A 64,898-nucleotide genomic window follows, 5' to 3' on the forward strand; every position below is an offset into this window, starting at 1 on the left:
TTTGACCCGTATTTGCTAAGTCTCTACTAACAACAGACACCGTGCACTTGCGGTATTACTTTTTATTCATCAGGTTTAGGAGAGAGCGAGAATTGAGAGGTTAGAGTTTTGTGTGTGTGTGTGTGTGTTTTTTTTTTTTTTTTTTTTAAAAATATTCTTTAATTTTATAAGTTTATTTTTTAAGAGAAAATACAAGTTTACAACCTTGACAAACAAAAATTGTTTATCAAGGGGTGTATATGTAAATTATATCTAACTTTTGGTAAACTGTTATTTTCTCTCTCCTCTTTCAACCTTTTGGTATTTTCTGATTTTCTCTCTTCTCTTTCAACCTTTTGGTATTTTTAGATTTTCTCTCTCCTCTTTCAACCTTTTGTTGTTTTATCTCTCCTCCTTCAACCTTCAACTTTAATGGTGGAAATTTGAAACCCAAAGTCCCAAACCTAGAAACCACTTCATCTTCCACGGCACCACCACTTATGGAAGTTCAAAATACCGCCGCGAATGAAAGGTTTTTTCTAAGGGGTTGATAACTTGATATGACCCTAATTTACACTCTTTTCTAATAGGGTGTCTTCTGTTTCGCCGCGAGCAGCCAATGTTGATGAAGAAGAGGAGGACTACAGGAAAAAGAGGAAGACGACGGGACGAAGAGGACGAAGAGGAAGGCTTTTGTGGGTTTGATTGGCGGAAGGCGGACAGATGGTGGTGGTTGTGATGGCTTTCGGATGGTGGTCGATGTGATGGTGGTGGAGCAGATGATGGCTATGGTGGTGCTGCCAGAGGAAGATTTGAGAAAAGGTGGGAGGAAGAAGATGAATAGTAACAAATGATGAGAACTTCTCTCCAAAAATCTATTCAACTTGTCATAGTGGCCCACAAACAGTAAAAATATATTTTTTTTTTAATCAAAAAATACAATTTTTAATGCAACTTATTCACAAAAATGTCATTAAACTAAAGCTTGCTCATTTTTTAAAACCATTTTAATAATCTAGAAAAATTAGTCCAAACAAAAAAAAAATATAAATGCAATTAAAATAATACGATTTCAGACATAGTTATACTTGTATTTTTTTATTTTTTGGAAAGAGACAAAGTTATACTTATATATCTAAGGTAAGATAATATAATTTCAGGACAAAATCAAATGAAACAAACAAGCCTTAGTGTTTGTGATATGAGAATTCTAGGAAGTAAAGTATTTTAAGAAATGAAATATCACGGAGTTGTTTGGTCGAAACAAACACTAAAATACACTTTTTTTTCTTTTTTTAATTTTTTTTTATACTTAAAATCCCTCTATATAAGTAGAATTTCAAAAAAAAAGAAAAACAAAAGAACAAATATGCTTGGTTTAAAATTAAAAAAAAAAAAAAAAAAAAAAAAAAAAAAAAAAAAAAAAAAAAAAAAAAAAAACAAATATTCCTTCTAAGTTTAACCAAACAACTTATTCCAGGAAAAACTTATTCTTGGAAAATTTTGTGCGATGAGTCGATGAGCACTTATTATGTTCACTAGTCTTTTATCCCATTTAATGCACGGGTTATTACTTAGGTTATTTTTATATGTAGGTATGATTTTCAATAGTTGGAACTTTTGATATAAAATATGAAGTAATTGTTTTATGACTATTGAGGTGATGAAGTTCACTGCTAAAACTTAAAAGAGAAAAAGTGTGAGGGTGGAATTGTGGAAGAAGATGAAGTTAGTTAGTTAGATAAGTATACATGAATATTGTGGGAAATGAAATGACATATTAGCTTAAGTTATATATTATGTTTAAGAGATGAAAAGACTTTTTATTTTACTTCATATGTTTATGTAATGTGTACTAATTTGTTTAATTTTATTTTATTATGTTGGAAATGAAACACTTCATTTTCTTACTTAAATTTGTAGCTTATGGAATGCATAACAACAACTTTTGTGTGCAGCTGTTCACACTGTGTAGCTAGCTGATACACACCAAGTAATCCTTGATCGACAAAGACCGAGTAAACCCCTAACTGACCAAGTAACCCCTGACCGAGTAACCCTTGACCAACTTAGTAACCCTGACCAACTTAGTAACCATGACTGACCGATTAACCCCTAACCGACCAAATAACCCCTAATCGAGTAATCTCTGATTAACTTAATAACCCATAACCGAGTCAATAACCCATATACCACTAACAAAGTAACCCCATAATAAAAGTTTGTGAATTACCTTAGCTATGAAAATGTATGGTACCGTAGGCTAGTAATAATTATTCCTAGCTCAATGGATTATGCGTAGTATGAACGTGTGATATAAATTATAAATCTTAAGTCAACTTTAATTTCATTAATTGGCATGTAAATGAGGGATAAATTTGTCCCGATCCAAAGTGTAATTGCATCAAGTTAATTACTTAATCCATCAACTCACTTTGTTTGGCTGTCCTATCAATAGAAAGATGCTCATCGATCTTCTTGTAGAATTCATTTTTTTTTTTTTTACACAGGAATATCAACTAGCCGGGCCCCAACCGAAAGCTCCTATCACAGGAAGCCTAGCTGGCAATACCTGAAAGGGTAGAAAAATCAGATTTGTACCCGATGAGAATCGAATCTCGCACCTCAAGGATGTGAGGTGACCTCTAGATCACTGGTCCAAGAGATTAGATCATTCTCGTTCTTATAGAATTCATAGTGAACTTAATTAGTTTTGTTTATGTCATTCTATGTTCAATAATTATAGCTACATACATTATGCTAAATAAACAAGGTAATAAATCACACTGTGTAGATTTAAGAGGCTATAAATTTAGTGGTTCTGTATAATGGGGAATTTGAACTTGTGACTTAATGTACATGAGCCGTCAGTCTATGACACTATATGGAAAGAATTCATTAGTGCTTTATTATTTTTATTTTTTTTAAAATATCTTTGACGATGTTAGCTAATTTAGTATTATGTGTGTTAAATATCCTCATAATTCGAAGCAAGTCATAAGACAAGATATAAGATCCAAATAAAATGAGGAATACAATTGCCACGTTGCTTAAAGAAATACTTAGTTCAAGTTCGACTTAGCCTTTATTATTGTCGGACTGAAAGTGGAAATGTGCTCAGCAGTTCTGGTCACAATCACAATCATATTTAGTGTGAGCAACATTAATCAAGCATGGGTGTGCATGCTTTTCTTAATGTATTATTATTATTAGATTGTTTTAAATACAAAGCATGTCAACTAGCTACTTTGTCATCTCTTCTATGACGAACTAGTTGCACTTGTTATATATTAAACCTATTTCATATACGTGAGAGATGACGCTTATTTACCTTCTTAATTCTAATTCTATATTAGTGAAAAGACACATTTGAAGAGGATTGACAGCGACTTAATCGAATTGATCAAGAACCGTATTAATACATATATATATTACATACTCTCTTCTTTTATTTTAATTACAACGTATTTCTTTTCTGAAAGTTGAATGAGAAATTATTGTGGTAAATCGACTCTACTCTCATGAAAGTTAATATTCAAATATGAGATAATTTTTTTTGAAACCATATATGAAATAATCTAATGAGATATTGAGATGAGAATACAATCAATGTTATCCCTTTATCACTATAAAATAATTGAAATACTTATCTTGCAATAATAAAAAGAGAACACTAGTAACATAATCTCACCTCAACATGCTTCTATTAGAGATTAAATCCTCAATATAAAGGTTAAAATGTACAAATCTTACGATCAGGTCAAATTTATCTTGGTAAAGATATTGTTCGACTATATAATGTTCCCCATGTATGAAGGCATACCCTTGTTTAAACTAATACAAATACAATTCTTTAAGCTTAGGACAATGAAATGTAGGCCGAATTCCCAAACAACTTCACGAAACAGGTCGTTTAATTAACTCTTAAACAAATCAATTGTCACACTGGCATTTCAAATAGAGATATCTGAGGAAGGTGGCATTTAGGGATGGGCTTAACCAAATAATGTATTTTTGTAACAATATTCTAATACAGTTGACTTGTACAAATAGATGGATATTGTATATATAGCCTAACGTGTGTTCTCAACGGTCTGAATTTGAGATTATTTCATCAAATATACATAGCATAACAAGCCACCATAGTACACCAAAAGAAAAAGAATGATCTTGGTGAGATTTAACCAAATTCTAGCACATTAAATATCATAGGAATTAGAGCCAAATTGATAAATTATCGACAAACAAACATGTTTTGAGGGTGATATTGTTTTAACACAAAGGTAGAGAGAAACTCGAGTAAAAAGTTTTATCAGGTGTTTATATTCCGAAAATACCCTAACTCTTATATAGGAAGAAAATTCCAAAAAGGTATTTACCGATTATACCCTTGGATTAGACAAGAAAGTCATCTAGTCCTTGAAAAATTTATAGTTACACAAAAGATTGATCCTTCAAATGATAACAGAATTACCCCCTAGTTTTCCTAGCACATCCGAGCCCGAAGGCGGTATACACCACCCTAGCCAACAATTGTACCATGATGTAATGGAGGCTAGCTTTGGCGGTGGTGGTGGAGTTGGAGGGTCAGAGACTCAACTTAGATCTCTTCTCTGCAGCCTATCAATTCTGAAGCAGAAACTGCACGAGGTCGAATCATTGGTAAGCCTCTTCCTGCCCCAAGAAAGCCACCATCATCATCATCATCAAAGTCAACCAGTAGCAACGTTGTCAACCTCACCGGTGCCCTTTGCAAACATTGGCACTCTGATACAAGAAGTCGTCGTGACTGCATCATCTATGATGTTCAACTGTCAACAGATGACCCTTGGTTCGACGCAAACAGCAGGTAATAACAGCAACAGCAACAGCATTAGTCGCGATCATATGCAGACTGCAGAGGGTCAGCACCAGATTAAGCAGCAGAGGCCTGATGATGGACTGCAGCAATTTGTCAGCTGTGATGTTAGTAAGAATAATAATATGTTCGTAGATGGAGATAACATCTACAATTGGTACAATGATACTAGTACTGCAGCCTGCAACAATTACATCAGTACGCGAGCTGACAGTTGCTTAAGAACTACGACGACTGCCAGCATAACCACAACAGTAGTTAAAGCGGAGAAATTGAAGGATGTTAAGCCTCAGACAAGCAGTAAATTGTCCCGGGATAGGAAGTCGTTGACCGAGGCATACGATCTTGTAGAGCCAGAGGCAGCAGATCTGTTAGCAAAGTATACTCATTACTGTCAAGTATGTGGTAAAGGGTTTAAGCGCGATGCCAACCTTAGGATGCATATGCGAGCACATGGAGACGAGTATAAGTCCACTGCAGCCCTCAGCAACCCTTTAAAGAAAGAAGCAGAGGATCAAAACAGCGCGAACATAACACTGAGGAAGTACTCTTGCCCACAGATGGGGTGCAGGTGGAACAAGAATCATGCTAAGTTTCAACCTCTTAAGTCCATTATATGTGTTAAAAACCATTACAAGAGAAGTCATTGTCCTAAGATGTATGTGTGTAAAAGATGTAACCGGAAGCAATTCTCGGTGCTTTCGGATTTGAGGACTCATGAGAAGCATTGTGGTGATAGGAAGTGGCAGTGCTCCTGTGGAACCACCTTCTCTAGGAAGGATAAGCTCATGGGCCACGTCACGCTATTCGTTGGTCATCACCCTCTAGTGATTCCACTTGTTGATAACAAGCTTGATAACCATGGAGAATTACAGATTCATTTTGAAGACAGTTGATAGAAATATAGTGTATTGATCATCTTATTAGATCAGATTTCTTTCTAAAACTATTTTTGTTTTTTGAATGGGAGATTGTACATTTTTTTACTCCTATGACAGATCTAGAACTTGTAGAAATTACTTGATCAATTGAATTTTGTGAAACGGGCCTTGATCCATAGCTTGAACAAGACAGCTGCACTGGGATACTCAGAAAGAAGTCAAGCGCATCCGCAGAAAGAGTATGGTAAAATGTATAATTAATCCTTGAATATATGAATATATATATATGAAAGAAAATGAAAGTTGACCTTTTTCTTGCAACATAATCTAGTACTAAAAGGCTAAAATGAAGTTTATGTCACGCCCAATTCTTGTATTCTCTAAAAAACTACAAGTAATTAATGAAGCTATATACTCTTTAGAATTGAAGAGATAGTGGCGGATCTTGGCCGAAAGTATTAGAGGGATCGAAATTTGAATTTTACATCTCTCTCAAAACTAATAACTATGTCTCAATATTTTATAACTAATATAGGTAATTTAAGTTCATAAACTAATTAATTGCAATATTTTATAGAGGATTGGCCCGGTGGAAGGTCCGCTCTGAGAAGAGACATTGCCTTGCCTAATTGTCTTCTTCCTCAATCTTCACATATAAACTTATCAATTGGGTGATCAAGCCATTGAATTTGTTTAAATGATAATGTAGTGCATGGTCATCCCCAATCTTTAGCAAATAAAAGTCTTTATTATTCAGGTTACTACTTATATGCATACATCTTCATTTATCATAACTTGATGTCTTGATCTTACATATTCTTTATCTACTAAGCCAACTAAGGGGATGTTTGGTATAAATATTGAAAATAGAGTGAAAAGGAAAGAAATAAGAGGGAGGAAATGAATCATTTAGCTCTTACCTTTTTCATTTGTTTGGTTTAACCATGGAATCGAATCACTTAAAACTAACTCCCATTATTTTTGTTTGAGGAGGGTAATGGTAATTGTTACCTTAGATTTTAAGAGGTAACAAATATGTGAAAACCTTTACCCCTAGGTAATGGTAATTGTTATCCAAATCCTCTAATCAAACACTTGGTATGATAATAGTTAAATTGAATCCGTTTCCAACCCAAAAAATCTCTTACCAAAAATGTTTTGCTTGATCTCAACTGCAAGAGTCAATCATGATCGTTCTGGTAGCCTAAAGTTGCATTTCTCCCAATTTTCCTTGTCCACCAATTCAAATTTCTTGTCTTCCATAAACTCTTTTTAATTTGTACCAAATTTTAGGAAAAGTAGTTACGCAAATTTGTACCTGGTCTCGTGACTAGTCATAGTTGGTTGGTCCCGCATTATAAAAATGAACATTTTCTAGGAAAAAAAATGAACATTTTTTAGAAACAAAATGAACATTTAGTAATTGAACATTGCATGATCAAAGTGAGTGAAAAATAAAAAGCGACGATGTGCAGCAACATCAAGGCCAACAAAGACAAACAATCAGATTCAAACCCAGTTCACAAAATAAAAAATTTAGGACAAACAAACAAAAGGGTATTCACAGATCGATCAAAGAGAAAAATACCAAATAAATGAGGTACCATCATTCAGAGAGAGAGAGACAACGCGTGCAGAAATGGGAGAAGAAAAGAACGAGAAGCACAAATAGCTTCACTGCCACCAGCAAGAAGATTAGAATTGCCGACTTCACTGAAAATTTGTCGGTCATAAGTGTGAATTGAAGCATTTGAGAATTAAAAATGTGAAGAAATAGTATAGTTATTGTTAGTAGTAGTAGTATGAATTTTGGGAGTTTAAGGAGAGAGAAAGAAAGGGGTTGTTTAAGATCACGGATCCCGATTTTCATTTCGATTTCCATCCCGATTTCCATGGTGAAAGCTTTAATTAATGAACATTTATAATATATGAATAAAATAAAGAGACTATGAAACCAAAAAAAAAAAAAAAAAAAAATTGTACATCTAATGTTATATAATTGAACATCCTTTACTATAATAACGAACATTTTGTACAATTGAACAAACACAAAAATTTGTACTCCATTAATTAAAATAGAAAATGAACATTTATTTTATAAGAATGAATATCATACGGCATAAAAATGAACATATATTTTATACGAATGAACATCATAATGCATGAAAATAAACATTTAATTATTGTAAAATATGTTAGTTAGAAAAGGTTCATTTTTGTTATGATAAATGTCCATTTTTAAATGAGGGACCAGCCAACTCTAATTGGTTTCGAGACTAGCTAACAACAACTGAAGTAGTTATGCCAATGTGTCCAACCCACATGTTAACATACACACCCAAACAAGCCCATATAAAAGGCCCAATCCAAATCAATAATCTTATTGAGTTATAAAGAAGGCAGTCTTTCTCTTTTTCCTTCCATGTGAGGCAAACATTTTCTAGAAATTCTAAAGCCATAAAAATTTTAGTTTTAGTTATATATAACGAATAATAAACTTCTTTGGTAATAAATTTTGTATAAATGGTACAGTATAATTTCATACTAACAAATGAATATATTGATTTGAATAAAAGACATATGAATTTCAATCCTCAACATTTTCACATTATGAAACTCCATCAAATACTATACATACGAAGTATAACATAAAGCAAATAAAATTTGTATGTCCTCTCTTCAAATAATATTGTATTAGTAAGTTTCTACATAATTATACAATAAGCCTCAATCGATTATTCTTCTCAAAAAACCCTTCAATTAATTGGTTGTTATATTTATTCAATAGGCCTGTGGTATATGTTAATACTTAAAGATGTAATTTTTTTTTACTCATTTTCATTTTTATTTTGGCTTTTTTCTATCCATTTAATGACTATCTAAACATGTCTTCAGAATGAACAATATAAAGCTCGATAATAACTACGAAGAATGGTCCTATGTCTCCTATATGGTTCATTAATTCGAATTGTATTGTAATGAATATAGTACATTTTAGAGAATAATAAGAAAAAAGGGGTATAGATAGAATACTCTTAAGTTATATTTTTTCATATGTATAATTACCTAATATAAAATTAATTTGGAGGACCCTTTTGTTTGCATCAGCTTACACCTAATTCATCCTTATCTATAATAAATAAAGTCTAGACAGACACTAACACATAACTGAAAATTCATGTACAACTATACAATTAAAAATGTGTCGCAGTACTAATTATATATACCTTCAGTCATTATCAACAAATGCTTATAGTCTAGTGATAAACGCGTGTATCACGGTGGGGTCAAACCCTTTTAGAAGCACGTTGAAGTAAAGATTCTCTTAAATCTTTTCCTCTAAATTCAAAAAACTTTGTCAGTAAATATATTAGATCGGGATGAATCATGCAGGTTTATAATATGACATTACACTATAAATCAAACAAAATCATATCAATATAGAAATTTGTTTTTAATAGTTCAAAAGAAAAGGAAATTTATAATCTATTCTATTCTCCATATGTCTAGAGGACCACCAAATTGGAACCAATCAAAAATTTTAAATTAAAAGTGATACGTTAGATATGACGATAATCAAACAGCCTTGCATTTCAAATAAAAATTACCAAAATGTTCTTGAAAGAGGCAAATGCGTGGATAATGACAACCTCATATCGAAAAATAGTTTAATTATCTAATGACAATTATCTATAGTTTTTGTTGGAATAAAACAAATTACAACATACTAAATTGTAACATAGTACTATTACAATAGCCTTTTATATAGGAATGATACAATGAATGAACTTAGTAAAAGAATCCCACGTACTAGTTTAAATTTGTTCAATGACACATCCAAGGGAGGTTGTATTCAACATAAACTAATTAAATTAATATTCCATGTATGAGATTAGTGAAGTTGTTCGATCATTGACTTCCAATAATCTTTCTTCTTTTGCAACAAAATAAACATTAAGTAGTCCATTTGTGCAATACTTGTGAGATGATTCAAGGGGAAGCTCTTTGTTTTAGCAACGGAGATGGTGCCGAAGGCATGCACCATGGTCATCTTAGCAACTTGTACAATGATGTGGTAGAGACGAGCTTCAATGCTGGTACTGAGGGCATACACCATACACAGTCGGTTAAGTCAATTCTTTTTAGCTTATCAATCTTGAAGGACAAGATCCACGAAGTTGATTCATTTGTGAGCATTTTTCTTACCCAAGAAAACCAATATCATGCTCATAGTACAATTAATCAATTGACCTCTTCGATGGCATTTTCAAACATGGCTAATCTAATTCAAGAAGTCGTTCAAACCGCCTCATTGATGATGTTCAACTGCGAAAGGATGGCTCTTGGACCAACACATGTACAAACAGGTAACAATATCAACAACATCAATAACAGTACTAGTCATGTACATGTAGATCAAGAGCCACATACAATGCAAAAGGCTAATAATGGACTTGTCCAATTTAGTGTAGACGAGGTTATAGTTGATAGCAATAGTCAAGGATTTTTGGATGGAATTAAGTTCAACAATCACCAATCAATCAACAAGAAAACGTACCAAGAGTTAGAGGTGTCGATGGAGGCTTATGACTTGGTGGAGGTAGACGCGGCTGATCTACTAGCAAAGTACACCCACTATTGTCAAGTTTGTGGTAGAGGGTTCAAGCGAGAGGCAAACCTAAGGATGCACATGCGAGCTCATGGGGACAAGTACAAGTCAAGCCTCATGAGCGACCCCCTAAAGAAAAAGAACAACGAAGAAAACAACACGACGACAAAACCTCCTAGGAAATACTCGTGTCCACAAAAAGGATGTAGGTGGAATAAGAACCATGTCAAGTTTCAACCTCTAAAGTCGATGGTGTGTGTACGAAATCACTACAAGAGAAGCCATTGCCCCAAGATGTTTGTGTGTAATAGGTGTAATACTAAGGAATTCTCGGTCCTTTCGGATTTGAAGACGCATGAGAAGCATTGTGGAGATGTCAAATGGTATTGTTCTTGTGGAACTACTTTCTCTAAGAAAGATAAGCTCATGGATCATGTTGCTTTGTTTGTTGGTCATACGCCTTTGATTTAGTATAAAACATATTCCTGGGCCTCAACCATCAGCTTAAGCTTTTGGTTGTGTTGGTCCTCTAACATGGTATCAAGAGCCAGCGTGACACAAAGGTCACGGGTTCGAATCTCATCCACCCCTCCTTTAAAGTGGAATTAATTCGCACCAGGTATGGGTGGGCCTGTGTTGCATCCACATTTCAAGCCCAAAGGGCCTTTCATGTGAGGGGGAATGATAGAGTATAAAACATATTCCTGGGCCTCAACCATCAGCTTAAGCTTTTGGTTGAGTTGGTCCTCTAACAGTTACGCTTTCGGATAGTAGGTAATGAAATTGTTTTAAACCCTTTGTTTCTTTGTCTTCTATATTTGGAATGAATGTGAAACCAATTGCTTCTATTCCCCCCTAATTTCTATTGAAAAATTTTAGTTTTAGTTTGGTTTCAGATTTGAATTTGATATAGGTTTGTGGTATATATGTTACAAATCTTTACAACAATGTAGCCCATTAAGGGTAGAGCTAGCTAGTATCCTCTCATGTAAAGATGGCACCAATCAAGCAAGGTCGTCCCATGCCATTGCACGTTCTAGCATGAAAAATGTGTGGCATACCACAAACACGAGATATGCATGGCATGACATTAATTGTATTGTGTGTATATGGTTGTATGCCAAGATAAGTCTAGACCACAAATATTTTAGAAAAGCAAGAAACAATCTGATCCAGCCCGATATGACTAAGAATGCTAAAATAAATTACATTTGCCATACATATGCAAGCACGACACATTACGTTGACACCTGACATGCCCGAGTCGCAATTTCAAAATTAGGCACAACACGTGGAGAGTAGGATCGATGATGGCCAGGCCTAGCCAAAACCATGGACACATCCCAACATGGGCCAAAACCATCTTTACTCTCATTATCATGGTATATTTTTAAATTTTGGGATTTTTTTAAAATGAATAATAAACTTTTTTAATTTTAACTTTAATGAAGATTGATAGAAGGCTAAATTACCTCTCCCTCAATTATTTGTCTCTTTTTTTTTGGATTAACCCAATTTGCTTGACTATTTTATTATTTGAAAAATCTTCTAGTTTTACATATGAGTTGGGTCCCACATTCACCTATTCATTTCATACGTTCTACTTTTTCACTTGCATAAAATCTTTTTTTTACGCAAAAAAGGAAGATATTATATTAGAGCGAAATTTAGACGCTTAAGCAAAAGCAAAGTAGGATGGCGCATGTGTAGCAACCAAAGCCTACCTTGAAACATAAGAACATAAGGTCTGAAAGTAGTGCTAAATAAGTTACTAAGTTTCTACAAATATAGACAAAAGACATCCTGCATATTGCATGTAGAGTAAAGGGGATTACAGGACAGCATCACATTGGAGAGATTAAGCCGAAGCATGGTAGGCTGGGATCTCATTGGCATAGGCTTCAAAGACTTCGGCAGGGGGATAGAAGTAAGTCTCTTTATCTCCTTTCTTCACCTTAGTTCTACCAAGCATAGCAAGTCTATCAGCAACATAGTTGACAGTTCGCTTGGCATGGAAGATGGTGACAGTCCAGTCACGTTCCAAAAGGGAGGCCACATCTCTAATAACATTCCCAAGATCAGAATCCTTGTAATTGTCAGGGCTTTTAAGCATTTTGGTTAATGCATCAGCATCAGTTGCCAGAATAAGGAGTTGAATCTTTCTCTTCCAAGTAGTAAGCAAACCTTCTCTTATAGCAAGTAACTCAGAAGAGGCAGCAGACAAAGCATTGAAATTGATGGCAAAACCTTCCTGCCATAACCCTTTAGAGCATCTAATAACTCCTCCCCCACCTGCATTATCAAAGCTCATCCATGATCCATCTGTGTTGAGCTTGAAGTATCCAGCTTGTGGTGGTGTCCAAATTCTACTAGTAGGGGCAGTAGATGAAGATGGCAAATCCGAATGTCCCTACTTTAGTTTAAGACATAAGAGATAATCCACTAGGAATTTGTTAAAGGTTGATTGAATAAATAACATTTTTTGCTCAAAAATAGTCATATTCTTAGTTTTCCAGAGATGCCAAATAGCAACTAAAAAAGTAGTTTTCCAATCAGAGTTACCATTTAGATTAAAAGCAAGCCCTTGGAGATTAGAGTTGTAAAATTTATGGAAATCAAAGGAAAAGTAACTGAATTTTTCAAAAACCATAGACCAAAAGGATGTAGAATTAGGGCAGTCCCTAAAAATATGTAAAGAGTCTTCTAAAGGATTTTCACATCGAATGCAAATAGGATCAAAGCATCTTATTTTTTTCTGAAGGGTGTTGCCAGTAGGTAATATATCTCTAACCAAATTCCAAGCAAGCATTTTATATTTATAGGGAGCTTTTATTTTCCACAGATTTTTCCAAGAAAAAGTGGAAAGGAAGGTGGTGTTTAAATTGAATGAGGGAAGAGTAGAGTTATAGGCAGACTTTATAGTAAAGCTACCATGCTTATCAAAAGTCCATTTTAATCTATCCTTAACAGGAGTGAGTTTAGGAAGAGGATGGGCCAAAATAAGAGAACAAATATGGGGAGGGATAAGGTGTAAAACATCATTCAAATACCAGCAGTTGTTCCTAATGATGTTAGAGACACGCCAATGTCCTCTAGAGTTAGGGATTTTGATATTTGGGAGAAGATAAAGAGGGCAGTCACCAATCCAGTGGTGAAACCAGAGAGATGTGTCCTCTCCATCCCCAATATTGATAATAATTCCAGATTTGAGAATATCTCTTCCAGCAAGAATATCTTTCCAAATAATAGAGTCGGTTTTTTTTAGATTATAGTCAAGGAAATTACTATATTTAAGGTATTTACTAGTTAATATTTGGACCCAAAGTTTAGAAGGTTGAGTTAAAATTTTCCACATAATTTAGCCATAAAGGAAAGATTCCATCTTTTTAAATCTCTTATACCTAGACCACCTTTAGCCATTGGATCACAAACCACATTCCAGTTAGTTCTAGGGATATACCTAGATCTATTAACCCAATTCCAAAGAAATTGTTTACAACTTGCATAAAATCATGTGCAAATGACCTAAGGCAAGTAAATTGAGACAAAGCGAGTGAGAATTTCACTCGATCTTACTTTATTTAAATATTTTGTGTAATTTGTTTAATTAACACTCCTACTACCTCCGTTTAATAATAGATGCATTATTTTGATCCTTTCACTTTCCAATACTCTTCTTTGACCATTAATTATTGTATACATTAACTAATTAAAAGAAAATTAAAATTATATTTAAAAGAAATACATTAAGACCAATACAATAACATATACAAGTATATTATAAGTTATTAGTCTCCCCTTTTTCTTCATGTATGAATAGTTTTGCATACTGGACTTACGAGACTTATGAGTAAGGGTCTGTTCATTTCAGCTTAATTTCAATTAAATTCAATTCAGCTCCAATCAGTTCAGTTCCTAATTTCCTTCTCTCTCTCATAAAATATTCATTTTAGCTCTATTCAATTCAGTTCAACTCCACTCAGTACATGTGAACAGACCCTTAGTCACTCTCCCCCTTTTTCTTCATTGCGAGGTTTCAAAATTTTCATCCACCTGTGTTATTTCACCAAATAAGCTTTTTTCAATAAGCTCATTTAATATTTTAAGTTAAAATTAGATTTATACTCTAAAGTCCAAACCTTATCTCAAATTATCAACTATTTGCCCCACAATTAGCTTTGTTGTAGTTTTACTCAAATAACTTTAGGTAATCAAACATTTACCAAACACTTTCATACGACCAATTAATACAATTAGTCAAATCCACTAATACAATTATTCAGTCAAATCACTAATACATCTATTAACTCTCTAATAGATACCAAGACCAATGTTCATAAAATCGGAACCAATAAATTCATCTCCTGCTACAATACAGTAACCATCTTTTGGACCAGGATGCTTTACTCTTCCATAGCAAAATCCGCAAGTTCTACCAAAAGGATTTCCTGCATGACATTTTCCAACTTTAATCAATATTTGAAATGAAATATCAAATTAAAATTCTAAAATATAATGTCAAAATAATTACCTGAATCAAGCAGCTTCAACTGACAACACCCTTTCACCTGAATAAAACTCTTCTTGTCATCGTTCCAGCTGGAAGATACTTCAATTTTGAACTGTGGAATGGACAACTCAGCAAAAAACAACACTTCTTCTTGCTTGAAACTGGACTTGCCCTTGAAATTAATATGGATAATCTTTTTGATATAAGTTACGCGAGAAGCTCCACCAATCACTTCCACAAACTTGAACTTAGCATTCTGAAACAATACCCAAATTTGATGCTATTATTTTAGACTTTGAAAGAACACAACACTATAAAATGAGGTAAAAGACATTTAAAGTTCTTAATATTCTAATCACCTCAGTATGGTTCCTATTATCTCATATTTCATTTCTCCGATGTATTTTTTTTTTTCCCAATTGTAAATTTAATTGGTTTAACAGTTATCAATTGAGGATCACAACTATTAATAGACATACATAAAATAGGCAAAGCTTATGCTGAAAGGAAAAGGCTTTACAACTAGGCTATTGAGCCGAACTGCCAAAAGTACAGCGTGTAGACTTAAACTTGATTTGTATATCAAATATCAATGCTTCTCACTAAAACAGTAGGATAACGAAGTTTATATAAGAGAAACTTTTACTTTCTAATTTAGAAAGAGCAACTGTAAATGGTTATAGGCTCAATGAAATTCATTTAAGCCTGATAAGATTTATGTATTCTGGAGTACTAACTTGCATTTATCGTCGTAAAACATAAAAACACTACAACGCATAATTTAGATTACAAACATATTATAGCATATTTAGCCTATTTTAACAATATTTAAAGTAATTTCATAAATGTTACTCCATAACAACTCAAGTAATTATGCTGAATAATTATAAAATTTTTTAATTATAAACATTGATAAAATTATTTTAGCTAAATCGTGCATTATGAGTACTAACCAATATAATTATTTTTAAAAAAAAAAGTTAAAATTGCAAGATAAAAATAGACAAGCGAGCAAACCTGATAAAAATTGTAGTGATCAATTGCTTTTATAGCACAATCATGGAACATTTGATGATGTGTAGTGAACTCTGAACTCTGGCTAAGAGGTTCAAATGCATATGGATGATAATTCCAAAACTTGTAATTCTTAAAAGGATCTCCAGAAATAATACGAAATCCATCTCTAGGTCCTGGATGAATTACTTCCCCACAGCATATGTGGCAATTCCTACCAAGTGGGTTTCCTGCATCATATGAGCTTTACCCATCAATAAAGTTATGTAAATGTTACAAAAAACGAACATGAAGATAAAAAGAGAGTTTAGAGCCAAAGAGATTTGAGTTGTTGATAATAAAATGGTGTCAAAAGTAACATCAAGTTAATAGCTAAAATTGACATATCAGAGTTTAGAAATCACATAATGGTGCATTCGTTTGAAAGTAATTGACATATCACAGTTTATAATTCACATCAATAGTGCAGTTGTTTGAAAGGAAATGAGCTTTAAGAATGCGAGTTTAAATCTCAAACTCAACAATTTCCAATTATTGTTTCATGGGTAATAAACTTCCAATCCCCCGTACCCTAACTCCCCCATTTTATTACCTAAGGGGGTAGGGGAGACATATCAATTATCAATCCCTATCCCATTCTCAAAATCCACATACTCACATTTTCACGTACCAAACACCCCCAAAGGTCAACAATATTTCTCAAACAACTAAACATGTCAAGAAACATACCCGAATCAATTTTTTCCAGCACACAACACCCTTCCACTTCAAGCGTATCACAATCATTTCCTTTTGCATTAGAGTATTTTAATTCAGCAAAAAGTAGTTTCTCTGAAGCATCATCTGAACTGCCATGGAAATTGATATGCACGTAGGCATCATTCTCAGCAGCAACACAAACTTCCACAAACTTTAGATTTTTGTGCTGAAAAATAAAAACAGCTTCAATAAATGAGTTACATACAAGTTGGGAAAAAAAAAAAAAAAGATAACAAATTAATGATCAACTGAAAAAAATTGTATTAGTTTTTTGTTACACTTACTTTTTGTGTTGTCATCATATGTGGCTTAATTGATTTGGTTTGTGTAAAAAATCAAAAAAAATAAAAAAAATAAGGGAACATATACCTCTTTAGAATTGTAATATTCTAAAGCTTTGACCGCCAATGGAATATACCTCTTCGAAAGCTTAGAAGTTCTCTCCCTGTGACTTAAATGAGTCGAAGCAGAGAGCGGCGTACACATTAGGCTGTAATACAAAATACACAAACCAAATTAATCAGGTCATAATGACACATGTTAACGACAACACATAAAGAAAATGCAACAAAAAAACTAGTACACAATTATTAACGTTGATCTACAAAGAAATGAGACACTAAGAATCAACAAAAGACAAAGCACAAACCATATACAACTGAACAAAAAAAAAGAAGCATAAAATAGTTGAGATCATGCAAACGATTACAAGGAGAGAATTAAAGACTAGAAGCACCCGTGAAACTATAGAGACACATAATCCAAATTACATATTTTAAAAGGCGCATTAAGAGCCCTACCAATATCAGGAATGTATGCCCTAAGAGAGGGGAGAGATGCAAAATGAACTAAGGACTTTGGCAGTAAAAGGTGGCACCCTTATCAATTATCACCCTACCCAAGATCTCAAGTAAAAGGTGGCAAAATGATTTAAGGACTCGGGAATGTAGCTTTTGTGCTGAAGTAACTAAGGGGGGGCCATATTGCTTGAATCAACACTTGATTGGAGGATTTAGAAACACAGCCAAATGCCCTACCCTAATTCTCCCAAGCATGAATGGGAGGAAGTAAAGTCATTTATGCTTAAAAAAAGCACAAACAAAATCAATTAGTCAAATGATGCCAAACACACCACAATATGATTTTGTTGATGATGGTGGTGATGAGGAAGAGGTGGATTGTGAGATGTTGAACACAAATGAAGGTAGCTTAGGTAAAAGAGGCCAAAAGAAAGCATCATTTTGCATTGGATATCTTCTTTCCTTACTTTTAATAATAATTAATAACTTTTGCTTTGTTTTGCAACTTTCTAGGAAAATCAAGAAAATTACTTAGGCCAAAAGAATATAAACAAGTTCAGATAAAATTATAAAAATAAAGTTTAGAATGCATTATGCCTAGAGTAAAACAAGTTCAAATATAATAATAAAATTGAAGTATAGAATATAAGTTTAAAGATAGCAACACACCTTCCATAATGCAGCTCCAGCATTGAGGCATCTATCTGATCATGCCCATGAAAAGTAACTGAAGAAGACTCTATCTGCAAAATAGAGGAGTTTAATCACAACAAAATAACAAAATACAGAGAACTACAGAAACTAAAAGCAGCCACATGCTCAAAATACAAAAGCATATTATACATAACTTTAACTCCCAAGTAAGAAGGGATCACAAGGGATGAATATCGGGAAAATTCACAAAATTATAAGTTCATTCAATTAATCCAGCATCATAGATAGAAGAACACCCCGCTGACAGCCTGACAGACGATCTGCTCGCCTAGGCATTGGTCTAAATGCGGCATAGCTAACAAGAATAAGTTAAAAGTGAGACCAGCTAACCACATTATTTGTGAACATGCACATAAAAATATGTGAAAGAAAAGACTCCATTACTAATCAAATATTCAACAAAAGAATCTCAAAAGGAATATGGACATGATTGCAAACACCATAATATATATAGACATGATTGCAAATACCATAATACCTATAGACATGATTGCAAATACCATAATATTTGCAAAGACTAATATGCAAGAAAAAATTGATCAATTACATATTCTCTACACCAAAAACTTCGATGGCTAACATATCATTCAAACCTTGCCATTCAATTTCAGATCAACAAACAGGAAATTGTTTTCTTTTTATTTTTTTACATCAAATTATCATGAATTATTTATCCCAATACAAACAATCCATAACATTACGATTACTTCCAAATAAATTTGTTTAAAAAAAATAAACCCCTTAATATAAAAAAAATTCAGCCCTCTTATTCAGTTCAAGCAAACCCCAAAATAGACCTCAATTAACTAACATTAGTAAATTCAAAAAATCCTTCTAAAGCTCCCTTCTTATAATCAACAGCAAAAACAGAATTTCATATAATAAACAAAGGAATAAGAAAGTCGGCACGAAACAGATAGAAAAACAACTTACCCCAACATCTCTTGACATAGGATGCGAGCAAAGAATACAGGTACAATTCCGATCAGAAATCACCATATCCCCAGCTGCTTCAGTAACCTTATCAACACTTTGAGCTGCTGCCTTCGATGAGGCAGGCGCTTTACCTCCTCTTTTCGCCACCACAGCTGCCTTCTTCTGAGCAGCCTTCTTCTTCCTAGCGTCTGACGCCATTTTCAAACTACAAAACCACATCAATCAAAACTTCAAAATCAAACATCAATCAAAACTACAAATTCAAATAAATTAATGAGTATAATACATATACATAGGATCCAGGATTTTTCGGGTGCTGGGTCACCACCGACTACTAATCAATAATTAATGCAAGAATATTATAAATAAAAGCTAATAATTATTTAAAAAAAATTAAATTATATTCCAAAAGTAATAAATATCCATATTACAACCAAATATAAGAAATTACAATTGCTCTCTACGAGTTTTCATGTTTTAATATTGATCTAGAATATCATTTATGTCAACATTCAAAAACATCTCTCTATATAAGTAAACAAGCAATCATTCAACATTTGGAGGAGGATTTTGTGGAGGGGGATTTTTCGGACCAAAGAAACTTGTGATATCACACATTTTTTTACTTTTCATTCAATCATTCTGAAAATTAAGTTACATTATCAATTAGATTAAGCACAAGCATTTCAGATAACCAATTTGGTTTTATGCCTGGGAGATCTACTATGGAGGCAATCCATTTGATAAGACAAATGATGGAGTTTTATAGGGTAAAGAAGAAAGATCTTCATATGGTCTTTATTGATTTAGAGAAGGCATATGACAAGGTGCCAAGAGAGATACTTTGGTGGGCAATGTTGAAGAAAGGTATCCCACGAAGGTATGTAGACCTAGTTAAGGATATGTATCGGGATGTGTCAACAAATGTGAGGACATGCGGAGGGTTGACAAAAGATTTCCCTATTACAATCGGATTGCATCAAGGGTCTGCATTAAGCCCTTTTCTTTTTGCAACGGTTCTAGATGAATTAACTAGACCAATTCAAGATGAGGTTCCATGGTGTATGCTGTTCGCAGATGATATCGTTTTGGTGGATGAGACTAAGGATGGGGTTAATGCCAAGTTGGAGCAATGGAGGCAAAGGTTGGAATCTAGAGGGTTTAAGCTAAGTCGGAGTAAGACTGAATATTTGGTATGTCGTTTTGGCACTCAGAGGGGGACAAGCAATGAAGTGGTGAGTTTGGATGGAAAGGATTTGACCATGAGTGAATGTTTTAAGTACCTAGGGTCGATCATCCAGAAGAATGGTGACATTGATCAAGACGTGACCCACAGGATTAAGTCAGGGTGGCTTAAATGGAGAGCGGCCACGGGAGTGTTATGCGACCGCAGCATTCCCTTAAAGTTGAAGGGAAAATTCTACAGGACTGCCATAAGACCAGTGTTGCTCTATGGTACAGAATGTTGGGCTTCTAAGAAAGAGCATATTAAAAAGATGGAGGTTACGGAAATGCGCATGTTAAGGTGGATGTGTGGAAACACTTTAAGAGATAGAATCAGAAATGAGGTTATTCGCAAGAAAGTAGGTGTGGCGGGCATTGTAGATAAATTAAGGGAAAATCGTCTGCGTTGGTTTGGACATGTAAGACGGAGACCCGAGGGTGCACCGGTGCGAAGAGTGGAAGAGTGGGACCATGGAGGGATTAAACGAGGAAGAGGGAGACCAAAGATGACTTGGTTGGAAGGAGTGAGGAAGGATATGAAGTGCATGGATTTACGTGAGGATGAAGTTTTGGATCGTAAGGGATGGAGGAGAAAGATTTATGTTGATGACTACACGGAATAATCAAATTTGGTTCATGTTAGCCGACCCCACTTTTGGGATTAAGGCTTTGATTGATTGATTGATTGATCAATTAGATTAAGCAAACCACAATTGCTTCAAAAATCCAAGTTAATTATACACACTAACTTGATAATAAAGTGTAGCTAAAACACTAATAGTGAGCTTAGCACTGAACATATACAAATTCAAGGCAATTATTCAAAACCACTAATCACTATATCCAATTGACCACTACTAATATCAATTTCAAAAAATCAGAAAAGCAATTATCCAAACTAATCAATTCCAAAACAAAAATCAGAAACCCTAAGTTCTTAAATCTTAACCCCCCCCCCCCCCACCCCCCTAATTTCATAGATTAAATATGAAATCATCAATTTTACTAGCCCATTGTCAATTCATAATATCAATTTCAAAGAGAAAAAAAAGGTCAGCAATTGAATATTATCAATTCCTACAAAAATCAGAAACCCTAACTCCCTAATTTGATAAATTTAATAACAAATCACAATTTCAACTAATTGACTAGATTAAATAACATAAACAAACTCAATTAAGCACAAAATCAACCCAACAAGTCAACAATTAGTGTATAATACGAAATTAAAAACTTAAAAATCAATTAACTTACCTAGAAGAGTCGAAGGGCACGCAAGAAGGCTGTAGGAGTGGAGTGCGGCTAAACGGACGGAGGTGGCTGGAAGGTGCGGCGGCCGGCGGGGCGGTGCGGCGGTAGGCGACAGCGGAATGGCGAAATCCGTGACTTTGAAATTGTCGAAGAGAGAGAAGAGTATGTTATGGAGTATTATGTTACTGTTGTTTTGTTTTTTGCCCTCTCAATTCCTTCGTTCAGCTTTTTTGTTTTTTCAATTTTCAATATTACCAGTGAATTTAGCACGATTCCCGATTCCTCTATAATGATTTACGAAGTAAATTTTTTTTTGCTTCATGTAGCTTGTTTGGTACTCGTTTTCTCAAAATTAGAGTTGAAAATATTCGAAAACATTTACAAGATATTCATATTTCACCCCTAATATTGAACCTAAAATCATCTTTACTCGAAATAGTTCATAGTTTACATTATAGGGGTGAGCATGGGACCGGTACCCGTATTGTTAGTACTAACGGTTTGGGTACCCGACAACCAATATTACTAAAAGTGTTATCCATAAATCGAACCGATAAGTTCGGGTACCCGGACTTTGGGTACCCGGATTTTCGGATCGGTTATCGGGTACCCAATAAGGTATCCAATAGTGATAATTAAACTTAAAAAATTAGTTATTATGATTTTTTTAACACTAATTAACAACAATACCACATGATCTTGACCAAATTATTAATAATATTACTAATTATTGATATTATATAGTGATTATGAAGTAAAGTAAGAGTTTAAATATTGAAAAAATAGATTTAAGTAGGAAAAAAAACAAAAAATTGCTTATCGGATCGGAACGGGTAACCATTAAATTTAAAATGATATCCAAAAACCATACTAGATAACAAATTATCGGAACGGGTACCCGAACCGTTATGGTTATCGAATCGGGTACCCTAATTTTCGGAACGGTAACAGAACGGGTTTTCGGTTTTTCGAGTAGTTTTGCTCAGCCCTAGTTTACATGTCACGGTGATAGACTATAGACAAAAAATAGTAAAAGTTTAAAGTTAGACTGTACCGGGATATTAAGTATTTGTGATTATTGATATTTATACTCCCTCCGTCCACGGTTATCTACACCAAACCCACTTTTTGCGGACTCCTAGGCAAAACTTCTTAAACAAGATTATTGAAAATTAGGAGGAGAGAGAAGGGATAATTAATCTAAATTAAAAAAAAAAACAAATTAAATAGGGGAGAACTACCACCACTCACGACGGCGCTGAACCACCAGCCACCCCACGAACCACCAACACTCACGCAACCCCCACTCACCGAACTCAAACCACCGAAACCACCATGCAACCCCCACTCTCGCAACCCACACTCACGCAACAGCCTCACCGAATTCAGGCCATCGAAACCACCACGCAACCCCCACTCACGCAACCGCCCCATGAACTCAGACCACCGAAACCCACAAACTCAGACAACCGAAACCCACCACGAAACCCAACGCCCCCAGATATGGAATCGAAACCCACCAAGAAACCCATCATGAAACCCACGAACTCAGCAAACCACCGACATCCACGGACTTAAATTAGTGGTTGTGGTGGATTAGTGCCGACGGAAAATGGCGCAGCGATCCATGGTGTGGTCGCGGTGGGGTCTGGTCGGAGAATGGCTCGGCGATCTGGGGTCTGGTCGGTTAATGGCGCACGATCTGGGGTTTGGTCGCGGTGGGGTCTGGTCGGAGAATGGCTCGGTGATCTGGGGTCTGGTCGGTTAATGGCGCACGATCTGGGGTTTGGTCGCGGTGGTCTGAGTTCATGGTAGGAGAATGGCGCACGATCTGGGGTCTGGTCGGAGAATGGCGCACGATCTAGGGTTCGGTCGCGGTGGTCTGAGTTCATGGTAGGGGTGGCGAAGTGGCTTGGGTAAGGTGGTAATTAGTTGGTAAGTAAATGTAATTATAAGATGTTAAACAAAGTTAAAAAAATAAAGTAAGGGTAAGGTGGTCATTTTACTCTTTAAAATTTACTAAAAATGGAAAGAATTTTTTTTGTTGCAAATAATAGAGAGCACCCATTTATAGTAAATGTTGCAGATAATTGTGGGCGGAGGGAGTATATCATTTTTCTTTTAACAAAAGCCTCAAAGATGCTTTATAAACCTCTTTATATAGTCTTTTTCCCAAAAACTTTATTTACTTGTCACTTTTTTTTTCCATGAATATATTAATAGTTTTACTTTTAAACGCTTAATATCTTTTCCTCTACTTAACTTTAAATGTGGACTTAAAAGTGTTTTTTATTGCAATTTTTCTCTCTTTTAGAAAGTCAAATTTGATCTCATCCTTATCACCCCTACCTTCTTGATCTTATTACTCCTTCCTTCTATCTCTTGTTTTATGGATAGAACAATTCAACGTATGAGGTGTTCTTAATTTCTTAGCACGAAATATAATGTTTTTTTTTGTTACTTTTATGTAAATCTTGACTAAAAATTAAACTCTTAACGACGAATACGACTCCCAAAAATCTTTACTGGAAAAATTATTTAACATGTAATCAAAATGATTTTCAAACATGTAAACCGAGAGATATTTAATAGCCGAGGGATACATACAACACATCATCACATTAGATTATCCAAAGGTTAAAACAACCCTAATTATATCTAAAAAGAAAAAAAAAAAAACATCCATTTTTTAAAATAAAATGTAATTATAAAAAGATTAAAAACCCTCCTAGTCATTAATTATTTAGACAAGAGGTGTATTCCATATCAAATCATTACAATTTACAAACTGTGATACACTAATGTATAAGATCAACAATACTTTTAGAGGTACAATTATGAGTTCTTCAACGATTCATTATAATATTCTATAGAATCTGGCAAGAGAGATTAAATAGAAAACATCTTACAAATTTGATCTACAATAGCGCTAAATATTGCTTGTTCCATGAATTGATGTTTTCCAGCTCTTGACATCCCTGCAATAATGCTTCCTCAATATCATACGAATCTCCTTTCTAAAGCCACCACAAGCTACTACTACTACATTGCAAATATTGGCAAACAAGACCTTAATTACTAGAAGTACTACTCTTGTCCTCTTTCCACTTTACCACAGTAACAAACAAATAGCTAAAGGTGCTTGTCTGCCCTGTTTTAACGGTCCTCTGTCTGACCTTGCAATGGCCACGGCTTCTTGTTGTTGCTGGTCTGATCTTGCTGCTGCCTCTGACGCCTGCTGTAGGTTAGTGTCATGGGCAGTGGTAGTGGGTTCGTTGCAAATACAATGACTGGCAGAGTAAACAGTACAAAATATCTGGAACACTTTCAACAGTTTGATCAATTTAGATATAGGGATAAAAGTCAATATGTAATTACTCCCTCTACGGACTTCCATACCGAAATACAAACTATTCTAGTAAAAGCCATGATGAGCAATATGATAAGGAAATTTTTTAAATGAATTCTCAAGGATCAACCTACACACTTCTACACATTAAGTACAAGACCATTTCTAAAAATATTACTTCCATACCGAAAATGATTTAATATATAACAAATAAATAGTCACATGATATTTTGTTAGTTTCATCTCAATGTAAATATTTTAAAATATTAGTTTTGTAAGTGTAAAATTAGAAATATTCATGGTCAACATTAGTGAATGGAGGAAGTAAATAGTTGTCTATCTAAAAACAACATAAATAAACTCATTAAAAGCGCTAAACTTTGGATAAAGTAAGATCTACTGTATAAACAAGAAGCTAAGTAAAGAAGCATGCTGCTTTTCTGATCATTTATGTCAACATGGTATTAATTTACTTAATGTTCAAACACTTAAAAAACATAGCATATAAAAGAAACTTTTTTATTTAAGAAGCCATTAAGTGTTATAGGAGCAGATTGTCCGTGCATGGAAAAAAAAAAACAATGCACTGATCTGATTTTAATCAAAGGCATTTGCTTCATCACTTGCACTGAAAAAAAAAGATCCCTAAAGAGTGCATCCTAGACTGGACAAAACTGACAATCCATTTCATGAAAGGCATTTGCTTCATCACTTGCACTATAAAATATAAATCGTCACGACCTGCTCATCACATCCGGGCACACCATAAACCAAAAGGGTAACAACTTTCAATTGACATATCTCATGAAAATGGACCCTGCCATAGTGTAACAACTCAAATGACCTCGAAATTGAGCCATTAAAACTTTAAAATATCAAAAAACTACCATACTCATCTTTAAATTGAGTTTATGCCTTATGCAAGACAACATTTAGCTAAAATAATTATGGTTATAGTGTTATACAATACAAATCCCTTTTTGTTGTATGTATCTCACTGCTGCTATAATTCATGTAGAGACTAAAGAAGCAGCAAAGAAAAATAAGTTCACATCACCTGGTAACTTTTTGAGAAATGATTTTGCAGCCATTTTAATTTGGTTTACAACAAACATACCGTATTATTTTGTTTCATTGTTTGGCTTTTAATTATAATTGAACAAAGTAGGTTTGCTAATAATATGTTTCTTTACCATCTATATCGCAAGAAAATAATAAAAATAGACTATAAAACTAAAGAGTGATAAAATAGACTATGGTATATTATTGTCTAACCTATATCACATTCCAAGCATGAGTAGTGAGAGTAATAAAATGTAATTTCTGTCATCGATACTATAGATTAAAGGTAGTAAGGTACTAAACCTCAAAATTAAACCACTAAGAACTGCCACGTATCTTCTCATAATTCGTCCTTTTCTGCCTTTTTTTTTTCATTTCTCCTTCTTATCCCTCTTCCTTTCCCCTTTCTTGGTCTTTTTCCTTCCACTCCCTTATCTCACTTCTCCTTCTTATGATACCTTATTAAGAATTCTTGAATAATATACACTCATATGCAGCATTCCCCACACTCTTTTAAGTTTTTTTATCTCTCCATATCTCCCTCTCTGCTCTACATCCTTCCCCACCCCCTCAATCTCTCCCCCTATTTCATATTGTCATCCTCACCTTTTCTCTTTTCCTCTATCCCCTCCTCACTCCTGCTTCCTCACCTCCTCACTCCACTCCTTCATACCTTCTCTGTGCCTTACATGACATTCTAAGCCATCTGTGGTTTGAATTGTGACAAATTTCCACATAAATTAGAACATGTATTCTTTTGGTAGCCTAGAATACTATTACAGACTATAGTTCATGCCCACTTTTTGGTAGCTCAAAAGAATACTTCCTGGTTATGTCCACTTTCCACTTTTTGCAAAATTCTACCAAAGGGAAAAGCCCCTTTTCACTGCTTAAATTTTTCCATGCCCTCAATAATGTAACTTGGTGAACAGTCATGAGCACTTCTAATCTCCAAGCCATCCTGATAGCTCAATCAAAAGAATACTTCCTGGTTGTGTCCATATTCATTCTTTTATTATTGGGAATTGTTTGTAGGTTATGAGTTTGGACCATAAAAACAAAGAAAGTATGACACGTTTGGAGCTCTTAAAAAGACATTTCTAGAATTTTAGGGAACCATAACATCACAGCGGTAACTTTTATTTTATACTTTTTGATGCATTAATTCTATGCCTTTTCTGAATTTAGTTCTAGACTTGTTCGATCAGGATGATATATCCATTACTTGAGGAAGATTTGAGAGCTATTGTGTTCTTGGATATCAGAATCATTTCTTAAAACGTAACAGCCTGTCTCTATTGTTTGTAGAGACCTTGAGTATATTACGTGTTGATTGTTGAAAATTAAGATTGTTTCCTCAACTTCATCATCCATGATTATGGTTTTCAGGTACAAGGCCATGGGCATTACCGCATTAGATTGGACTCTGGTGACCAGCCATATTTGTCTTGTGAGGCTCGTAACTTTTTTCAGGCGACTGAGATAGATTTTGGAGTACCAGATTTTGGAAAGATGAGTATTACTGCTAGTAATGATCTCAATGAGGAAACCTTGGATCATTTGAACAAACAAGTGATTATAATTATTACTGTTATACTCTATATTATTTCTTGCCTAGAAATAGGAATTACTCTTGAAGTGCATATGAATCTATATTATGGAACGTTCTTACAGCTAACTACCAATAATTGTTCCAAAGGATAGAGAGTCAGAGACGACTTCCAAATACATTAACTAATCCCTTTACTTGGTGTATAAATTAGGACATATATACAAGGACAGAGTTGGTCTTGGAAGACAACAGGCTATTTGGTCTTGTTCAAATAGCTCCTTTTATTTCTATTATCCTAATCTGAGAAAAATATAATGTGATTTACATTATCTTGGATAGTTAGTCACTATCATTCAACAATCAATACCTAACCAAAGTTCATAAAGCAAACACAGAGTGCTAATCAGTCTGCTCAGTCAAATTAAAAGACAATGATGTAAATACCTATGACCCTTTCCACCATTTTCCCCACTTTATGACAGAAAACAAAGTCAACACAAAACAAAAAACACAAGATAACCTACACTCTTCTAATAAAGCAACAAAACAGAAAAAAATGTGAGATTCATACCTTAAGCAGTCTTAGGAGAACGTCAAACAGTTTATAAGGCAAAGCAGCCACTGCACAACAGCCAAAAAAAAAGCACCAGAAAAGATTTAGTCCAACTAAAATGAGAATAGAACATACAAGATAAATAGGCGAACCAAATCAGCTTAGTTATTGTTCATGGTACTACATGAAACAGCCTACTTAGAATGATATAGACTGCTAAGGCTAATAAAAAAAACAATCACTTACAAAAGAGGCAGCAACACACATAATATAAAACCCCACAACTTGAACCTACGAAAGGTAACTTTTTCCCACATCGAAATTAATGCAGACATGAATTTCCAGCATAAAGAGAGTAACACTAAAAACTCCTGGTGGCCTTTAACTGTACCCAGGGAAAAAAATGCATCTTACCTCAGAAGCCAATTCAACAAAGGAGAGAAAGTTCACAAGTCGATTCAATTTTCATTTAAATCCTTAGAATCAAACAGATAAGCAAAATTTCATTTTTCACTAAGATCCTTAGAATCAAACAAAAGAGTAAAATTTTGTCCCTTCTCAGATAGACAATTTTCACTTTTTACTGCCACTGACTAAAAAATTGGATATATAAATTACAGGCTTTTACTTTTATTCTTTTATTCTAATCTAGCTATTTGTATTTTATTTACAATTTTACATATCTTCATTTTACAATTCTCTTGACTAATCATATTAGCAACATATTGTAAAAATGAATCCTCAAAACAACATTTGCATTAGACTAACTATTTATTTTCTTTTCAGAAGTTGAGTGATCATATAATGGCAATTATACGTTCATTGCTCAAATGCAGCCTCACTGCATTACTTCTAATATTCTCAATGAAGCATCTTACCTGAATGGAGAATATCAGAATACCACCTGTATCCTGAACAGAAATAAATTTATCCCAAGATGTAGAATGAGACAGGAATAAAACCTTTACCAAATAAGCCCATCTAAGCAGCTTTTCTACTGACCAAGCACAGCTAGATTTATCATCCCAGAGCTGCAAAACCCCATAGAAAGTATCTCAAAAGTCAAAGATGTGAAATAAGAGTTTAATGACACGAAATATTGCAATAAAATTAAATAGTATAAAGATTTTTTTTTTTAAATAATAAAAAATCTACTGTGAATTTGAGGTATTGACATATAACAAACTGAAGAAAAACAATGGCTTTTCTAACTATCATGTCACCAAGAAGTACCTAATATGTAGAAAAATTCAAATTTTAAATCGATAGTCAGCTTTCCTCAAGTTTGACGGTTAAACTGACTTTTGGTTCATCCACCAATATAGTAAACTGGGCATATGGTTCAAAATAAATAGAGTTAATTTAACAAGACCTCTTCTTAAGTCATCTCTGATTAGGTTTTTAGGGAGAGTAGGCCAGCAATGATTGATAACTACAGCCACCAAGATACACCTTGCAGCCTGCACCAATATCGTTTCCCAGATTAAAGTGGGATAAAGTTTTGCCACAGCCAAGAAACAAAGCTCAAGAAAAAGAAAGCGATAAACATCGATAATTCCTCAGCCAAGGTTCAACAGATATATCATCACAAGAAGTTACTGAACCTAATAGGCATGGTCTTCAAACTCTTCAATCAAGTCTTAAATCAGTTATACCAAGGCTGACAACCTAAAGCAAGATTCCATTTTCAGCTGGCTTTAGACTTAGTCTTTTTGTTCTGTTCACTTTTACAGGAACACTAAGTCCACACAAGGGCTAGTGAAGTTCAATTTCACAACTAAATTAAGTTTAAATTGATTATAATTCAAATGAAAAGAACAAAGCCTCAAATCACATAACCAGGTAATTACATTCCTTGCCTCTAATATAACTATTTGAGGATCAGAATTGTAATATGGTTTCCTAAAACAGATCGCAACTCTTAGCAAAGCATACTACTTGCCTGTGCGGAATATACTTAAGGCAATTCCAAATAGCCTGCTCTATCATATAGCAACATATATATCTTCAATTAGCCCTTGAAAACTAAATCATTGTAAATCAAGATGATTCTGCTACAAACAACTATCAATTCTAACACAAATTTAATACGATTTTGCCAACCATTAACTGTAATATACATTATAGATGATTCTGATTTCTGCCTCATATATTAGTAATCTAGTATTTTACTGGAAAGTGTTAGAAATGGAGGGTCAATATTCACGATTTGTCGATTTACCTTCTTTTCCTTGTGTGCACTTCTTTCTAGTTCAAGTTGAGACTGTGCAAGGTCTCTTTGCCACTTAATCTCTCCCATTTCCCTCTCCAACCATACATAATAACAAGACTTTAGTCAGTTAGTATAATTAGAAAGCAATCTCATTTCCCCTCACTCTCTTGTATTTTTAAAGGGTGGGCACCGTGGGGACAAGATGAGTTAATATGTGCTTTAAACTTTTGATTAATAAGTAGCAGAACAAATTTAGTCTATTTCAAGAGTTTCAACACATGCTAAAGGCCGAAATGGTTCTGTTTGAGCAACAATAGTCCTGGTGTGTAAAGTTTTTAACAAGCTAAGAAAGCATACCTTCTAGATTTTTCACATTTTCCTCAACCAGCAGTGCCTTTAAAGCTGATGAAGACGAAGGTTGTAGACTTTTGAGTGGAAGAGAGGTAAGAAAACAAGAATGTATACTTTCCTTGGAGGCTTTGATTTGAATGGAATTGAATGGAGAACACATTATTGACAAGAATAAAGTCAATCAGGATTCCACCAATATAGAGAACTCAAAATCAGTACAACTTAAACTTCTTTGATTCGACATTCAGATTTGCAATCCCACATCATGCAGAAAATGGAAGGAAAAAAGTATCCTGCGAAGTATATAGACATGTAAGATAAAAAGTATCCTGGGAAAATGGCTTGGTAATGATATATATATTACATTATCACATGGGAAAATGGCTTGGTAATGAGGACCAATTGTATGCTACCCATAAAATATCCCACATTAGCAAATAACTTAAAATCTGACAGTGCACTATTTTACTCACCTTCTTCCTTCTCTTGCTTCCACAGCTTCTCTCTCCTCATCGACTTCACTGAAATTGCAAAAGCAAGAGAATAAATTTCAATTCTCAAATTTAAAAAAAAAAAGGCAATTCAAACAACATAGCCCACACCCAAACACACTTATAACACACAACCATCCTGAAAAAAATATTTTATTATCAAGATTCTATAGTCCCACACAATTACCATTCAAGTCAAACCATGGAAAAGAAAATGTCATTGAGCACTTGACCAACCGAATGCAAAGCCAAGAAACCATAATAAGAAATTTCTGAAATGAAGGTACTTTTTAGCTTTGAGAATTATTCTGATTCTCAACTTCTATTTTATCCTAACCTTTGAAAAAAGCATTCAACATCATCTGAATTTGTAGCTTTGATGATCCTAAAAAAAAGCTAACCCCGAAATTCCACAAATAACAATAAAAAGCAGCACCAAAGCACACAAATCTCAATAAGTAGACTATAAATAACCCACCCCAGATGGCTTCCATGATATCATGCTCAACTCACAGGACTTCGTATTTCAATTGCTTCTGTGAAGACTCCCTCATGTGAATTTAATGCATGGGTCCACCCAATCACACCCCCTTGCCTTATGTTCTTTCTCTTCCTCTTATTCATTGGTTACAACTTTGCAAATTTTGGACAATCTCTAACCACTTGGCTCCCACTCCCACTCGCTCCCTCTTACTCTCTTATTCTCTCACCCACTTACCAGTCTTTTATGATATTGTGATTTTTTAATGTTTCTTCTTACTTGTGTAAGTATCTTTTAATAAACCTATTTACTTACTTTTCATCTACCTCATTTTTTCATAAAAGTAAGCCCTGACATATATTTCTCTGCCTTTTCAATGCTTATCATTAAAAGTCTCCACAATCAGTAGAAAAAAGAGAGGGAAAAATGTTAAAATGAGTGACCTTAACCTCCCTTTTTAATTGAAAAGCCATAACTTGAAAAATGAAACCCAGCTTCAGGAATTTACAAAGATAAATAAACAAATTTATAAAGTAAATTTAAAAACTATCTTATGTGCTCTAGCTTATAAAGTAAAATTAACAACTATCTTAAATAGTACAAAATATGCTTTTAGAAGGGCATCCTTGGGAGAACACTGTAGATAAGCTACAATAAAACTTCCCAATTTTTAAAGGGTTTTAGATTCGAGGTGAGAAAGAAAGCTCTATTCTAAAGGAAAAAAAGCAATGCAGAAATAAGCAGATAAACCAAATTACCTCTGGGTTAAATATAAAGTGTGGATTTTCAATTGAGGGAGGATGGAGTACCTCTGAGTGCATGCAAGCATTGAAAGTACCCTTTCTAAGAAATTTAGAAGCACAATACATGGCTTGACCTGGTGCAGGTGTTAATTAATCAGATTAGTATACTAACACCTCTCCTCTGGAGAGATTTGAAAGTAACTTACCACCTAAAAAATAAAAAGTATTAAAAAGAAAAAAAGTTATTATAATATTTATAATTTGATAATTTAGCTAAGTCATTATTAGCCATGAATAATCTTCATATTTATTCTTCTTATGTCCTGGACAAGCCAAATTTAAGTGCCAACGCCACGTATTAGGATACGCATAAACCAATAGCTCTTTGAGTTAGATGGGAATATGCTAACATAAATACTTCCAAAAGTTCCCATCCATGAAACTACTTATCTATGGTATGCTTAATATGGCTATAGTGTCATATACTCGTCTTTGTAACAATATATCTAAGTGTCAACAACGAAGCTACATTTTACGGAAGAATGGAAACATTACTGTCTAAAGGCAGAACTTTTTGGCCATTTCTGCCCACTGCAGTCCAGCTAGCTTTACCTCTACAAGTCTTTGCCTTAAGTAGTCTTCCAAAGGTTTTTTTTAAAGCAGCACCCTGAGATAATTAATACGAACTAATTATTAAAAGAAACAACATAAGTGGTTGAGTAACATAAGTGTGCAAATTAACCGAACCCATAATTCAAAATTAACCAAATTACTACTCAATATCCAAATAAAGAAAACCAATTATGCAGAATTCACTAATAACCCCTAAAGATCTAAACCCAACTCACGAAAAAAAAAACCCCCCAAACATACAACATATAGATTAATTTACAGAGACTCAAGTAACTAAACATAAAAATTACACTTACAAAAATCACAAGAAAAAGAATTCGAAGGGAAAGGGGTATTTAACTAGCTATTAAAGCCAGCTGCAACTAAAAATAGTAAAAGTATTGTATTTTGATAAAATCCATTGGAGCAGAAAAGCTACAATGAGAGAAGAGCATAGTGTTTACCAGGAAGCCAGGTATGTTGTATTCTCTCTCCTCTTAAATACCAACTCGTCTCTTTTCCGCTGTTTCTCTCTCCTTGCTTGGCGAAACTTCCACAAAACCCTACTTTTCTCCAATTAAGTCTCTCCCCTCTTCCAGTCAATACTTCAAAGAGGAAAATGGAAATTGAAAAGGGAATAATAAGTGAAATTACTCAAAATTTCAAGACCCTTCACATTGTTTGTCTTTTGAAATACCCTAACTTGACAACAACTAATTTGCTAACATTGTGAAATTGACTCTAAAACTGTGAAAAAAGGTGAAAAGCAGTGGAATCATCTGACCTCGGTACGCTGCCTTGAATGGAACACAACTCAAAGGCACAATCGAAGAAATCAGAGAGAGAAAGAGGAAAACCTGGCCTCCATCAGTAACATTATCATCCTGATAAGAAACAATAAGAACTCAATAATAATGTGTTCAGCAAATTTAAATTAGGACCATGAACCAATAGTTTATGTGTTCAGCCAGAAATTACTTTCTAATACTTTACCCCACCAATTACACACTATAGAAGTCAATGTGAAAAGGAACAAAGCTATTCAATAATGAAAAATATAATGGTAACCTAACCCCACAAAATCTGCCCATTTATTACTCAAGATCACTGTCTCTGATTCCATTACTGTGGAAGGCGCATTCTGAGCTAGGTGATTACAATTAAACATCAAGGCATCCAAGAACAGCAGAATCATGTGGCTGCACAGATCATAACTTCAGCAACATATATTTTAGACTCTTAAAGAGAGATATTACCTAACTCACAGACCAGCTAGACCTATTGAACAGGACCTCAGGTCGGCTTTCTTCCAAGTCATTAAAACCGGTAATATCAAGGGTTAGGATTGGTTTTAGTTATGGATGGATCATAGTATAGTGTTTCAAAACCTAAATTTAGTATATTTTAGACAGTTGTCTAAGTTAATTCTCTGGCACCTCTCTAAACAGTTCAAGACTTCAAGTGACACATACTCAGATTAGAGAAACAGTTGGATGAAAGAAAGAGTGAAATATTGAAGTGATTTTAGCTGATCACTGTAGTAAATACCTTAAGGCAAACAGCAAAAGCAGACTGTTCTGGAGTCATATCATCAAAGGGCATCAATACGGTCAAGATCTCCCACAAGACGATGCCAAAACAATAACGTCAGCTTTCTTTGTATGGTGCTTTTTTGCTATCATCTCCGGAGACACCTAGCGATAGGTACCAGACTACCAGTGAATCCTATTGCACTGCCTATTTTAGTCTCTAAGCAAGAGATACCAAAATCGTCTAGGACGTCTACTTTAACACACATCATTTTCGAGAAGAAGATTTTTGATTTCAAATCACGGCGAAGTATTTCCTGAGAATGAAGAAATTGCATTCCCCGACCAATGTCAAGGGCAAATCAAACAAATCAGCTCTTTGACATCCCACAGTTTAATTAACCCATTACTCTAAAATTCACATATTAATCTAATCACTAATAATTCAGAAAAAGCAATATGCAAAACCCAAGAAATCCAAATTAAATATCATCAATAAAATTAAGCAAAAGGGTCCCAAATAAAGCACAAAATCAACAAGGGTCAAATTGCCAAATTACAGGAACCAAAAATTATAAAAATGATTGAGCCTTTATTTAAATGATTTTAAATTCACTGATCACTTCGGATTTTTACAAAACACAATAGAATCCCATGTATTAGACAGCTATCTGAAGAAACGTTGGATACTAATATAGAACCTAGTATTGTATTCCTGTAATCTCTTGTACATGTCGTTAAGTGAAGCTATCTGCACATAGCACACATGCATAGAAACCATCTTGCTTCAGTTGACTATCCAAAAACAGACATAGTAGCACATAAAATGAATTAACCATTTGTCTGTTTACCTTTTGATTGGAAGTTTGCTGCTCTTGTCGAACTTTTTCAAGGTCTTTGGACAGACAAGTTTGCAACCTTTCTGCAGCAATCCTAACCTCTTTATCCCTTGACAAGTCATCCATCTAAGCCTAATCATGGTGATCGACTTAAATACAATTGCAAAGAAAAGCAACATAACTTGACATATGCTAATTTGATTTTGGGCTCACCATCTTATCTGATTCCTCTTTTGCACATTTATCCTGCAACAAATTGTAGTTCTTCCTCAGCTCCATGATGAGTGCATTCAATTCTTCCTCGTTTTGCATCAACATCTCTAAAATGGCAAAAACATCCAATTCTAATCAGAAAAATTGTTCCCCTTCCAAAATCTATACCAAAGCCAATAATTTAATACAATGTCAAATTAATCATACCCATCTCTGCTGATTGCAGCAATTCCCAGTAATTATCTTGGTCTAAGAGATACCCTCCTTCAACCTCTTGGAACCATCTAATACAAAGCAGATTTATTTTTATGTAATTTAGCATTTGTTCACACCTCACCTAAAGTAATCCAATTTTGCCAAAATATGAAGTATTAGATATAAATATAGCATTAACAACACAAGAATGCTGAACAAAACCGATTATAATTTCTTATTCAAAAAAATCACACAATAACCTCACTTGTTTTTCTTTCTTTTTTTTTTAATAAAAAAGCAGTCAGAACAAATTCAGCAAAATATCACATAAAACTCAGTTTCTGTCATGCATGTAATTTTTGTTTTTAGCTCTCTATGGGATCTTTTCATCAAGCTTATCATTGTGCGGGCTATTAATGATGTGAGTTACTACCACAAATACCTCAACAGCAAGAAAATGTGATATTAGTAAGTTGATGTTATTTAGCTTAGATTACTTAATTTTGGAGTGAATTAAACCAAAACAAAAATAGAATTGAAGGATTACCCCAGGTGACCAGCTTTGTTCCCTCCTCAACAAACGCTTCATCTATGGGCTTCTTCCTGGCAAAAAGGTCCAACATCACGATGCCAAAGCTATAAACATCCTCTGTTGCCGTTGCTTTTCCTGTTTCAAAGTATTTTGTGGAAATAAGTTTGTATGTAAACTTACCAAACTGGTTTGGCAAATAGATAATTTCCAGAAGAAATGGCAAAATATGTCATACAAAGCCTGAGCATAAAAATTCAAAATCAGTATATTAGATGTCATGATTCTGATGAAGCTGCTGGGCTGCTGGGTAGAAACAGAGTCTTACCTAGACAAATCAATCATACGTAATAAATTCAGTGCACCTAAAGAAACTATGCAGTATCTGATAGAGTGATAGCTTAACGCTAAGGTGCACAACTACCCCCTCACTAAATCCCTATCTCAAGGTGGTCTGTGGAAGGTGGCTGACGAGGAACAATGTTCAAGGGAAGGGGGAAGGGAGCCTTGAACCCCGGACTGAATTATTATATACACCCGGGTGTATATAACAACCTTTGACCCAAGACGACCTAAGTTGTGAACTTATGGAAGCCAAGGGGTTCAACCACTTGATCTCTACTCAATTGTCTAGTTTAATAGTTTAAGACTACACTCCAGGAAATTGCTAGCACTAATAAACCAGATATTCATAAATCAATCCAGATCAAGAGTTCATGTGTATACATATAATAACGGAAAAAATGCAACATATATACTTGACATCCAAAGTATGAAACAGCATCAGCATCCCCAGGGCAATAATCTTAGTATCATCATAATTTTACATTTCGTAAAATTGATTTAAAAGATGCAGATTCAGTAATTGAATAATTGGAGGGAATATGCAACTGAAAAAAAAAATAGACAAATCTTGCTCTTTTGGCAATTACCAGATGTCAAAATCATAATCAAAGACTGCATATCCACAGTCACTTTCCAGTAAGGCAGCCAAAAATCATCATTACTTTCGGCAGGATTGCCAATCTTTTCAACTACAACCTCTTTTTTCTTCTTCTTCTCATCAACCTTCAATACAACTTAGTGGTAATTGCACAAGAACGCATCGTTGTCTTCCATGTCGATATAAATCTTCAAAAATCCAGTAACTTTATATGTTGTTCAGAATTTTCTTCAAACTAATACTTTGCTGACAATATAGATAAATTCATGGGTATCATATTAAAGCATTTAAACGATTAAAATTGATTATAAAATTTTGGATAATTGGCGGAAGAAATAAAGAAATTAGTAAATTAAATTGATTATACTTGATACTACAATTCAATGAAAGAGAGAAAGCTCAGAGTATGCTTCAATTGAAGAAAGAGAGAAAAGAGGATTTCTGTGGCATTATAATTTGCAGAGATATGAGAGAGAAAATGAGGGAATGAATGACATTGGAAGGAAGATAGAAGGGGTATTTGAGGGTATGATGTAATAATGGTGGGTATGTGATTTATTTCTGAAATTGTTCAAAAAAAAAAAAAAAAAAAAAGAGAAAAGGATTTGTAGTGTATTATGGGTTTGTCATTTGTGGGGTGTAGTTGAGCATAGAGGAGAGTGTTTGGCAGTTGGCAGTCTTGGCACACTGCTGTCATTAGTGGGGAGGGGAGAGGAGAGGAGAGGAGAGGAGAGAAAAAATTGTAGAAAAGGACAAAAGGTGTGCAACTGTGCATTGTATTTTTGGCTTGACTAGTGCCCCAAGTATTGAGGAGAAAGTTTGTCTCGGCTATGTTCGGATTCAACCCGAGTATGTACGTAAGTGACCTAATTATAATAGGCAGGCTCAAACTCAAACCCTCCAATCCTTAAGAGGTATTAATAATTAAGCCCATTATCACTTGGATCAACCTCCCATATACTTGTTACATCATCTGTACAAATTATGTAAACTACATTAAAGTTTTGTACATACTTTATGAACGAACATAAGAGTTTGTTTGGGGTGGTTAATAATTAGAACAATATCATTAATATATAATTAGCCATACAACATCTACAAGTATAATATAAATAAATTGCATATACATCGTTAAAAATCTTTGTTACACAAGTTTCGATTTCATTTTCTTAAGAAGAAATAAAGTTTTATGATAATGGAAAATTTAAACAAACTTATTTATTTATTCGTATGCATAAAATTAAAATCCTTGAAGGAGAGGCTCACCAATGAATTGGCTGAAGTGATGAGGGTCAATGGTAAGCGGTGGTTTAATATTTCATTGAAACCTATTAGATTCATGTGATTCAAGTCAATAATTTGTAGGTTATAATCAGGTCGGGTCATTTCCAAGTTAAGTCATTCTCGGGGTTCAAGTCGGCAAGTCAATAATTTGCGGGTTAATCAGGTCGAGTAATTTCCAAGTCAGGTTATTCTCGGGTTCGATTCAAGTCAATAATTATCGAGTTATAATCAGGTCGGTCCTTTCCAAGTCTTGTCATTCTCGGAATAATTTGCGGGTTATAATAATCAAGTCGAGTCATTTTCAAGTCGGGTCATGTTCGGATTCGGGTATCAAAATATTGGGTTAATCTGGGTTTAAGGTTGATATCAGGTCGGGTCATATCGAATTCAGTTTTTTTTTGGGTCGGTTTGTTAATAGTTCATGTAATTACGTTCACGTTTAATCATTATCAATTTCTTCATTCATTGTAAGAGAAATAATTTCAGAGAAGTTTAAATTCGAGCTAATAAGTTCAAGTAAGTTTAGATAATATATACTTTATAAGTTCATATTATTTTCAGTAAAATTTGGGTCGGGTCAATAACAAGTCGGGTTGAATTTGGGTCTGGTCAATAATAAATCGGGTTGATTTCGGATCAGGTTTGTAACGGGTCGGGTTGAATTTCGAGTCGGGTTAGTAACAGGTCGGGTTAAATTTGGGTCGGGTTAACAACAAGTCGGGTTGAATTCAGGTCGGGTTAAATTCGGGTTTTGACGGGTTAAAACGAGTTTGGGTCAATTTCGGTTCAGGTCAATAATTTATGGGTTACATTGGTGTCGGGTCATCTCCAGGTCGGTTCATGTTCGGGTCTCAAATACTCGGGTCTAAGATTGGTTTCGGGTCACCATTTTTTCGGGTTAGACGGGTCGGTTTATAATCGGGTTCGGGACGGTATTTCGGATCGGGTCAGCTTTTGACAGCTCTAAGCCTCTAACTATATATGACATATTTTGTAAGTGCAATTTTATTTTTTTGAAAGAAATAAATGTAATTCTTTAATAAACTAATTATTACTAATTATATATATATATATAATTATATATATATATATATAATTATATATATATATATATATATTATTTAATAACTCATTTGTACCCTTATAATCATTTATTTATATAATATATTAATATCCCATAGTTGATGAATAATCATCCAAAATAAGTATGTTACTCATAATCTAAAGATAAGAAAGTTGTACCAAAACATTGAGCAAGGCACCCTCCTCTAGGAGGATTTCTCAGCCTCTAGGAACTTTTGTCCTAGAGGACTCTACTAAACAGTGGGGCCCACTTTATCAATGAGTTGGCTTAAAAAAAAAAAAAAAAAGGCAATAATGTAGGACCCTCTATGTCATACATTGTCTCTTGTTATTTCCGCCAAAAACAAATATGTAGCGCCAAAGTGAAATTACTTAGTCTTCCCCCCAAAAATTCACAATTTTTTTTATTCTGAATTTTTTTTTGTGTTTGTTGCAAACATTAGTTCGATTTGGTCGTAATCGATAGCAGCCTGAGAATTTGTTGAGCATTTCTTTCACATTATTTGTTTTCCCCCAAAACAAAAATTGGATTTGTTGAGCATTGGATTCTTTATATTTATTTTCTCAATCTTCCCCCCAAACAAAAATTGGATTTGCTCTCTTTGGATTGCATTTTCTCAGATCTGGTGAAATACTTGTGTGGTTGAACGAAGATGCTCAGTGTTGGTGGTTTTAGCGGTGATGGTTGTAGTAATGAAGAGGTTAGTGCACTTTGTATTTTCAATTTCTTCTAGCTTTCTAATTATTTGTTGAATTATTGTGATTTAGTAGTGGAAGTATTTGTGGAAGCTTAAGCATGAATTAGTATTGTTGTTGAATACCAATTTTGTTGTTGAATAGCAATTGTTGGATTGAATAGCAATAATATGTGTCAATTTTTATTGTAATTAATGGTAGTGATATGTTAGGTTGGATTTAGAAATTCTGTAGTTGATGAAGTATATAACATCTGGTGTGGAGGAGGCTGATGTACTGTAGTGTGAATTTTAGAATCATACCACTTACTCATTGAATTGATTAAAGTTTGTAGCATTATATACCAATTATTGATTAGTTGGTATGTGATAGTAATACCAGTTTATGCCAATTACTGATTAGTTGGTATGCAATAGTAATACCATTTGTGCCAATCACTGATTAGTTGGTATTTCAATATTAATATAGCATTAGAGATGATGTTTGCTGTTGTACTCTAGTGTGAAATTGTTGTTGTGTAAAACATAGTAATAGAGTTGTTATATGGTGTAATGATTGATAATGTGAGTTAATTATATAGTTAAATTGTCCAGGGAATGATGTCCAGGGAACGACCATGGATCGAGACGTAGAGAAAATTAGTAGTTCAGGTTCAGATGATGAGAGTTCGGGAGAAAGTAATGTTTGTGATCATATAGGAGGTGATGGTATAGACTTAAATCGTGTAGAGGTAGATGGTGATGGTATAGACATAAATCATGTAGAAGTAGATGGTGATGGTATAGGCATAAATCATGTAGGGGGTGATTGTAATGACATGAACAATGTTGGGGGTGATGGAATTGATTTAAATCAGATTGCATAGGGAGGTGATGAAGGAGTTTTTGTGACTCCGTCGAGAAATGTCCCCTTGGTTCCTCATCCGGCAGTGGGGATGGTTTTTGAAACTTGGGATGAGTTAAATAAGTATTATCGTAGTTACGGTAAGCAACAAGGATTTGGGGTTGTTTGTGCTGGTGGTGGAAAGGAGGTGAAAAAGGAGTTGGGAAAGTCTAAATCAATGGGTACCTATGTGTGGAAATGTGAGTGTTATGGAAGGACAACGTATAGGAGAAGGGTCAATGGGAAGAGGATTGTTGTGCATGATGAGCCGATACTGAAGAAGAAATCGAAGAAATGCCAGTGCCCTGTAATGATCTATGCGAAAGTGAACAAGGCAGGACAATGGCAGTTGAAGAAAGCTGTGAATGAGCACGAACGTCATACCCCTACCCCAGGAAAGTCAAAGCATATTCCTATGTATAAGAAAGAAAATATAACAAAGCATATTGAATATAGGATTGAGAATGATCACGAGTCAGGTGCTCCAATTGGTCAGATTTTCAATAACATGGCTAGCCAAAGGCACGGTGTTGAAAATATGGGGTTCAATAAGAAAGACATGCATAATTTTGGTGAACCGGAAGAGGAAGTTGAAGTTGAAAAATGGGGATGCAGCGGCGATGCTAGAGTATTTTAGTAAAATGACAGATGACAATCAGAATTTTTACCATATGCATAGACTAGATGAATCCGGGAAACTGAAAGATGTGATGTGGGTTGATGCTAGGAGCAGAGCAGCTTATCAATACTTTGGTGATGTTGTGTGCTTTGATTCGACCTACCTCACAAATCAATATGAGTTGCCGTTTTCTAATTTTGTTGGTGTGAATCACCATGGACAGACCATCTTGTTAGGATGTGCTCTAGTGTCTCATGAGAATGCTGAGACTTTTGAATGGCTGTTTAGGCAATGGGTTAAGTGTATGGGTGGGAAACCTCCAGCGGCGATCATGACTGATCAGGATGCTGCCATGAGGAAGGCCATAAATGTTGTTTTTCCTATGCCGGAGACAAGGCATCGTTGGTGCATGTGACATATTATGAAAAAGTTTGGTTCAAAACTTGGTGCCCTTGCCAACTACCCAGAAGTGAAAGAGTTACTTCAGCACGTGATTTACAATAGCTTGACACCCGAGGATTTTGAACAGTCATGGTGGGAAGATGTTAAGCAATTGAAGCTAGAAGGGAAAGAGTGCTATGAGTGGCTTGAAGGTAACTTGCATTTGTATTTGTAATTGTAATTGTATTATATTACATTTGAATCGTGGCAGTTGTTGTTTGTGATTGTTGTACATAAAAGTTATTGCTCATTTTGAACATGTAAATCCATATGTTTGTTGATGTTGATATTGTGCTTTCATGTGTTTGTTGGTTGGTTGTTTCTGTGATATATATGCAGAGAATTTGGACATCTAATTCCATATTTTTTTTGTTAGTTCTACTGTCATAGGTGCCTTGACCTTCAATTTCTGATTTAGGTCGTCTTTAATGTATATTGGTATACCAATGCAGATGCTGTTGGTTTATTGATGGGTAGTGTTGGTATGTCATTAGTATAGTAATTTTGCTATATTTTGGTATACCAATACATATGTTGTTGGTATATTTATGATTGTTGTTGGTATTTCAGTACCTATACTAATAATGTATGTACTGGTTATAGTTTAAGGGTTGTCCTTGTGTTTGTGTTAGGTTTGTATGCGGAGCGAGAAATGTGGATTCCTGCGTACGTGAAGGACGTTTTTTGGGCTGGTATGTAAACTACACAACGGGTTGAAAGCATCAACAGTTTCTTTGATGGCTACCTAAACAAACACACAAGGCTTTCCGAGTTTGGTCCCCGTTATTGTAAGGCAATGGAAAGTCGGGCTAGCGATGAAAGGGAGGCTGATGCAAATGCATCTCGGTATGTAAGGCCTTTAGCCACAGAATTAGGTGAGCATACGTTTGGATGAATTAGGTGTATCTGGAAATGGTTTTGCTCCTTCTTCAGTCGGTACTGCGAAGCAAGTTGAGGATGGGGGAGGGTGTAGCCCTCATGCTATACCTTCTACTCCGTGTTCTGTTAATAAAGCTAGTTGCTGCAGTACTCCCACCCCACAAAACACAACTACCCTTACCCCACAGAACACAACAACAAGTGGATCAAACCCAAGCTCGCAACACACACCAAGTGATCAGCACACACCTTGTATAGCTGGTGTTCTAGACCCCGAACCAAGGGGTAAAAATAAAAAAGGAAGACCAAGGGCTGGTCGATATGTGTCTGCTGCTGAAATGGCTACTGCTGGGAAGAGTGGAGGAGGTCGCAAAAAATCAGCTACGGTGAAGGTGAATGGACAGACTGTGATCGATGGAGCTCCTCAGCACATTGCGCATCAGGTGAATGTTTTTTGCCTTTAAACTTTCAGAATGTTGACTGTCAGGTAGTTATTATTTGTTGGGTTAATATTTTGTTTGTAATTTTTTATTTTAACTAGGTTCCTCAAGTGGGAATATCTCTTGGGGTTTCACAATGCAAACCCAGGCGGTTGGACCTCCAACGTTTCCACCTCCAAATACATTACCGAGGATGCAACACCAACCCGCAAATAACATGTGGTCTGATATGTATGGCCATGCTCAAAAGTTCACCCAAGCACAGGTGATTATTATGAGCTACATTACATTAGTTCATGGTTATAATGTGTCAGTTGTGTAAATAATTTTGTTTTTACTTTTTTGTAGTGGGAACAAATGTATTTTTCTGGAATTGGTAACAACAACACTCCAATATGCTATGATGATGGTGGTCGAATGTTTGATGGTGGTCGAATGTGCTTATGAACATCAGATCCTCTCTGCGAATATGTTTGATATAAAAGCCGATGGCCTTGTAGATCCTACAAATGGAGCTTCAAAATCATAATGAATATAATTTGCGTTGTTAGTTCTTGCTGTTTTTTTTAAATGGCGTAATCTATGATCTTCAAAATCATATTGAATACCAACAGAATCTGAAATAATACCATCAGCCCAGTTTGTTAGCATGTACTCGTGGTGGTTTGGCTAACAATATCATCAAACAATATCAGGGTCTACCAACAACAACTGAAATAATACCATTAAACTTGTTACAAAATATAATTCCTACCTTTCCTTAGTAGTAGCAAAATATAATTTACAATGCATTCCGGTATACCCATAGTAAAAAAAAAAAAAAAACCCATCAGCCCATGTGTTGGTATGCATCCGTGGTATTAACAACCCTCTGATGGTATACCAACTTAACCTCAAAGAGTACTAACATTCAAACGAGGTTGGTATACTAACTGAATCAAAAATAATACCAATTTATAATATCATCATCTAATACCGTCTTCACCTACTATCAGCATCATAACAGTAAAAATGTTTTCGAACCCAAAATAATTACAGGTTGCAGTGTATTGAGATACATTCAAATCAGTTCCCTTCCTCCTTATCCCAAGCCTCTACTAACTTTTGAACCTCCGCACAGCGTTCGTTGGACGAGCAACGTCACCCAACAAAAGTCGCGCTCTACCAATCTCAACCGTCTCCTACATAGCATTTAAGAAATGTTTTTGAATACTCGTAATAAGGAAGTAACACAAACTGCAAAACAAAATGTAAGTGCTTTACAAACGGCCAAGCAAAAAATAAGCAAAATAACAAGAAAAGAAAGGTCACTGCTGGTAGAGTAGAAGGTTGAAAGTTCTTTTTGCCACAGCAGCAGGAAAGGCAAGCAACAAAGATAAACTAATGCTAATACCCAAACTAATAGCAACCAAGATAACAATCTATTTGTAACATCTCAAAAACAACAAATTAAACTATATTCTATCAATTAGTAACCATTTTCCATACAATTACACAAGTAATAAGACAACATTAGTCGAATTTCCCCAAATTACCCAAATCGCATAACAAAACCCTAACTTCGAAAATGCATATACAAATAACTTACTCGTACGGGGGAGGATTTCCGGAGTGTACTTCGCCGGAGTTCAGTTCGCCGTTACAATCGCCGATCGCTCTGTCTTCGTCCCTTAGCTTTGTCTACTCTCTTCTCTCTTCTTCACTGAAAGGTTTTTGGAAAGGGTTTCTTCTCTCTCTTATTTTATTTTTTGATCTGCATTTCTCTCTCTTCCCTTGCAATTTTGAATTGCCTCTTCTTTTTTTAAACACTTTAAATTAATTCAGCAGACAAGTTCAGAACAAAGAGGGGTCCACGTACGGTTGAGAGTATCCGTCAGTTGTAAATTAATCCAACGGTGTTCTTCTTTAATTACCCACGTACGGTTGAGAGTATCCGTCAATGATGTATGAGTAAGTTCGTGATCATAAACAAACCGGGGTTTGCGATCGATCAAACTACGATTGACATCATAAAAAGGAACCGAATAGGTATCTTCGGACATCTCTACATTACAAAAGGAAAAACATAAACAAAAAAAATTAACAATGCATATTATTAAGTTTATGCATAGGGATGAGAGAGAAACCTCACAAAGTAAAAGCAGAGCACAAAAACAAAATAAAAGTAAATAGAGCTTGAAAAAAAAAATGCATATTTTTAATAATATTGAGAGGAGTAGAAAACATTCATAGAGCAAATAAAAACAGAACTTACACCCACAAAAGAAAAAAAAAACAATAAAAAGAGCTTGAAAAAATAAATTGCTGAGGGATGAGAGAGAAACCTTCACAAATTAAAAGCAGAGCACAAAAAAAAAATTAAAAAAAAATAGAGCTTGAAAAAAAAAATTAACAATGCATATTATAAAGTTTAATAATATTGAGAGGAGTAGCAAACATTCACAGAGCAATTAAAAACAGAGCTTGAACCCACAAAGGAAAAAATAAACAATAAAAAGAGCTTGAAAATTTTTGAAAAAAAAAATTAACAATGCATATTATAAATTTTTCTCTCTCATCCCTCTGCAAAAAAAAATCTTCTCTACACCTCCCCACTAATACCTACACCACCACAAATGACATCCCCATAGACTGTACTACACTGCAAATCTTTTTTTATTTATTTAATTTTTTATTTATCGTCGTACTATTTCAAAAACAAATCAGACACAAAGTAATTTCAAAAACAAATCACCCTCCTCTTATAAATACACCCTTTCATCTTCTTTAATTTCATCATTCCTTGTTTTATCTCTCTCATCCCTCTACATTTCTACAATATTTCAAGCTTGCTTTTACTCGGTCAAGGTTTTTCTCTTGCAATTTTTCAAGTTCTACTCTGTGAAGGTTTCTCTCTCATCCCTCTGCAATTTTATTTTTTGTTTTTGTTTTTGTGCTCTGCTTTTACTTTGTGAAGGTTTCTCTCTCATCTCTCTGCAATTTTTTTTTTTTGTTGTGCTCTGCTTTTACTTTGTGAAGGTTTCTCTTTCATCCCTCTGCAATTTGTTTTTCAAGCTCTATTTTAAGCTACCTTGCCTAACTCTTAAACATGAAAAAACTGAGGTAATGTACCTGCTGTAACTTTTATTCATGTACCTGTTTCCTGTAACATAACCTACGGATCATCTGATGTGCACGAAAAAGGCTCCAATATAGCTAAAAGAAAACACACTTTCCAGCATTAATAATTGTAGAGGAGCTGAAAAGGAAACGAAAACCTTTAACACTGCCTGGGGTCTTGACCAATGCCTGCAAGTTTCAGGACTTCATATGAGACTATGTTTTTGACATAGTTGGTAGGGTACTGTACTAGAGGTAAAGTGTAGAAAACTAAAACTTTGCTTAGTCTTATTTGTGCGCGAACGTGCAACATACAACTGCCCTTGAGAGAAACATTGGCGAGGAAGATGGACTGAAAGCTAATCTAGTGTTTGTCCTTTAGATTTGTCAATCGTCATTGCAAAGCTTAGCTTGATAGGAAACTGGAAAGGTTAATTAGTCGAGCAGATGGTCGCAAATCAATTTGAGGTATAAAGACATGCTCACCCTTGCAGTGGCCAACGACAATAACACATTCAATGACATTTGAAAAGAACCTCTTACATATAAGACGTGTGCCATTGCAAAGTCTAGACAAAGGCAACAAATTTCGCTGTTGGGTTACGTACCAATTCATGAGGACTCATTCCTCCAGTACAGAGCTTATTAATTGCATGTAATGTATCAATTAAGAATGAGTTTATACAATCTGCATCCTTATTCATTGGTGTTAGAGTAGCCCTCTTTGTAAAGATGTCACAAGGAAGCTTATCTGCACCGATCTCAGGGAATGTCTCCGCTATAAGCTGGGAGATAGAATCCTTGTCAGAACCAATCGGCTTTCCAATTTCCTGTGTAGCCCTACATAATCAGTTTTTTGTAATATTCGAGTAAAAAAAATGCATTTCAAACTTCTGCAACATCAACCTAAATTAAAGTTATACAACTAATTCAAAATTACAATGCAACCAACTTAAACACTTCTCTTTTGAAAAAAATATACAGTATATAAAGTATAAACAATGTAAAAACTACGATGTTACAAATAAGTAATAAAAAAAACGATGATGTATAACACGTGAGCATCCAAAATCATCAACTTTTTTTTTTTATAAGAACATCATCAACATTTTTAATAAAAAAAACAAACAATTGTAGTTTTTTTAATAAGAAAATTATAAAATGGGTAAACAAAATTGGATCTGGGTCTGGAGGTTAGACTCGGATCTAGATCCGTTTTTTCCAGCAGGACCCGCATTCGACGGGTCTAAAATATGAAGACTCATATCTGTGAAAAACGAATTTGTATCCACGGATTCGGATCAAGTCCAGATCCACTGTCATCCCTAGTTATAGCCCTTGGACTTCATTGTGTTTACACTTTGATTAATTATGAGTCTCACACAAACTTCAATACATTTGATGACTTCCATTAGACCACATGTCACCTCTTTATCACTGATCTGAAGAGAATATTACTAATAAAATACTCTTTCTATCCCTAAATTTTCACTAATGAGCAACTAATAATATTAATGGTTAAAGTTTTACATTAGCAAATGTATACAGTCAAAATGGGAAGAACATTTAGAGATGGAGGGAGTATAAACACACTTAGCTTGGCCGATTTAAAGTCACTACAATTTCAATCCTACAAGTCTACAACCAACTGGTAATAGGTTGAGTTTGCATACTAGTCTTATAAGTTAGTCTTTGTCTTAGTCTTAGTCACTCCCCCCCTTTTCTCTTTACTGCAGAGTTTGCAACTGATAGGTCTCACCTCTTTATGCTTTGATGGGTATCGTGGATGAATTTAAACCGTTTTTACTAATAATTCTATACAATATTCAGCTTTACTCTAAAAAAATTTAAAAGCATTTCAGGCTATCCAAATGCTCAATTTATACTAACAGAGTATTAGACTATAAAAGATGTTGGCCGAGTCATAGTTGAATGATGCACGCTTAATCCCCTTCTCATCCTTTTTGGCCATAACATTACTTATTAATTATTATATATTCGTATATGAAATGTAATTTGTAGCGAAACCTTGTGCAAGTGTGAATGTCTAATATTTGCCCCAAAATTGCATCGTCCACCTAGTAGAGGATGCCTACCACTGGACCAAAGTTCAAGCTATTCAACTCCAAGCAAATAGCTACGCAGCCGTGGTCTGTGGATATATGGAGTATCATAAACACGAATGCACTACAAGATGATGTTTACGCAAGATTAATCAAACTATTACAGCAAAATTGTCAACCAAGAGTAATTGCCAAAATACAAAAATGTTCTGTGAACATTAAACTACAAAGAGAGTATAAAAAAAATTAAAAAAAAAAATAGAGTACTTATTCATACAAATCTTTGCAACTTGGGCCTTTTTTAACTATATCCAACACCTTAAAATTCTTGTATTCACCAAGATATTATTTTGCTACTGGTGATTTATAAATTCCTTTTCCACAGATCTGATGTTGTACCAGGCTACCAGCTATTACTCAGAATTGGAACAAAATGAAAACCACTTAATGTAATTTGAAATTATCAAAATTTTGAACATAATGATACAATACAGTCTGACATTCTAACTAGCCTGAAGCTGCTCCTCAATTAGAACTACAAACCTGAAGAATGCATGTATATGTGTATGATGCCACGTTTATCACTGAATATCTGTACCTTTCACAGCAATGCACTCATAAATAAGTGGGAAAAAAATGAGTAGCTCAACATAAATTAGGTCACACTGCTGCTATTTTTTTGGTCATTCAAATCCTGGAAGAAGGTCTTTGCGGCTTCATATGTAGACCAACAAATCGCTGCAGCAGGAGCATGGAACATCATTCTAGGAGACCATCCCCTCATGAGCCCCCTGTATCCATCCTTTTTAACTATGGTTTTAATAACATCCCTTATTGAACCACTAGTGAATCTATCACATCCACAAACGCCCTGTGACAAGAGTCAATACTGGGGTATTAGGAAGGCAAAAAGGGGTATTCAGGTATTAGTAAAACATAGATGACAAATAAATAATACTCCCTAACAAATTACCATCAATACTTAACTTTCATATGATTAATTATTACTACATACATTATGTCTTATTTTTCAATAAAATAAAACCTAATTATCTCCACACCTACATTATCAAAAGAATAATAAATGACACCTAAGCAGGATATCACCTAAAGCTACGTGTCATTAGTCGAAACTAATCTGAAACAAAGAAAGTAAGGTGCAACAAAAAAATCACAAAAAAATTCAGAGGATTATACTTGACAGTAACATGGCTTTACTATGTACTTGTAGGTGACGAAGCTTAGACTATCACTATTTGCATCACCTGTAAAGTCTCAATATTCGTTCATCCACATAAACTTTCAAAGAGATTCATTGATGGTAAATGAGAAGAATTGAAGCATCCTGATGGAAATATTGCACAACAGTATTAAAGCAAACAAAATATATTCGATGTTTAGAGTTGTTTGGGATAGAGTGGTCATACTCACCCCTAGGAGCTAGGGAGGTGTGGCTGGCTCTATTGTTTTTATTGATTTCTAAGGATGCCATGTTTCTTTTTTACAAAAAAAAAAAAAAACATGGTTGGATACTTAATCTTTGAGTTTGAGAGGTTTTGTATTAAGCTGCAAGAAAAATCTGATATTTCAATCTACCTTCACAAGAAAGGTTGTCTGAAGTGCTTCATGACATTTTACACAATCAAGAAAAAAGAACACCACAAAAGCATATCAGCAATGATGATTTAAATAAGAAAATGATGTATACAACCCTCAAGGCTGCTGCATATAAGAAGCAAAAGGAAAAAATAGTGAGCTAAATCGAACATTAATAGTGCCATGCATTCCTAAATTACGATCAATTTAAGAATTGTAATAAATGCTTATTTGCAATCCTAAACATCGCACATATCATTACCCATTGACGAGTAATATATACAACTTTCCAAGAAAAATGAAACTGTGTCTGTACGATAGAAAAACATCCTAAAAATGAAAGCTTTAGACGATTCAATAATTCACTTTAGCATAATAAAAAAAGAAAAAGGTCCATTGCTTTAGCTTCAAAACACATCAGACCTACATAAACTCGAATCATAAAATTACATTTGCATTGGTTTTAAAATAGGGTCCAGAGCAACGGACAGTAGGATAAATTTGGCAAGTGCTATTACATTAGGCATATTCAATATGGAAGAAAATGAACAAAATTTTGGCTAAGTTCATTAAAGAAACTTCACCAAAATAGTACTTAAAATGAGTAAAATAGCTAGCTCTGCTTCTCATTTTTCCTGAGTCAGCATGCAACTTTTAGGCCTCTCTTTTTTGTCTAGGCTAGATTGAAAATAGGATTGTGCTGATGTTGATATAGACTTAGTTCAACAGCAGAATTTTGCTCTTGAACTTGGAGATTCTGATGAAGCAAGGTCTTACTAAAGTGTTTTGTATCATATCATGATATTTTGCATCAGTAGGTTTTTTTTGTTAAGAACAGGATCTCACATAGATTGCTGCCTTGTGATCTCAGATTTGTCTAATAAAATACAAACCTGCTACCAATAGAATGCTTATTATCAGGAAAACCATGTTGCTTTGTTGTGTTATAGCTGCTACTTTAAAATGAGCTTCAACTTTAAAATTTCTAATATGACTCTGTACATATGCCTATCAATAATGTAGTGTGGCTAAAAAAACACTGAACTTTGATCTGAATATAGCGGGACATAACCCTTTAGGCTCAAAATCCAATCATAATGTACAAAAAGGAAAGTGGCCTCTAGCCTTCTAGTGGTTTCTATATTGATATATGTTTATCTTCTCTCTATCTCTCATTTCTACTTAGCAATTATTTCTTAATATTTTTTTTGTATTTGTTGAGATAATAATTAATTGTTAGATACAGCTGCTGCATCATTTTATGAGTTATAATCCAATCATCTAAATATGTTGGTGTTGATAGAGAAGTTTAATGCATAAATTTTTTAAAAGAGAATTTAGAAATAGTAATAATGTAATAATGGGAGTTAATGAGTAGTTGAAAACTCAAACGATAGAATATTCAATCTACGAAGGGGGAATTCCCTTTCAAAGTAGAAAATGAGAGGCAAGTATAATTTTGGAGAAGAAGACAATGTATTCACAGACTTGAAAAATAGATTAATTTCAAAAGGTGTGATACAGACCAAGACGCAAAAGCCCTTGGAGCCAAAGCGCAAGGTGAAAACGTGCGCCCTTTATAAATGAGGCATACAATATTTATAAAATAACATAATTTCTATTTACTAAGTCTAAAAAAAAGAATTCTGAAAAAAGAAGTAAAGGGTTTATGTGATCAATAATTTTTTTAAAATAAATTTGAGGATACATGATATATCTCTCCTCTAATTTAAACAATGGTATTTCCCTATTAAAAAAAAAAAAATGCATAGTCGATGCGCACCTTTTGCAGGTCTTTGCGCCTACGAAAACTAAGGCACAACCCAAGCACATTCACTTTCAATTTTATACATCCTTTGTTTCTATTTACTTGACCCATAGCCTTGGACACAACATTTAAGGAGAGGAGAGAGAAATTATACTTTTGTGGCCCTTGTTGCACATGGGTTACCTTATTACCCCCAAAACTTGCTCCCATGTGCACTTTATGAGGGTAATTTAGATAATTTAACTACCAAAAGCTTACCAAATATAGTATAGGTCAAGTAATATGACATTTCCATTTTAGAAATGTTAGTCAAGTAAATAGAAACGGAGGAAGTACTAAATTGCATGTGTTTGGGTTGTGCCTTATCTTCTATATACTGAAATTTTAAATTTAAAACTAAGATAAATTGAACACCAAAGAGACATTAGTGTGAGTAAAACACTACTAGAAACACATTTTGCATGTCAAAAAGAAAGAAAAAATTGATAGTTAAAAATTAAGCTAGTATAAAAAATTATATATGTATGAACAAAAAATGTAATATACTTCTCTATATATCTCATTTATAATATGTCATGTACTAATACAATTTTAATATATCTCATTTACAATATGTCATGTACTAATACAATCTATTAATTAAATATCATTGTATAATATTTTCATTTAAATGAATAATTAAATCATTTTTTTATTTAAATTTTTTTTATCACTGTCTATTATAGGTTTAAATTCTAATTTAATACAAAGTTAATATGTAATTTTTTAAAATCAATGACATATTGTTAGCTTTAATAATGCAACTGTATATGTATGTCGTTTTGCATGTATGAGTATATTTTTATCGATTATTTTAAATCTAGTATTATTCTAAACCATGACAGGTAATATATGTCAATTAAACCTTAAGATGTGGGGTGATATAAAATGATTTAACCAATGACGAACAGAGAGAATGTGATTTATTTGAGTGGTTATATTCCGTGAATTGGGTGGTTGTTATGACGATCCAGGGTATTTAGAGTATGGGTTGAGGTTTTTTTTTTTATTTATCATTCTTATGATGGTAGTGACGGCAACTTCTACAATCCACAATAATGAAATTATTCAGAAAAGTAAGATGATTGATACAATATATATTTTGACTGTCATTAGAAAATAACAGTACCACAAAGCTATTCCACAAGCCACATGTTCAAGTTGAGTTGAGCATTCTAACCCATGATCTTTATTTTTCTTTTTTTTTTAAAGGAATTCTAACCCTTGATCTTATGTTAATGGAAATGCTCTTAAAAAAATAATAAAAATAAAAATAAAACTTCTAAGTGCTAAATACTAAGCAATTCCCTTTAAGTGAATTCACCATGTCCCCTTGGGTTTATAGCTCAATCCGTTACAATCCTCATCACAGACAAGTGAAAACACAAGTCACATTTGCTAAAGTCCCAAACACACACTCACTAGGCAGTTGGCACTATTGTGCCTTAGTTTTCCTCACTCTTAGACTCTTAGTGTTCTAGCTTGTAGGAAGATATGTAGATCACAAGTGTACAAATGAGCCACATGGCCTAAATAGGCCTCTCAAGTCTCTAGCCTAGGATCTTCCTTGATCTAGAACAATTTAGCCTCCTTACTAGGATATTTATACACAACTCCCTAAGACCATTCTACATACATCCCTCAAGTATATACAAGCATATTCTGGACAATTCCTGTCTAATATATTCTAAGAGCTTACATAACATGTAAAAGAGTATACCAAAGGGTTTCTAGAACCTTCCAACAAGAAACTCCTTCAAACTTCCATCAAGAGTCTTTTAGCAAACCTTTGAGAAGTTTCCTATATAGACTATATACCACCCTGAACAGTTGGACTCCATCAAAGGCCTTCATGCTTCTCAAGTTAGGCCCAATGCATATTTGCAACATCTATCATAAAAATTATTTTTATCTTCAAGCTTATCGATCATACCAATGCTCCCTACCCCCAATCCCCAATATGGTAGCATTCATAATCATATAAATTAGACCTAATCGTGATAATGAAGTTTTCCCAAATTATCATCTTTGTTTTTCATTGTGATAAACAAGGCTATGTTCATTACCTATATGTCCAAATAAAATGTCCACTATCACAACAAACATTCATATCCTAACACATTCGTTTGGACAGAATCTACATTTAATAAACAAGAAAGCGAAGTAATTCAAATTTTATTACTGCTGACTGTGCTTAGGTAAAGTTAAGATTAGGGTAAAACTAGGAAATCATGTAAAGACTGACACTGTTTCTCTCATTACTTGACAAAGATCGAGCGCAAATCAATTGTCAACCTAACAAACTATAGTACTAATCCCAAAGTAACCGACCAAAAATCAATCCACAAAGGGAGTGGTTTAGCAAGAATTAATCAACCCAATCAGACTAGACCCAATATGAACCTGACCCGCACACTTAATTTGATAGCTCTACCCTAACCCCTTTTTCCTCTAACAAAGGATGCTTTGCATAAATCTTTAACTAACAAGATGTCGCAGACTTGATCATTAGCAATGGCATGATGGAATTCAAAATTAAAATTAATAAATCCTAAAAATCTATTGTTTGTCCTAATCATCACTCATTCGCTCACTTGACAAATATATAACTATTAACAATAATTAAAACATGGATTAATGCTGTCATAACCGTACAATTTTCATCTTCTTAAGCAATGTTTTCCGAGCAGATTCTTTTTCTTTATTTAAAAAAAGTTGTAATCCCATTTACTTTATCTAATACCTAAAGACTTACGATGGCTTTGTTCCAATAGATAAACAATAATCATCATGGCTGTTTCATTCGAAGATATGGTTAAAGTCCAGAAAGAGGGAGAGGCAGAGAGCTGCTCAAATTGTCATCACTCACCCAATAGCTTAGAGTTAGTGGAAGGAACATATAGCTTTATCAAATGCAGTAGAAGATATAATGGGAGATAAACTTTGGGATTCAAATTTAAACATATTTTTCATCAGCTTATGTTCCCTTTTTCCTCATACTCAACTTCACCTCTCCAAAGTAGCTAACTTTTATCAGCATTTAAAAAAGAACATACAAGATCTATGCTGAAAGGAAGAGGCTTTACAGCCATGTTATGAAGCTGAAAGCATTATGGGATTATTAGTGCACCCAATTGTAGGATGGAGGATGGAGACTTAGACTTGATCTGTGTATTGATGCTGAAAGGAAAAGGCTTTACAACCAGGTTATGTGGAGCCAAAAGCAATACACCATCATCAGTCCACCCAATCATAGGACGGAAGACGGACAGCATGTAGACTTTGACTTGATTAATATATAGATCCTTCACTCTAAAAGAGTAAAATAGGTAAGTTTTAGTAATGAAACTTTTCCTTTCTCATTTTAAAACGTGGTTCTGATTACTTTCTACCACATCAATCTGATTTAACATAGACTCAAATAAACTTTATTATTGAAGTCTGATAAGGTTTATGTATTATTAATTTACCATTCATGTTCTGAATTAAAACAGTTATACATAATTCTTATTACAGGCATTTTATAGCATGATTAGCCCATATTAAATTTCTTTAAAACATTCCATAGCTATAAGAACAATTTATTTAAAATAGTGGTTCCGATTACTTTCTACCACACCAATCTGATATAACATAGACTCAATAAACTTTCTTATGAAGTCTGAAAAGGTTCGTGTATTACTGTTTACCATTTATGTTTTGAATTAACACACTTATACATATTCTTATTACAGACATTTAATAGCATGATCAGCCCAATTTATTACTTAAAAGCATACCATAGCTATAAGTAACTCATTAGTTACTTTAACCACAAAGTTCAAACCAAGCATTCAACACTAACCAATTAAGTCCACAATAACACCAAGCAAACAATCAAACATTATAACTCAATCAACACCAAGAACAAATCAAAAACAGAACAAACACTCACCTGGCATTGCAACTGTGTCTTGACAACATCCAACGGCGTAGTAATCACAGCAGCAAGCGCCCCAGCAGCTGCCCCAGCCGTAGCATGAACAATCAACCCCTCATCCTCATCATCCCCCTCAGTATGATGAGGAGAAACCTCCCTCAAACCCTTCTTAGCAGCCTCATAAGTAGCGAAATGCACCGCAGTAAACGGTGCATTCATGATCACAGTAGTCCTATACGACGCATAAAAAGCCCCAAACCCTTCCTTCTTAAAAACAAGCTTAACACAATCCCAAACCCCTCTATAAGCCCCACCATTCCCCCCACTTAGCTGCAACCTCTGCTTCACCATGTCCATTGGAGTCAACACCGCGTCACTCATCACCGTAGCACAAACCCCGGATGCAGCGTGTGCTACATGATTGTTAGGGTTTCCACCCGAAAACTTCTTCTTACAAAACTCATACATCGAGAAGTACACAGCGTGAGCCGGGCCGGCACCCAGTCCCATTGCAGCAATCCCCCGGTAAAGCCCGGCAGTCCCATCGGACTGTAGAATGGACCGAAGAGCGGTCCGAACACCGACAGTTTTAATCGGGCAAGAACCGAGAGCTTGCATTCGGGTTTTGATTGTGTCGACAGGGAACATAGCCATGTGTTCGGCGCACCCGGCGATTGAACCTGCAACCATGAATTGCCAAAAGAGAAGACCGTCGTGGTGCGTGTGCGACGGCGAAGGATCCATTGCTAGCTGCGGCGGCGGCGGCGGAGGGTGGTCAGGGAGTGGGCGGAGCTCGTGGTTGTGGAATTTAGGGCTGACGTCAGTTGTAGCCATGGAATTTCGAGGAGAGAGAAAGTGGAAATCTACAAATCTGGATATAGATTAATTTGGGGTTTCTGCAAAATTGGAGGAATTTCAACCTACTACAACTCTGCAAAAATTATAAAATGCATATTATGAAATTGCAAAACAAAAATTAATTAGTTGAATTTGAAAGGAAAAGAGACAAACTTTGATTAATTAATTAATAAATTGAGTCACCTAAGAGCGAAAAAACTGGAAATTGGAAAAAAATTCCAGAAAAGTTGGAAGAGTCGTAGAGCAGAAATTCTTTGTTGGTGTTAAAATTGTGGGAGAAAGGAGAAAGACGACCTTTTTAGGGGTTTTACGACGAATAAAACCCCTAAATTTGGCAAAGAGTTGTACAATTTCTGAATATTAAATGCTTATTGTGGAGAATCTATCCATTGGTAGTGCGACAGTGTCATCAGAACTTGATACCAAAACTTTTTTTTTTTTTTTTTTTTTTTTTTTTGTCTTTTGTCTTTGTGGTAATTGCAAATTAAATTTCAATACATCAATTTTGTAAGATTTAGATCACATTTGTGCAATTGTGATGGTTAAAAAAATTACTACACTAGTAAGTGTCGTAGACTTGTACTAGTTAGGGATGTTAGTTTGGCATGTAAATTCATCTTATTCGTTTTATTATTCTTAGTTGTAAACTAGTAAGTGTTATTACTTATTCGTCTCGTATCTGTCTTATAAATTCATCTTATGTAGTAAGGCAAGGGTAGATTTTATGGTGTACTTGCTCTAGCATCATATACATTCACTTTGAATTCAATTGGTTAGCGTTTTTCTTGTGCACATATGCTTAATCAACAACGTTCCCTCTGTTTCAAAATAAATGCTCCACTTTGACTGACATACTTGCCAAATGCCAACACATAACTTAGTGTTGGCATGTCTTTGTTAGTTTGTTACTTATCTCATTTAAATCCACGCAAAAAATTGATGTGTTGATGTTAAGCTATGTGTAAGTGTGATAAGTTAAGTATGTGTACATGGTACTATACATGCAATGTTATGCATGCAAAAGGGTGCTATATGCAAAGAATAATGTCTTAAATATGTGATGACCTAGTATAATGCATAATGAGCTAGATAATGATCATAATATACCAAAAAGTAAGTCATTATTACACTTAGTTTCTCTCTTCCTCACTTATTTATTCTACCAACTGGTTTTTTCTCTTTTAGAGGTCTTTAGGTCAATGCGACGATTTCTATCAGAAATTGAGAAATATAGCGACAATATTAAGGCTCGAGGTTTGTTTAAGGTGACAAAGGTCGATGAATCGGAGAAACCAAAGTGTTTTTTGGTCCCCTGAGTTGGGGGTATGTTTATTTGGTGTTTAGAGAGCCAATCAATCCCAGAATCTCCTAGTATCGGGAAGAAAGCTCTAACCACTTGAACTATTCCTCACTCTCTGAGTTGGGGTTATCACTACTAGTAAAAAATTAATTTGTTGCTATTAATTTGCTGCATTTTATGCATTTCGCTGCAAGTTAAAGTGGGTTTTACACATAGGTACTTGTAAGGAAATTAAAGTGTGCCACGACAAAACAAGGGAATGAAATGTTGCTTTTAAGATGCTTTTTGTCCGAACTCTTTTTTTTTTATTGAAGACATTTCTAGAAGAAAGGGAAGAGAATTGGTAGGGGGAAAAATAAGTCGCACTAATAATAAAAATCTCTCAAATGGGAACCCTCCCCCCCCCCCCCCAAAAAAAAAAAAATAAAAAAATTCATGTATTGGTATTGTTATAAAAGTGCAATATATAGTTTATCCCACATCAAAATGTATAAATAATTTTGAGAAATTAAAATAAAACATAAGATCTTAAGTAATTTGTATTAGAAATATATTGATAAAAGTTTATAAAATATGATAAGTATCGATGATTTTGTTGTAATTGTAATAAAAGGAAGGAGTATGAGTAAAGTATGATGGAGAACTTGAACTAAATGTGAGATATTATGCCCCCTCAAAATAATTTTAAGGTAATTATTATGCGAGGTCAATGATAAAAATCTCATTAGAAATTGAACAATATTATGAAACATAACAATAGATGCAATATCCACAAATTCATAAATCTTAACCTAATTTCCTATTCTTATAACCACAGCCCGAAAACAAAAGTAAATCCGATTTCAGTTCTTCATAATTTTTATGCAAATATTACATGGATGATCCCTTAAAATAAGCTTTTCAATGATATATCATAAGTCCAATTCTAATTTAAAATGAATGAGATATGATCAAAGTACTAAATTCGATTTGAAACTGACACGACTGCACTTTTTTGTTCATATCATAGTATATAAAATATGATATTGTTTTGGTTCCAATTATCTTGAAAATTAGACTTCCGGAGTTTTCCAGCGATATATTATTTGCCTTAATCTGAGTTTGGGTTTAGGATAAAAAATTATGATAAAACAATAATCGAAAAAGAAAATGCGTGGACTTTTCGAAATTGTAGGTGAAAAAAGCCTAGAATAGACGTTTCTCATCTCGAATTTTGAAAACTCTTGGCGTTTAGCCTCCACCCAAAAAAAACACGACTTTAACTCCAACGATGACATTACTCTTGGCCAGTGGTGGTTTGTTGGGAGGAGAGAATGTTAGATTGAGTTAGAGGGATGAAAATCATGAATACATGTAACTACGTGAGGGTATATTCATCCATTCAAGTTTAAAATGCGAACGTTAACTGATAAAAACGTCGTTTAATTTTTCATCGGTAAAAATCAACTTTAAAATTCCAAACTTTTTTATACAGTAAGATACGGGGTTCCCCTCCTAACACATGAGGGGGAGTTGTGCCCGGTTAATTTGTCATATTAACATCTTTGTTAATATGCTTCTCTCTCCTCTCCTCCAAAAGCAATTCCTTCTCTCTCCTCCCCTTCCAAAGCATTTTTGTCTCTCTCTTTTGCACAACCACCGTTACATGACCACCTTCGGGGGTACAATCTGGTTTACTAGCCGGTTGGCCAGCAAAACAAAAGACAACCTAGTTGCAAAATATGTAAATCGTGCGGCGGTGTTAATTGTCATGATGGTGGCGCTAATGGTCATGCCGTGGTATTAATGGTCGTGGTGGTGCTAATGGTCTTGCGGTGGTCGTGGTGCTAATAGTCGTGCGGCGGCCGCGTGATGGTGTTCACGGACGTACAGTGTAAGTGTGTGATAAGTTAAGTATGTGCTCATTGTACTACATGCAATGTTATGCATGCAAAAGGGTGCTATATGCAAAGAATAATGTCTTAAATATGTTATGACCTAGTATAATACATGATGAGCTAGATAATGACCGCGATATACCAAAAAGTAAGTCATTGGTACATTTGTTTTCTCTCTTCCTCCCTCATTTCTTCTATCAAGTGTTTTTTTCTCTCACCAAGGTCTTTGGATCAATGCGACAACTTCCATGAGACATTGAGAAACGTAGCAACAATATTGAGGCTCGAGGTTTGTTTAGGGTGACAAAGGTCGATGAATGGGAGAAACAAAAGGAGTTTCATGGTCCCCTTGAGTTGGAGGTATGTACTTGTAAGGAATGTGTGCCACGACGAAGCAAGGGAATGAAATGTCGCTTTGCATTAGATACTTTTTATCCAAACTTTTTAATATTGAACACATTACTAGAAGAGAGGGAAAAGAATTGGTCGGGGGAAAAAGAAGTCGCACTAATAATAAGAATCTCTCATATGGAAACCCCCCTCCCCTCGGCTCCTCTAAATTTCATGTATTAATATTGCTATAAAAAAATGGTATATATAGTTTAACCCACACCAAAATGTATAAAATAATTTTGAGAATGTTGAAACCCATTGTAGTCTACTTGTGAGTGTCCCAAATTGGAGAAAGAGAAGAGATGTTTCCACTTTATAAGGTTGAGGAGTTACTCCTATTATTGCCAATTTGTTTTAGTATGGAAGTTCCAAAACCTTGTTTGTGGACCAAACTCTTCTCCTCCTTGTTTCGGGTTGCCCACGCCTATTTCATGTTGTCTCGAAATTTAACATGGTATCAAAGCCCGACTGGTTGCAGGTCTCTTCTAAACTGGGTATTTAATCGCTATTGGATAAGGATTTACCTCTACCAGATTTCTAGCCCCTAAGAGGATTTATTGATCTGGCCTTATCCAGTTAGCTCTGAATTTCTAAAGACACTCACAAGTGAGGGGGAGTGTTAAAACTCATTGTAGCCCACTTGTGAGTGTCCCACATTAGTGAAAGAGCAATAGTTATTATGTGCACCACGACTATAATATGAATATTTATTAAAAATATATGAACACTTTACAAATAATTAACATTTTGTATAAAATATATAAACACGTCACAAAAAATGAACATGAACATCCAATTTTATTTGTTCATATTTTATAATGTAATATCATTTTATATGCACTAAATGTTCAGTTATATTACAAAACAACTTAATTATCCCAAGCCAATCAAACTTTTTTAAATAATTTGGTGTTCATTATAAAATAGTGTTATGTTCATACTTAAAATTTCAATGTTCATTTTAAAATAATAAATGTTCAAATGCAAATATTGTCATGTTTATATTTATTGATACTCATCATAAAATAATGCAATGATTATTATCAAAAATTTTAATGTTTATTTTCAAAAATTATATGTTCAAATTCTAATAGTGTCATGCTCATATTTTATATGTTCATTTTTCAGAAAATATAGTTTAAAACTGTATTTGATATAATTGTTAAAGAAAAATATATCGTATTAATTCATTAAAAATTCTTTTAGTTCATTATAATTTACTTAATATTTATTAGAAATAGGAAAAATTGCCGAAAATAATATAACCTTTGGCCAGTTTTTTTTTTTAACAATACAACCTTTGGATTATTTTGTAATAATATAACCTTTGGGGTGTTACTTTTAAACAAGACATAACTATTTGGTAACCTATTTTTACAGGTTACCGTGACACTTGTCATTGTTTTATTGGTTTTTTTTTTAAATTTAATTAAGTAACTAATTATTATAATTAATATTAAAGAAATTTTTTTTAAAAAAAAGTCCAACCACCCAACCACCTCCTCTCCTTCTCCCCCGAACGCAAGAGCACCTCCTCTCCCCCCTTCCCCCACGCGCAGCGACTCTCGACGACGGTACGGCCGACGCCCAGCTTCCCCACCGCCGGCAGACCCACCCTCTCTTTCTCTCTTTTACCCCGACCTCCCCCTTCCCCCGTGCACCACCCAAGTACCCAACCAGGACAAACGAACCCTAACCCCCGAAGTCTTACCTCCTCCCTTTTTCCCACTGATGAATCATATTTATATAGAGTTCTTAGGCACATTTATGTTAGTTTTTATACTTTTTTCTTAGTCTTTTTGGTTGTTTTTAGGGTCATATTTACATAAGTCATCATTTATCGCTCTATTATGCTTCGTTTGTGTATTTCTTAATGTTTCAGGTGATTTCGTAGTCATTCGAACGCTTTCGATTTGTTTGGAGATGATTAAGATGATATTTGAATGGAAATCAATGGATCGAGTTCATTGGACGAGGGATTTATGCTCGTGGATGTTGTCTCTAAGGATTTTATGCATGGGAAATGAACATAGCATCCTCAAAAGGTCACCATGTGTCAATCTAGATTGAATATGAGTGAAAACGAAGCAAACATTAATGAACGACAAGGCGAAAAAGGACCCTTGTGCACTGTTTCGGCCATAACTCAAGTTCTACAGATTGGATTAAGGTGATTCAAGTTGGGTTGGAAACTAGACTTGAAGAGATTTACAATGATAGGTTGCATGCCTTTATACGATTCCTAGATCGTGAGTTACAGCCTTCCAAAGTCGGTCCTACAAATCTTCCAGTCAAGCGCCCAGCCATCGGGTGATGGCTTAGCCGCATACACGAGCTGTAACACCCCAATAATTCTCCCTTTTCCAAACCACTTAATTTAAATAAAATAGTGGAGAACCATTGGCATGTTACCGCCATGTGTTAAAACGTTAAGGCTTTATCAAACTATCACAGCGGAAAATCAAACTTAAGTATTTAAAATAACCTAGTTTAGAAAAACGAATAAGTCAAAGCTTACAAATTGGAACCACAAAGGCCCTTATTTAAAACCAAATTAATAATCAAAATCCAAAACATAAATGAATAGCAAAGCATATAAGTTCAACACAAGAATTCAAAACTCTCAATCACACCAATCCCTTAACAATGCGTATGTCAAATCCCGAACTTCACATCATCAAGCTAACCTGTGCGATACTGCTCCCCAATAATACAAGTGTAATAATTGGATCATCATAGGGTCATTGGAAGGCGAAGGCCATGAACAAAAGAAAATACACAAAAGCACGCAATCAGCAAAGCTGAGTACATACAAGCTACAACGTACAAAACCTAGCATGCTCAACTAATTAAATTAAATAAACATACAACACAAATTCATTAATCAAGACTCTACACTAAACAATTCAATTGACTCAACTTAGTAATCAATTCCAAACACTTGGCTCTTTATATTTAATTAATTAATTTAATTTGGAGTAAGCAATAGACGAGGTTGTCTAATCCACCAAATCATTTTGGTCCCAAATGACCATTTAAAATAAAAGTTTAGCGCAATACAAGAATGGGCGCGACTCCATTATTCTCACAAAGTTAGTTTAGGATCCCATCTAACTTTCATTATAAAATAAAAATGTAAATACCAAAAGAAAAGAGGACATGTTGATCAAACAAGCCTCGAAAAGCCACGGGCTACCACCGCGTACCCCAACCCATAATTGTCAATACTCTAGAAGTGCACGCTTTCCAGAGTTTTATTGCTCATCCATGTTTCACTTTACGTGATTACAATTTTAATTAATAGCCGACTCATTCAAGTAGACCATACATAACAATCATACATCAATTCACTTTTAATTTTATTTAGGACAATGGTGATCACATCACAAATTAACCTTTAATTCCATTAAACTTCCAAATTATCCAAAATTGTTGAACATAGTCAACTCACCTAGCCATTTCGGTTTAATCCACCTTTACTCAACATACTAACAAGTCATGATTGAGTAATAAATAAATAAATAATAACCTTGCGGAATAATTAATAAATTCATTCCACTTAAACCATTCAATTTCAATCCTTTAATAATTCAAATGTCGTTAACAAACCAATCCAATAAAAATATGCTTGTATCAACATTCCATACAAACAATTATTCAATATAATTCCACATGCTGCATCCATAATTCCATACAAACATAACCAATACACCAAAACATGTCTCATAAACATAAGCACATGAATTAATTAAATGTGTGACCAAACAATTTCCATGCATCCAAGTGTTCTCTAATCATGAAACTAAGTTCTTTTCTTTTGGTACCTAAACATGATACTACTTACAACGAAGTAGACATGTACGTACCTCGTATAAACAATCCTTTGTGCCACTTTTAATCACTTAAAAGTCTCCTAGGGAATCATCACCTCCTAGAAAACAACCAATAATCACAAATTGATACTTAAACAAATTTCCAGCAATATAACTTTGATTAAAACTCCTTAAAACTTTATTAAAAACATGTTTTTATGCTTAATTAATCAATAGAAATCCAATAGGAACAAAATCCCAAAATTAATTGATCATAAGAACCCTAAAATCCCAATTTAAATGAATTGAAACCCTAGGTTTTAAAATTATAAAATCTAAAAATTTATAACACAATTATAATCTGAAATTATAACATTAAACTATCAAAAACATGAATTTGATACTAAAAATATAATTTTTATACTATAAAATCAAAACCCAAAACTAATACATTTATAATTAAACAAGTAGTAAAAACAAACGAGGAATAAGGGAAAGGATGGCCACGGCAGGTGGCCGGAGGTGGTTGGGCAAACCGCCGGTGGTCAGTGCCGGTTTTCGGCAGGTAGGGGCGGCGGACGAAAGTAGAAAGGCAGCAGCAACTGTGAAGACTTCCTCATGTGAAGGAGGAAAAAGAAAGAAAGGAAAAGAAAAGGAAAAA

The 64,898-nt window shown here is 34.4% G+C and overlaps 5 protein-coding genes and 2 pseudogenes across 24 annotated transcripts; 4 read left to right on the top strand and 3 right to left on the bottom strand.

Annotated features, from left to right (window-relative positions):
* The first annotated feature begins 4,324 nt into the window (after positions 1-4,324).
* On the top strand, positions 4,325-5,733 carry LOC145588558 (protein SENSITIVE TO PROTON RHIZOTOXICITY 2 pseudogene; annotated as a pseudogene).
* A 4,446-nt stretch (positions 5,734-10,179) lies between these two features.
* On the top strand, positions 10,180-10,798 carry LOC145587480 (protein SENSITIVE TO PROTON RHIZOTOXICITY 2-like). The gene has a single exon (XM_081644215.1). It carries the CDS (start codon positions 10,295-10,297, stop codon positions 10,796-10,798), a length of 504 nt encoding a protein of 167 aa, XP_081500341.1. The 5' UTR covers positions 10,180-10,294.
* Positions 10,799-14,497: 3,699 nt separating this feature from the next.
* LOC145587482 (uncharacterized) lies at positions 14,498-21,681 on the bottom strand. The gene is made up of 8 exons (XM_081644216.1): positions 21,539-21,681; positions 19,058-19,265; positions 18,080-18,153; positions 16,980-17,100; positions 16,581-16,776; positions 15,855-16,081; positions 14,859-15,093; positions 14,498-14,775 (listed from the first exon to the last, which is right to left on the bottom strand). Exons 2-8 carry the CDS (start codon positions 19,256-19,258, stop codon positions 14,639-14,641), a joined length of 1,191 nt encoding a protein of 396 aa, XP_081500342.1. The 5' UTR covers positions 19,259-19,265; positions 21,539-21,681; the 3' UTR covers positions 14,498-14,638.
* Positions 21,682-24,110: 2,429 nt separating this feature from the next.
* Positions 24,111-37,745, bottom strand: LOC145589432 (uncharacterized). Of its 19 annotated transcripts, none has more exons than XM_081645986.1 (14): positions 37,179-37,745; positions 36,265-36,384; positions 35,730-35,806; positions 35,523-35,629; positions 35,322-35,441; positions 34,490-34,787; positions 33,726-33,825; positions 33,406-33,546; positions 31,088-31,135; positions 30,621-30,907; positions 29,424-29,511; positions 29,020-29,082; positions 28,070-28,119; positions 24,111-24,770 (listed from the first exon to the last, which is right to left on the bottom strand). In XM_081645986.1, the coding sequence occupies exons 6-10, from the start codon at positions 34,541-34,543 to the stop codon at positions 30,837-30,839; spliced, it is 414 nt and encodes a 137-aa protein (XP_081502112.1). In that variant the 5' UTR covers positions 34,544-34,787; positions 35,322-35,441; positions 35,523-35,629; positions 35,730-35,806; positions 36,265-36,384; positions 37,179-37,745; the 3' UTR covers positions 24,111-24,770; positions 28,070-28,119; positions 29,020-29,082; positions 29,424-29,511; positions 30,621-30,836. The 19 variants fall into 19 exon arrangements, with proteins under 19 accessions (XP_081502112.1, XP_081502110.1, XP_081502109.1 ...); XM_081645984.1 differs by having other exon boundaries at positions 29,014-29,082; XM_081645983.1 differs by having other exon boundaries at positions 24,112-24,859; positions 29,014-29,082.
* A 2,249-nt stretch (positions 37,746-39,994) lies between these two features.
* On the top strand, positions 39,995-44,053 carry LOC145587483 (uncharacterized). 2 transcript variants are annotated; one of them, XM_081644217.1, is made up of 5 exons: positions 39,995-40,257; positions 40,846-42,346; positions 42,827-43,516; positions 43,615-43,778; positions 43,862-44,053. In XM_081644217.1, exons 3-5 carry the CDS (start codon positions 43,412-43,414, stop codon positions 44,040-44,042), a joined length of 450 nt encoding a protein of 149 aa, XP_081500343.1. In that variant the 5' UTR covers positions 39,995-40,257; positions 40,846-42,346; positions 42,827-43,411; the 3' UTR covers positions 44,043-44,053. Both variants share the same exon structure in this region; 1 of them encodes a protein (XP_081500343.1).
* Positions 41,776-42,168, top strand: LOC145588559 (protein FAR1-RELATED SEQUENCE 8 pseudogene; annotated as a pseudogene).
* Positions 44,054-49,079: 5,026 nt separating the features above from the next.
* On the bottom strand, positions 49,080-57,240 carry LOC145587484 (uncharacterized). Its single transcript, XM_081644218.1, has 3 exons — positions 57,039-57,240; positions 56,013-56,928; positions 49,080-49,546 (listed from the first exon to the last, which is right to left on the bottom strand). The coding sequence occupies exons 2-3, from the start codon at positions 56,829-56,831 to the stop codon at positions 49,331-49,333; spliced, it is 1,035 nt and encodes a 344-aa protein (XP_081500344.1). The 5' UTR covers positions 56,832-56,928; positions 57,039-57,240; the 3' UTR covers positions 49,080-49,330.
* Between the last annotated feature and the right edge of the window lie 7,658 nt (positions 57,241-64,898).

Source organism: Chenopodium album, chromosome 17 (genome assembly GCF_948465745.1).
Source record: "Chenopodium album chromosome 17, dcCheAlbu1.1, whole genome shotgun sequence".
In the NCBI taxonomy this organism is placed as follows: Eukaryota; Viridiplantae; Streptophyta; class Magnoliopsida; order Caryophyllales; family Amaranthaceae; genus Chenopodium; species Chenopodium album.

What these genes read in the sequence shown, in the direction of transcription:
- LOC145587480 (XM_081644215.1), top strand. Translation starts at nt 10,295, where the DNA reads ATGGAGGCTTATGACTTGGTGGAGGTAGACGCGGCTGATCTACTAGCA.
- LOC145587482 (XM_081644216.1), bottom strand. Translation starts at nt 19,258, where the DNA reads ATGGCGTCAGACGCTAGGAAGAAGAAGGCTGCTCAGAAGAAGGCAGCT. An exon ending in AATATTACAATTCTAAAGAG is followed by an intron (nt 16,777 to 16,979) that starts GTATATGTTCCC and finishes TTTATTTTTCAG; the next exon opens with CACAAAAATCTAAAGTTTGT. An exon ending in GTTGAAGCTGCTTGATTCAG is followed by an intron (nt 14,776 to 14,858) that starts GTAATTATTTTG and finishes AATGTCATGCAG; the next exon opens with GAAATCCTTTTGGTAGAACT.
- LOC145589432 (XM_081645978.1), bottom strand. Translation starts at nt 34,543, where the DNA reads ATGCCCTTTGATGATATGACTCCAGAACAGTCTGCTTTTGCTGTTTGC. An exon ending in ATTCAAGGCAGCGTACCGAG is followed by an intron (nt 33,547 to 33,725) that starts GTCAGATGATTC and finishes TCCTCTTTGAAG; the next exon opens with TATTGACTGGAAGAGGGGAG. An exon ending in ACAACATACCTGGCTTCCTG is followed by an intron (nt 32,464 to 33,405) that starts GTAAACACTATG and finishes CACCTGCACCAG; the next exon opens with GTCAAGCCATGTATTGTGCT.
- LOC145587483 (XM_081644217.1), top strand. Translation starts at nt 43,412, where the DNA reads ATGGCTACTGCTGGGAAGAGTGGAGGAGGTCGCAAAAAATCAGCTACG. An exon ending in CTCAGCACATTGCGCATCAG is followed by an intron (nt 43,517 to 43,614) that starts GTGAATGTTTTT and finishes TATTTTAACTAG; the next exon opens with GTTCCTCAAGTGGGAATATC. An exon ending in AAAAGTTCACCCAAGCACAG is followed by an intron (nt 43,779 to 43,861) that starts GTGATTATTATG and finishes ACTTTTTTGTAG; the next exon opens with TGGGAACAAATGTATTTTTC.
- LOC145587484 (XM_081644218.1), bottom strand. Translation starts at nt 56,831, where the DNA reads ATGGCTACAACTGACGTCAGCCCTAAATTCCACAACCACGAGCTCCGC. An exon ending in AGACACAGTTGCAATGCCAG is followed by an intron (nt 49,547 to 56,012) that starts GTGAGTGTTTGT and finishes CTCTTGTCACAG; the next exon opens with GGCGTTTGTGGATGTGATAG.